Below are 72,089 nucleotides of genomic sequence, written 5' to 3' on the forward strand. Positions count from 1 at the left end.
CTTGGATTAGGAAAATGTCTCCCTGCCACCTTTAAAATGAAAGGCTCTGACAATGATACTGAACCTCTTAATCTCAAGTTTGTGTGCCTAGTGCGCAGTAAGCTAAACACTGAGACATTGGTGCTTGGAGATGGAGAAAGGTTTACTTGAGTTGGTCAAGACAAGAAGATGGGAGCATGGATTCATTCAAATCTGCATTAACTGGAGCAAAAAGAGGGGGTTTTACTGAGTTAAGGGGCTTGGCAGGAGGAGCTTTGGAAAAACAAAGAGGTCACCCCTGATAAGCCCCTTGGCAATCTGCAACTGCTGCTGGGGGCCGGCCATTTGGTGAACACACCCTTCCCAAAGGCATTCTCTTTCTTCCGCAAAACAAACTCATACATCCCCTGAGTCACCCCTCAAGTTAAATAAGAAAACAGCAAATTGACAAGTTTCCTCTATGTCCGTGTTGGGAACAAGGTCAAAAGGCAACCATATTCTTATTGAATATCTACAGTAACCCTCAGGTGCCTGGCTTCAACAATGTATGATCAGAAGTTCTTGGGGAGGAATGGTCTTGATTTTGGTTTACAGCTTCTATCCTTGCTTTGTGATCTTTCACTGTATCACCCTGAGAAGAGATTTACAAAGGAATGACAACATTGCTGCAAGTAGGCACCACAAAGAGACTTCTTTGGGAGCATGGGAAATCTCACCTGAGGCTTGACTGGGGTGGGGAGCAGAGGAAGAGGCCACTCAAAAGAACAATGGCTGGAGATCATGTTATGCAACAGGTCCCTGTGTTGCTTTCCCCCCATGCCTGCATGTGCAGTCCCTGGAACCAGTTAGAAGAATCTAATCATCTGAATCTCTACAGCTTTATTGTGCTGTGTATCATCACAAATTAGCCTTCCATTCACTAGACTAAGGAAACCTGCTAAGTGCTTTTAATTACTTACTTAGTTAAATATTTATTCACTTGTGTTTGTTTCAAACAGATGTGTCAGTGCTTTATGAAATAGTCAGGTTAATAAATCACTTAGGGGCATTTGCTTCACTGACTGAAGAAAGTCAGACATTAAAATTTTGGTGGGGGTGGAGTTGGGAGAAGTAAATGGAAGAGAGGGAACTGAGAGTGGCAAAAAAAGAGACTCGTCCCGTGCCACATGGCACTGTACGTGAAGCTGTGCTGAGCATGTCCACTGGTCGTTCAGTTTGGGATAAGGAGAGGCAGGAGTTGGTCAGCTACAGCTTGTGGGCTGAATCCAGGCTGCTGTCTGTTTTTGTAAATAAAGTTTTATTGGAATTCAGACATGTCCACTTGTTTCCTGTTTTTGCAAATAAAGTTGGAGCCCATCCATTCAAATACATCATCTGTGGCTGCTTTTGTGCTACAATGGCAGAGATGAGTAGTTCCGACAGAGACGGTAATAGCCCATTTAGTGTAAGACATTTATCATCTGGCCCTTTACAGAAAAAAATTGCTGACAATGGTTATAAGGAAGACTGGTTATTTCAGTATCATGATATATTCTTTTTTGGAGACTATGGGCTGCACATGGTACAGAGCAGTAGAGGGCCAGCTTTAGTGTTGGTGAAAATGTCTTTTAAACCATTCTCTAAATGCTGTGTTTAAACATTAGTATTTCTTGTTTAAATTTACAAAACCCTGGGCCCACCCCAGCCACACTGAGTCACTGCCATGGCAGAGCCTGGGAATGGGTATTTTTAAAATGCACAGACCCAGTAATGAGGCAAATTTGGGAAACACCAGCCTGGAACATACCAATTCTTCCCAAAATGCTTACTGAATTATATCAAGAAGTTGAGATCACATTAATTGTGATAACAGTCTATACCATGAGATGCTGTGTGTATTACAGACCATAATTCAGAAGCAAGTCTAGAGTTCATTATCTATAAAGCTCCTTAAATACTATTAAAAATAACTCTCCAGGTCTGGCCTGGTGGCATAGCGATTAAGTTTGTGTGCTCCACTTTAGTGGCCCAGGGTTCATAGGTTCAGATCTTGGGTGTGGATCTACACACTGCTCAGCAAGCCATGCTGTGGCGGTGACCCACATACAAAATAGAGGAAGATTGGCACAGATGTTAGCTCAGGGCCAATTCTCCTCACCAAACAACAACAATGACAACAACAACTTTCCATATAACAGTAAAACACATTTATTGCTGAAAAGAAGAAAATAAAAATTGTATCTATTGCTGCTACCCAGAGACATATTGTTAATCTGTTAATATTTTGATGTACACACATAATCCTTTCTGGACTGAATTAGTATAATTCTATTGAATTCTTAAAATACCATGTAATTATTTTGGGTTACAGCTGGAAGGGATTTCACTTGGGTTTCAGATTTGTAACTCTCTTGGAGGTGTTTAGATAAACGGCCAAAAAATACATTGTTGCTCCTATGAGAACAAAAATGGTGAATAGTATTATTATTTAAAACCTTGAGTTTATATGATTAGACTTGGACAGAGCACATTTAGACTATTAAGATGTGTTCTTTTTGTTCCTTTCTCACTGTTGTCAAATTATCCTTTCACAAAATCTTTTCCTTTGTAGCTCTGTATCACTTGGGTATCTGCCACATCACTGTTGATGTCATCTTGGATGTCATGAGGATGCAGCCGTTGGCATTGCAGCCCACACACTGGGCAGTCCCCAGGATTGCTTAATGATGCTGGAGAATTCTCTGGATAAAGATCTACGCTTCATCTGTCAGGTGCTCTTGACAATATCATAAAAGGCAATATTTCCATTGTGTTTTATGTGTAACGGCTCTTTTCTATCTCTGAGTGACTCCCCAAGGGCTTTGATGATGGGGGAAGAGGAGGAAGGTGCTACCTCATTCTGGGTCTTTCCATTCTGATGGATCAGTCTCACTGGAATCCAGATGCTTCCAGTCACTGATTCCCTTGGCAATGTTGCTATCACCACCAGATTTTCTGAAGGCAGGCCCAGGGGCTGATTTGGGAGCCAGTGCGGATGTGGTATCCACTTCCCCATTAGCACACATAAGATGCACAACTTTGATTTTCTTGGGGTTGAACTTAAGTGTCATGATAAAGATGGTTAGTGTCAGATGAACCTGGATGCTAGACCTTTGAAGAATGTTATACCTTTGTTTCCTCCAAGCCAAAAGCTGAGAGTCAGACATTGTTAATGAAACAATTCAATTGGGTCTTTCATACAGAGTACATCCTGGTGTAGTGGAAATAGCGTGAACTGAAAATTAGAAAACCTGGATTCTATCTGGGTCCTTTATTCCATAATGAGCATTTATCCTTGAGCCTGTTACTTAAATTGTCTGAGTCTCAGTTTGCTCATCTGTCAAATAGGGGTGACAATATCGGCCATGACTACTTTACAGGATTATTCAGAAGATGAAGATGAGGTAGCAGATGAGCCTCTTTTGAAAAATTATAATGCATTATGTAAGATGACCTTATTAACTACAAAATAACACGAAAACAGTAATAATAACTCCTGGAAAGATTTGCAGTTAGAAATGCAAGTAGGTTTATATGTAAGTGCTCTAATCATCTGAATCTATGCAGCTTATTGCTGTGTATACCATAACAAATCAGCCTTTTATTCATTAGATTAAGCAAACCTTCCAAGTCCTTTTACTTATTAATTTAACATTTTTTGATCAGTTTTAGGTTTACAGAAAAAACATGAGTGAAAATCACAGAGTTCTTATCTATGTCATATATCTCCATATATCCCCTCCTAACCACATTTCTCCCCCTTATTATTAACATCTTGCATTAGTGTGGTACATCTATTTCAATCGATGAGGCAATATAGATACATTATTTAACTAAAATCCATAGTTTGCATTAGAGTTCACTCTTGGTGTTGTACATTCTATGGGTTTTGATAAATGTATAATGACATGTATTCACCATTATAGTATCATTCAGGACAGTTTCGCTGCCCTAAAAATCCTCTGTGCTCTGCCTTTTCATCCCTCCCTCCCTCTCCTCTAACCCCTGGCAGCCACTGCTTTTTTGCTGTCTCCATAGTTTTTCTTTTCCAGCATGTCATATAGTTGGAATCGTACGGTATGTAGCCTTTTCATATTGGCTTCTTTCCCTCAGTAATATACACTTAAGGCTCCTCCATGTGTTTTCATGGCTTGATAGCTCATTTCTTGTTATCACTGAACAATATTCCATTGTCTGTATATACCATAGTTTATTTATCCGTTCACCTTCTGAAGGACATCTTTTTTGCCTCCAAGTTTTGGAAATTATGAATAAAGCTGCTCTAAACATCTGTGTGCAGGTTTTTGTGTGGCTGTGAGTCTTCAGCTCCTTTGGGTAAATACTAAGAAGAGTGATGGCTGGATCACATAGTAAGAGTATATTTAGTTTTGTAAGAAACTGACAAACTCTTCCAAAGTGGTTGTACCATTTTGCATCCTCACCAGTGTTTGGTGTTGTCAGTGTTTTGGGTTTTGACCACTCTAGTAAGTGTGTAGTGGTGTCTCATGGTTGTTTTAATTTGCAATTTCCTAATGACATGTGGTGTCCAGCATCTTTTCATATGCTTATTTTCCATCTGTAAATCTTCTTTTGTGAGGTGTCTGTTCAGATCTTTTGCCCACTTTTCAAATCGAGTTGTTTGTTTTCCTATTGTTGAGTTTTAAGAGTTCTTTTTATATTTTGGATACCAGTCCTTTTTCTGGTATATATTTTGCACAGATTTTCTCCCAGTCTGAGGCTTGTCTTTGCATTCTCTTAATACTTTTTTGTCTTTAATTATTTAACCTCAACTTCACTGTCCAACTATCTTAAAGTACTATTAATATTCAGGTTAACTGCTGTTTTATCAGGGTTGAAAACCCTACTGGTCCATTGCTATTGACCATTGACCTATTTTGCGGTCAGTTGCATTTGTAGCTGGGATCAAGTCACTGAGCCCATCAGCAGCTCAACCTCAAACCTCACGTTCTTAACCGGGATCATCGCTGCTACCATCTGAGAGTCAGCCTGTGGCCCGTCCAAGTTGGCTGGGTCTTGCTGAGTTGACTGGAGCTGCCGACATTTTTGCTGACTGGAGTCATGCTATCTTTGCCAGTTTGCTGGAATAGACACAGGCACCGATTGGGTCATGCTGAAGACATTCCTGTCTTGTGAAGCAAGTCTGTTTGTATTTTAAGTTTGCCAGGACTAATGAATTAAAACATTTGGACTCTCCACAACTTGCTGTTTATCAATGCCTCTGACAGGAGGAGGGTTTTCTTTTGCTCTTGCTTTTTCTAGAAGCATGACAACATCCTGGCTATTGGAGAGGCAAGGAAAGGAGAGAGGGGTTGTGGAGGGAAGCAGAACAGGGAGGCCCCGTGGGACGCTGGGGTCTGGGGGAGAGCAGGTAGCAGCGAGCTGCCCTGACAGCTGTCATTGCTCCTCAGATTGTCAGTGGCTGCTATGTAGCAGGTGCAGCCTGCTCTCTTGCTAAGTCTTTACTCCACAAAGGCAACGACTGGCCAAGGCAGTGGCTGGCCCTGGATTACACAAGTGCAGACACTCAACCAAGTGAGGTAAGGCAACAGGTGTGAAAACCGAACTAAACGCTCGGAGCACCAGCAACTTAACCAAAGCTCTGTTACAGCCGAGAGGAGGAACCAGTGGTCCATTTCCCCAGGCGGTGTGATGAAAAGGCAAGTTGGTTGAGGGGCTCTTATGGTCCACACCGTGTGGGACTCAAAACCCACCCCTCTTCTTCGCTGCCATCCTTTTGGAGGCAGACAGATGTTCTTGGTGGTGTGGAGGGGAGGGGCTGTAATTAGCTGTGTTTATCAATTCCATTTCCTGTTGCTGGAAACGATACCAGAGATCTCTGTACAAAATCCTGGAGGCAAATTTCCACCTCTTGTGCTTGCTTTCTTGGTGCAGGAAAGCGTTGGGAGATGTAGCCAAAAGAGGAGCCCAGCTTTTCATCCTTAGATGTTATCATAAAAGGGTTTGATGATGGTACAGTGCGTAACAATAAGAATTTTTCTTTTAGCTACAACTCTGAGGGGATTTTTATTGTTTGTTTTGTTAAATTTGAGACAGTCTGTTCTATTCCCTAGGAACAGGTGGCTAACAAGAAGGTTGATTCTAAGCAGACGAGACCACACAGAAATGTATGTCAGAGCTAAGATAAAACAAATCCTCAGTCTAGTAACAGCGATCTTATGTTACCGTTTTCTTACATTGAATGTTTCACGTTACTACTTTTTTCTAACTTAGAATGGCATGACTTGGAGTGCTTTATGGTTCATTCTATTTGTAGTGTTAAATGAATGGGCCAAATACGATTCTAACTGGGTAATAAACAGTTGCTGGTTTTTCTCCAAAACTATATTAGGTGTTTAATATAAACTTGTTCTCTTTTCATATACTGGGTAAGATGATTCCATATGTATGTGTGTCTAAATATATGTGTGTATATATGTGTGTGTATATATATATATGTGCATTTGCTTTGGCTCTATTAATAATAGTAAAAACAAAATTCAATGTTCTAGACACTATTTTTAGATAGAGAAAAGTTATGGGAAAAAGCCTGAAACCTTGCGATGAGAAAATCTCCTGTGAAAGCAGTTCCCAGAATCCTGCTAAGGATGGCTAAAGAGATGATTTATATTTTGCCATTTTTAGAGATGTTTTCCTTAAAATATCATTCAGAGTTTTTGATTTACTGATTCCATGAGAAGGAAAGTAGAGGGTTTAGGGGAACAGCACTAAAAATAGAAAAGTTAAATATATGTATTTAAATAATAAAGATGTCATGTATTTATAACAATATCTTTTTCTAGTCCCATTGGACAAAAATATCAAATATCTTAGTTAAAATGTATTTGGGCTAAATTCTCTTATTATAACAAAGGTATATTTATGTATTTTTGCCCATCCCAATCCATCTTCTCTGTAGGATGTTTTTCCATTCATTTTATCTTAGTTTGTTAATTAAATGATAATTTAATGGGTGAGGTAGAACATCAATAGGATGTTTTTAAGTTTTGTCTTTTCTTGTATTATACGTTGTTAAGATGTACAAACTTGGAAATGTTTGCTAGATTTACAGGTAGTTGATCACACATTTAAAGCACATAATATTCATAATATAACTGTGGGATATTTTTAAATAATCTTTGGTATTCTTGAAATGATTCCATGATACTCATTCTTTACCACTCCCAGATCAATATCTCAGATCCAATCTAGGTTTATGAGTGTGAAAAGCTAGTCTAACCTGGAGCCATCTGATCGCCCATTAAGACTTCTCTATCCCCCTCAATTAAAAATAAAACACTATATAAGACCTTGAAGGGCCAAAGTTGGACTAGTCATTGTGAAGGGATACTAAAAAAGTGAGAGGGGGTGGAGATTTTGTTCCATCTTGTATATTTCATTCTAGATGTATATTTCTAAAGCAATTTTTTATAAGCCAGAAAAATAATTTTAAATGGGGTAGGCAAATACTTTCAATGTAGGGAAAGAAAGCTAGGAACTAGAAGTATCTTTAACATAAGAAATCAATGCTTACTTACTTTCTTCTCTAATTTCCAAGGGCCTCTGAATGTTCAAGGAATGACCTTGGGTAAAATGACAACAGCTCTCTCTCTTGTCCCTACAGCTGGAAGACCCAGGGGAAGGCCAAGGCGCAGGTGCCCACATGATCAGCACAGCCAGGGTACCTGCGGATAAGCCAGTACGCATCGCCTTCAGCCTTGATAATGCCTCAGGTATGCTCTGCTCCAAGGGAAAGGGCCACCTCCATGCCTGCCGCCTTTTTTACCATCATCTTTTCTAGTTTCACAAAGGGCATTTAAAAATGCATGCCTGGCACGACCTATGGGGAATGTGATCTTTCATCATGCATTGTTCAAGTGTGGCTTCTCAGTCCTTTGGTTGTTTTAGCACATTTCTTCTTCTTTTTTACTGTCCCCATTTTAGCTTTTTTTATTATAAAATTCATGGAGGTATGACAATTTCTAATGATAGCAAAGTATGTCATTGTTAAAACTGCACGAGGAAACATTTATTAAGAGTTGGCAGTTGGTTAGATAATATAAAAATATCACTGTCCCAGTTCCAGCAGCATTTCCTGAAGCCTGAGTTCCAAAAGCTGGTTTCTCACTGGTGCTCCCACACTTCCGGTGATAACAAACAGACTTCAGCCAGCGTAATGAATGGGACAGGTGAGGCGGACCCTCTCAAAATAGTAAGGTCTGAGGTGAGGCTGCCATACGTAGAGCTCCTCGTCATGGCTCCCCTCAATGACCTCTTAACACATATGTTGAGTTGCACCACCTTTGACAGGGGGCCTCAGGTGATGTGAGGTCACAGTGGTGAGGAATGGGGGCTTGGATCTCTGCCATTGGTGCCAGCCTTTGCTCTCAGTCTAGTGTCGTCTGTTAAAATCATATAATACATGCTCAAAAGCATTACCATTTAAACCTTGGGTCTTTTGAGGACAAATTCTATCTATCTATCTATTTATCTATCTGCCTATCTGTCTATCTCTTTATCTATCCATCCATCCATCCATCCATCCATCCATCCATCCATCCAACTATCTAGCTATCTAGCTATTTTTCTTCCTACAATGCCCGTGTAGTGGTAATGCTTTGAAAAGTAATAAGTGAAAAGAGACAGGTTCATCCCCAAAATAATGCAAAGTAAGGATCTGGACTCTGTGAAGTTTGATATTACACAGCCAATTCAGGCTTTACTATACCAAGTGATTATGGTGGTGACACATCTATCCCCTGGTTTCCTGGATGGTACACCCCCACTGGAGGATTTATTCTACAGTAGGAAGAAGTGAAGCCTTGGCTCTTCATCATCTGTTCTTCTAACACTGTTCCCGTGGCCTTCTGTTGTCTTATGTTCCCGCTCAGAGGTTGCCTTGAAAGATAGTGGTAAAGGGAAATCTCCCAATGGGCAAGCCAGTCCATCCCAACATAGAAATGACAACTAACATTAATTGCATTTCTCTTTTGTATTAGGCATCCACGTACATTATTTCTGATCTTTAAATTAACCATGCAATGTGGGCATTAGTATTCCCAGTTTACAGAGACAGAGATTGAGGTCCAGAGACTGCTCGTAAGTAACAAAGTTATGATTTAAATGTAGGTCTCTAGACTTGGCAATCCAAACTCTCTCCATTATCCCATACTGTTTCTCCAAGAAGGAAAAGAAAAACACCTCCTGTTTTTATGTATTTCATAAATGCAAGATTTTGAGGAATAGTGCTTGAGTGACTAGTTCTCAAGACAGACACATGTAAACCCAAAATCCGGGGAGAGAGAAGATATATAATTTTCTTGCTTGTGTTCATGTCCCACATGGGCAGAACAAGTCCTGTTACAATCAACGGCTTTTCAAAGAAAATTTCAGTCTATGAAGCTTGTTTATTTCAAACAATATTATTATATCATAATTTTGGATGGGACAAATAAAGGTACTGTTCCTTCATCTTTATTTTAAAAGAATTTATGTACAGAAAAGAGCCTTGGCGAGGTGAATCTTTATCTTTAGCCTGCCTGAATAGACTCTTCCTTGAAGTATAAGATGTATAACTTGTATTAATTTGCCATCCTCCTTTGAACTCTCTTGGCCCCTGACTGGGAGCTCCTGCATGTTATTCACTAATCAATTTAGATTGATTTGTTCTAGTCTCTTTCAAATGTCCCAAGAATGCCCACTTGTGAAATTCATGTTTTTTGATATAATAGCTTCAAAAAAGGGTTGTCATTTATTTCAAGTAATTCCTACCCTCTAGTTCTACAAAACCATGCTCAGGAAGCCTTATGAAGAATCTGCGAAAATTGAAAAAGTTTTTCTTATGATCAAAGTGTCCCCCTATCTCTAGAAAGGGCACTTAACTAGAGAGTGAAGACAGGAGCTGGGGTTCTGCGTTTCTCAACCTTTCTTAAAATAATCACCTGAGAGCACGCCTCAAAAACATATGTTCTAAGGCCCTCCTCCTGTATATTCTGATGAGGTAGGCCCAGATCGAGGCCCAGTGATCTGTATTTTTGCCTGCACATGCAGTGTGAGTGCACAGAAAGATGCTTTGCAAATATTTGGGGCCACTCCCTCTGAATTCTTGAGTAAGGAGCATGTGGAACGTCACACTGAGCAACACTTGCCATCACACACACTGTGCATACCTTTCGAATTCCAGTGCATTCCAGACCACACATTTAGGGGGGAAACACCCCAGACTTCCATAGTAAATGGGGAAACTAAGATGAACTTTTGGGGAGTAATTCCCTATTCGTGGATTTATTGTTGAGGAGTAAGCAGAGTTCATGAGAAGCGAGTCCTCTTTGCCTTTGAATGTTGACTTATTCATTTCTTATGAGCCTAATCCAGTGCTCATTCCTCCAGTTATGTTAGGACTTTTTTTGCATATTTTTCTGAGATGATTTGGTGTAGAGGTTAAGGACGTATAGCTTTGGAGTCAGCGAGGCGTAGTTTCTAGACCCATCTCCATCACTATTTGTATGATCTTGGGTAAGTCACTTAACTTTGCTGAACTTCAGTTTCCCGTAAGATGTGTATAGTAATAGTTCACAAAGTTGTTGTAAGAATTAAATAACACTATATAGGTAAAGCATTTGGCAAAGTGCTTGACACAAATTAAGTACTCTACTGGTCCCTATATTTAGGATAATTAATTCTGGAATATTAAGTAAAATATAAACTACTAAGCAGTTTTGCATCCCACCTACGTCTCACACTTCTACTTGATGTCAAGGTGGAGTTTATTGTATAACTAACTTGCAATTATTTAGGGACTAATTATCCAGTTGGTGGATTATGGTTATCTCTGCTTCACCTCTTATCAATTAGCTGAACTTTACTTAGTTTCTGTGCCTCCCACACTCTGCCAAAGGTGAGTGGGATGTGCATGATTCCTACTACGGGTTTTATAGGGCAAAGGGATTTGGGAAAAATTCTATGTCACCAGAGCAGATAGGAATAGCTTTTTGGAAGATATGAGAGTCAACCTGGGCTTGAAGGTGGGTAGGGCATTGAAAGGCAGTATAGGAGAGATGCCATTTCTGGGTACCAGGTACAAAAAAAGGGAGCTACACATCTTCTAACAATTCTTCCTTTTCCCTCCAAACAGAAAGCATGAACAAAACCCAAGAGTCAGGAAGAACATGATATATTCAGGAAATACTAAAACTCTTGTCAATTGGAGCCAAGGTCTGAACTGTGGAAGAGTAACATGCTGTTTATTGAGCCCTGCTTTGAGCTAGGCATTGTGCTGGCACCTATGCAGACTATCTGTTTAGACAGCAGTAGACTAGCGTTCCCAAGCCAATCTTGAAAGTTCAACAAAAGAGTCTGGATTTGATCAGAACCAATAGAGTGTCAAAAGTTCTTGAGCAAGGGAGTAATATGATGAAAACGGTAAATATTCAATTGGTGGAATAGTCCGGAATGTGGAGAGATGAGAGAATGGGAGAGGCTTTTTATATTGATATAGAAAAGAGGTGATGAGAGCCTGGATTAAAGAATGGAGTGGGATGATTGAATTCAAGTACATTTTGGAGGAAGGGTTGAAAGGACTTGGTGACAGACTGGCCCTGGTAGATGGGGAGTTGATCATTGTTCATTGATAGCAGAATGAGTGGCAAGACTCCAAATAGACCGTGGACCTCCAAGAGCTTAAATAAAGGAAGCAGGTTTTTAGGGGGAAAAACCCTTTAAAATACAGTCACCATTTCTGCCTATTATCAGAACCCTTCATTAAGTAACACTTAGCTAACTGCAGTTCCCAGAGGCAGCAATGCCTGTCTTGAATAAACTAATGGTATGATTGGCGTTACATCCAAACTGGGAATTCCAAAGAGTTAACTTTCTAAATTGAGACCTTCATGGAGTTAGTTTTCCCAATAGAAAACATACAGAAGAGAAAAGAGAATCCCACCTCTTGGGACAGAAAATCACTGGCCCTTCTCCAATTAGAGAGAATTTAATTTGGACTGACGTGAGGATTTCATGTTAATTACTTGAGAGTTTTCTTTATCTTCAACAGAGCTAAAATCTGGCACAGCTCTCATGTAAATTTAGACCTTGGCTTTGGGGTTCTTCTTCTTTTTTTTTTAAGTTTTCAGTTTTTATTTAGAAAGAGTCAAGGATACTGGTATCAACTCAAGCTGATAGCTTTCAACATTTTGTTTTTAAAAAATTCTTCCAAGCTATTAGGATTTTTCATATCTAGGCATGAATTAATTATATGACATTTAGTTAAAAAAAATCCAAGACCCATTCTGTTGGTGTCTCTTTTAAGTCATACCATTTTCTCCTTACATATCTGGGTGTTTCGTGTGGTGGTGGGAATTAGGTGTGGTAGCTGAAATAGCTACCTTAAAATCTAATTAAACCGGGTATTGTGTGAATGTCTTGTGCACACATACAAAACTGCCTTTCAGCAAAACTGTGATGCAGGTGAAGTGTCTCTTGATGTTGTCCTCTTCCTTCAACTTTTTCTACGCTTGGTAGCATTTCCGTCTCCCTCCTCAGGGTCCAAAATTTCCAGTACGCTCTTCTCTCCATGCTCTCAATCTGTGTTTATCTGTGTTTTCTGGAAAGACTGGGAAAAGCTCATTCACACTAAGCAGTAAATGAATATTGAGGTTTCCCTTTTTATCTCTCTTGGGGTGTTTTTTTTCCTATCCCCAGGGAATCAGTAGGCAATCAAGGGATAAAGTTCCCACTGGAATTTTACGAATGACCTTGGTAAGGACGGCATTTGGTAAAATGGCCTGGGTGAGCCTTTTGGAACTCTCTCAAGTCTCATTCTGTCCCAGTTCTGACCCTGCCTTTAAAGCTGCCTCCGTATGCAGTGGCAACAGTCAGTCAAAAAACCCTCACGGGTTGGGTAGGAGTGGGGCGGTCTCCTATGTTCACATCTTTTACAGAGCACAGAGTAACACAGAGTTGAAAACTGTGGTAGAAACTTAATTATCAAATGCTATGAAATCAATAATACAATATGTATAACCATTTTGAATTCTTTATTCTGATATCAGTGAAGATTCTTTGAGGTACAACTGGATTTATTGGTTGAAATCTGTTGCTTAAGATGGTAAAGAAAGGCCAGAAAGGAAGTGAATGCTTATTGAGCACCTGGGTGCTGTTCCTTGTATCATCTCATTAATTTGCCCTGGCAACAACTCTGCAGGAAGATGCTATTATACCCATTTTACAGATGTGGACCATTGACTAAGGGAGGTTAAGTAGCTTACCTCCAATCAAGCAGTTAATAAATAGTCAGAAAAGATTCAAAGCTGAGCCCTTGGGACTGTTTTTACTTTATTACCTATTTGGAGGTAGGGTCCATGTAATAAGAGAGAAGCATGAATGTTCCTGACAGCAAAGAGCTTCCCCATTGGTCATGTGAAATGATGGAAGAAGGTTAGTTCTGATATATTTTTGAAGAGTAGGGAAGAAGAAAAGGAGAGGTAAATTTTATTTGGTGGTGTGTTGAAGAATAAACTTCTAACAGGCTCTTTCTGAAGCAGACGTTTCTGGGCAAGTATGTTATAAGCAAAATAAGTAAAAATATTCTTACAAAAGGATGAATCGATAAGATTCACAAAATGATAGCTACAAAAATAGTGACTAGATGAATGTTTCTAACAAACATAAAACCTGTCTCTAAACAGAATCAGAGCTCCATACAGAGAAGTATCATTCAGTCTATTTGATGTATGATCTTGTTTGCCTGATAATTTTAGGTACTGGTTGAGGTAACATGGTGATTATTATTGATTATAAAGAACTGAAAATCTGCTAAGTATCATATCAAATCTCTACCAGTATCCATATTTGTATTTATATCCATATCCAAATCTGTGTCTATACTTTTAAATTTATGTGCCCTGAAAAATCCAATGTGTGTTAAAGAATTCACACGCTAATGCTTAATAAGCAGGAAGCAAAGTTTAAAAAAGCCTTTGATGTGTTTCAAAACAAACTGATGCTCTAACAAGAACCTAGGTATCTGGGAAGTTTTTAAAAGTTTTTTGATAAATTAGTATTAATCTCAATTTAGATTTAAAATGAAAGTACTCAAAGACCTTTCATGCGTAAGTTAAATTTTTTTGGACAATATTTCATATGGAAAGTGGTTGCTTTGATAGGGGAGTAAAAAAGAAATGCTTCTTAAATCTAGATTTAAATGAAGAGAGTAAACCCACAGGACTGGAGGTTATGGCCGCACCAGGGAAATCTCCCTTAACTGGCATGGGGAGAATTAAGTAATGAGAGTCAGCGATTTTCACCCTGCCTGTTCTCTTTGTATTATTCAGATGATGAAGAATAATACCCTCAACCTCTCCAATACACACATACTCACATATGCACACACAGGTGTCTTGTCTGCCTGTTACCCCATTGGTTGGGTTTACGGTGAAAAGGAACAGAAAGTAAACTCAGTTATATCAAGCATTCATTATTATCCCTGCTTATTTCCTTGGTGCCAGGCTTTAGGCTAAATGATTGGCATACACATTCCTTTACTAATAACAAGTTTCTGAGGCAAGGAATATCATGCCCATTTTGCAGAGGGGAAAACTGAGTCTCAAAGAGATTACACTGACTGTCCACATTCACCAATTAAAAAGAGGCCAATCTGAGATTTAAATGCAGGTCTGTCCCACTGAACGTGGCACTGACCCACTGTGTCTTTAGTGGTTAGGAGCCTTCACAGGCAAACAGTTCCCAGGAAAGTTTTCTGCATGAGCCTTGGCACTGTGGCCACTGCCCAAACTCACTTGCCCCTTAAGTATCAGTTTTTCTCTGGGTGTCCTGAAGGATGGTCTCCAGGACACCAGCACTCAGAGGTCATCCTGCAGGCAGGAACAACTACACAATTTGTGGAGGCATAGTGCAAAAAGTGTGGGGTTCCTTGTTAAAAAATTATTAAGAATTTCAAGGCAGTATAGGCAGAACATTAAATCAAGTGTGGCCTGTGTGAGCGAAGGGCTCTGTGTGTCTGCACAGGTGCATGCCCATGAGGCTGGTTCGGACTGCAGGACGTGTAGACAGATTGAATGGATTCTAGGCAGGACTACCTTTGGAGTTCCTGGTTGGGGAGTCGGGTGGGGCTTGGGAATGTCCTGTGATGTCACTTCTCCCTCTCTTGAAGTCTTCTCTGTGTGGACTTAGAGTTTCCCAGCTTAGACCCCAATTATGTCTAGGATGGAGAGCACAGTGGAAGGGGGAGAAAATTGACTCCAAAGTCGAGTCAAGATTTTGCCCAGAACACTGGTTCTCAAATGCTGGTTCACAGACCTATTCTGGCTTTGATGAAGTTTTTGCCTCTGTGATGTAAAACAAAAGAAATAAGGACGTGGCAGTGAGGTATTTTTGTGTGTTTTTGTCTATAAAGCTAAATTTATCCCATATAATGGATATTCTTTTCTAAGATCATGTTTGCCTAACGATTTTTTTGGTGTTAAAATGTTCTTGCTCTCAAAAAGAGATACTAATGATACATGGTAGTTGTTTCTGAATCACCTCCACTAGCTGAATAAAAAGTTGAATACTCTACGGCATGATTTCCAATGTTTTGGGGAAAATTTCACGGGCTCATGAAATATAAAAGTGTAGGAGCTCTTGGATCAGAAGGTGAGGGAGAGCAGCGTGGTATAGTGAAGAGCCCTGGGCTGGGAGCCCCCTTAGTCTTACGAGACTCGCTTCCCTTCTTGGGGGCCCTTGTCTTTCACTCTACATGGAAAGTTCTGGACCAGACGAGTGCGTAGCCCCTTCCAGCTCAGCATTCTCTGAGAACTCTGCCCACATAGCTCTCATTGCTCAATCACCGTGTGCATTTGGATTACAGACCCAACGGATCCCACTTATCCGATTCATGGAGAGACAATGTAAGGAAATCTGAAACAGAATAACCACAGAAACAACCCAACAGCTGCTCAATAGATGCAGAGATGAGCCCATCATAAAATGTACTATGGCATGTCATAATGGTTGGGATACCAGGAAGAAAGTTCTATCTTAAGTACCATTGACTTAGTTATATCATGTTTGCCAAACAGGCAGTGAACATCTGCTTATTAAAAAAAAATTCCTCTTTAATTCTTTCCTTTAGATTTCATCCTTTAAAAATTCCTTAGGATATGTTTTGCTTAGTCCATCAAGCCATTTTAAAAGGAAGCCTATGAATTATTTCCTGAAGTTTTTAAAAAATATAATAAAATGATTTGCCGATTTAGCATAGAGCTTCAGTCCCAGCCTTATGAATAATAGGCATTCAATAAATATTTGGTAAATAAATAAATTTTAATAAAAATGTACTTGTATTCTAATTCTGGCACATTATAAACATATCTAGCAACTGCTCTCCTTTTTTTTTTTTTTTTAAAAAAAAGCCAAATTTGCTGTGTATAGCTCTTTACACTCTACTTTGTGCTTCTGAATTGTCAAAACAAACTTAACTGCTCCCAGGAACTCTGATCCAATATCACTGTCAAAATGTTTTACAACGATTTGGCCAAATGTTTGTGGAACAGCTGTGCTACTAGTCTGCCTGAGTCACTTTCCTTCTTTCGTTTTGGCCCAATCCTGTGATTCATCATTCTGCTTTTAGAATATTTGCCTATTTTTAAAACCAGTCAAAGAAGGCAGCCACTGTTTAAAAGTAAACACACCACACATCAACTTGGGGCAGCTCTGTAAGCAGCTTCGCAAGCTCTGAAATTTCTGGCTGGCAGGGATGCCAGCTGAAGCAGATGGCATCGAGCAGTGACATGCGGGACTGGCTTTCAGACTGAGTAGTTTCCTTACATCTGTCTTTGGTTTTCTTGTTCCCACTGCCATTTCCTACTTGGATTAATCCAGCTTGATCCCTTCCTTCACAAAAACCTTACTTTTATCTTGCTTGTCTCTCTAAAACATTCCATTATATGTTTGTTTCTATGTCAATCATTTAGACTTTTTTTTTTTTTAGGAAGATTAGCCCTGAGCTAACTACTGCCAATCCTTCTCTTTTTGCTGAGGAAGACTGGCCCTGAGCTAACATCCATGCCCATCTTCCTCTACTTTATACGTGGGACGCCTACCACAGCATGGCTTTTGCCAAGAGATGCCATGTCCGCACCTGGGATCCCAACTGGCGAGCCCTGGGCCCCTGAGAAGCAGAACATGTAAACTTAACCACTGTGCCACCGGGCCAGCCCCTAAACTTTTTTTTTCAACTCAAGGAATACAGTCTTAAGCCTTTACTTATTTGCAAAATTATCAGCAAGGTCACATATATGTGATGCTACATGGTATGACTATAAATAATGACACAGATTTCTATAGTGAGCTTTATTAATTCTGGGTAGGCCAGGTATTTGCTATTTGCTTTACTATAGTAAAGCAAACAAGTAACTTTTTTCTTTCTTTTTTATAATTAAGGTGGAAGGAGTGTGACTTCACAGGGAGCAAGGTGGATTAAGTCCAGGAAGCTTTGAGTTGCATTCCTGGCTGTCTTGGAATTCTAGAATGCACTGTCTGCTCTGGTACTTTACAGAACTGGTCTCTCCTAAGGGGTGCCTGCTCATCTGTGATTATTAGGGTTGAGATGCCAAAGTATAATATGTTCACATTTACCCATGCCAAATTGTCCTGGCCTTAACTCAATGAGCTAAAACAATCATGATGTCTGGGCTGTTGATACTTTATTGAAGTAAATTTAAATGCACCTCAGACCAAAATCAGTTTTACAAACTATAGGTTTTATAATGAAGCCCACCTCTAAAGGGTCAGTGGCAACAAGTGAATATTTCTCTTTTGTCCAATTCTCTGCAAATAACAAGATGAATTTAAAAAGCCATTGGCAGAAGTTGTCACGTCTACTCTGAGTAGGAAGAGAACATTCAAAGGGCCTGGAGATTGGATCTCCTTGTTGCCTCTAAGACAGTCCTCCAGCCTGCAGCAAGGGTCTTGGGAAGATTGCCCCATTTCTACTTGCTCATGAAGCTAAACGGTGTCAGTGAACCTGTGGGCATCCATTGTCTGGCACAGGTACAGTGACAAATGGATTTACATTGCATGAGACATTGTCATTATCTTGAGCCACTTTTAAATGGGAGTGTTATTGTACTATTGACTAAAATATACCAGAGGCTATGAAGTGACGTGACCCTTGAGGTGTTTGGCAGAGGTTAATACTGTCCTTGTTTGAATTATCTTTCTGGTGATTATTTTCAGCGCCTTCAAAGAAATGTAATCCCTTAGAAGCCAGGAGCTCCTTGTGTGCTGCATTTTATTCTGGAATGTGTTCTCCGTGAGTAGGGAGAGGATACTTGCTCCTGCACTGTGTATGGCCCGTATCACTTCCTCTAGTTCAAAGAGAACATCAACAGTTTTTAGAAATAAATTTGATTATGGTAGTGAGAGCACAAAACCTATTATCTTTCCTTTCTTTATTGTAATTTAAAATAGCTTTGGTCTTTATTTATTCCTGTAGCCTGTATTTTGTCTTATTCTCACCGTCCTAGGTCCTGGGGTTGGTGTTGTCAACAAGGAGGGGATTGGAGAGGAATGGCCAATGGTCTGCCTGGAGATACAGAGGTTCTGCTGACAAGGGGGCTGTCCCCTAGAGCCAGGGCTCGGTCAGTAGGATTTTCAGGAAGAGATTTGTGGGTGACTTGGATATTTGAGGCCAAACTTCTGTCAGGTTTCCTCTGAGGTTTCTGAGAACTGCATCTTTTCGTCCAGCAACACCTGCCTATTGCGAGTCAGTGAGTTGAAGACAGAATTGCCCGCTCTCTGAGCTCAGGCTCTCCCACAGCAAGGCAGTGGACTGAGCCCCAGGTTGGGAGTGCTGCTTGTTACCCACAGTAACCCAGAACAAGGCTCTGGTTAGCTGCCTGTTAGTGGTGGTTTGTGGTAAGAGCAGTGGGCAAAACCGTCAAAACTTGCCACCGTTGGAGTCACTCAGAGCAGAACGAACGCTTCTATTTTCACTGACACATTCTTGTCCCATTGAGACTGCGCTGGTCACCTCATTAGCACCTTGTTAAAGTGCTTTCCTGCAGATCATATTTTTTGGTTTTGGCTCACGTAGGAGTATTGAAAGACAAGCAGCACTTGTTAACTGGAGAGCTCCCAGACGGAACATTGGAGGATGCTGATATTTGTTTGCAAAATTTTGGTGAGGCCAGCTAAGCTGTCTGTGCTTCTGTTTGTAGTGACAATGAGCAAAATTGTCTTCTGCATTCTATCTGTCCCCAACTGAAGTGATGGAAATAACTGAAGCGGTATATACTGAGGGTTTAACGACGAAGTCTAAAGATGGTTTAACAGCAGGACAACTCTTGTGAGAGAAAGGACCCTATAGTGAAGAATCCTTTTATTTTCATGTTTTAGATGATGCACCTCCTGAAGACGCCATTCCTCTGGTCTTTCCAGAATTAGAACAGCATCTACAGGTAAGGATTTTTCTAGAGCCTCTCTTCTTTCCTCCTCAGTTTCACAAAATATAGTAAGCTGGGGAGCGGCCCAACTAGGGAAGACTGACTTGGAGATAGAGAGGGGAGCCTTCAAGTCATCGAGGTTTGCGTTTCTAGAGCTCCAAAGTCAGGCTGAAGCCCTCATGCAAAGTCCCTGCCAGGTTATCCAACTACAGCACCAGAATACCACAAATTTATAGTATAAACTAGCTCCCACTTCTAAGGAGTTCTGAAGCCTGGGAACAGGGCTGGTCCCTGCCCTTCTTTGCTGTGCATGTCTCTAAGCATTGCAGGTTTGACCTGTTTGGGGGTAGAGATTAAATAATCAACTGTGCAAAGGAGATTTGTCTTGTGTGGCAAGATTTCAGAAGAATCTTCCTTTCTCTACTCCAGCCCCCCACCCCCTCCCCAGTTCTCTAACAACTTTTCACAGAATATAATTATTTTAAGTTAAACCTTCTGAAAACTGTCTGGTTTGACCCATGAGAAAAATATTTCATATGCATAGTCTATGGATGACCTATCTAAGATATCCCATTTTAATGCATTAGCATTATTTGAAAGGTACCAATTTATGACATTTAAATCTTTTTTAGATGGCATATGGTGATTCCAGGCAAAGATGGCTTTAGGAAGAGGTTCTGCTTAAAATACCTGGAAATTGGCCTTGGGGCAGACGTTCACTTGAGTACTTCACTTTGCAGGCACATTTGGACAAGTCTAACAGGAGTTTTGAATCCTGTGCACAGACGTTTGCTTGGTCACCACTTTTTCCCCTAAATGTTGATTTTGAAAGACTTTAGGAGGGGTCTGCAGCCTCCAGTCTCCAACAGGCCCTGATGTTCCCTTTCATCTTACACCCAGTAGTTTTTCCCATTTATAGGTGTTCCTGGTATCCTGAAGTCACTTGAGTTTGGGACCCCTGGTCCTGAACAGCCCTGGACAGAGGTGGGAAGAAGCCAGAATGAGCTGTCATGCAGCCCAAGATGGGGTCACTTCGTGTTGGCTCCAGTTCTTATCTCAGCACCCAGTGCACTGAGTTAAAAACCTGGCAGCAACTAGGTGAGGTTGGAAGAGCTGGTGCTCCACTGCTGGTGCTCCACTGCCAGAGTGGCCTCTAAGGATCAACCGAGCACAACAGGTGTGATTGGGCTTGTTGCAGGAGCCCTCATTCTCACCTCGGCTGTAGTCCTGGGCATTGTCACAGGCCTCCAACAGAGAGCCTGCTCAACAGAGCAATATCAGTTGTGTAGACATTACTGAGGATTGTCCACAAGGTGGACTGATCACCACATGTGTTGTTAAAAGACAGCTTTGTTCTCCTCTAAAATTTCCTCTGCAGCTATTAGCCATCTTATCTCCGTCTTCTCCTGTCCCCCATGCTGGGTCTTCAAATAGCTGTCCTGGTTCCCAATGTCTAACCATATCCCCAAAATCACTTCCTTTCATTGTGGAGAACAATTCAGCTGTCCCCCTGCTTTTCCGCCTGGCATGCTCACATGACATACAACCTTCCTTCTTAGGCTCTATCCTCACAGCAGGGCTGAGTATGTGCTGCTGGTGATGTATTGGGATTGTAAAATAATAACTCTATTCTTTCCCCAGTCACAGTTTCTTTCTCCTTTATTTTTTATTTATTTTTAGGATCGGCACCTGAGCTAACATCTGTTGCCAATCTTCTTCTTTTTTCTTTTTCTTCTCCCCAAGGCCCTCCAGCACATAGTTGTATATTCTAGTTGCAGGTCCCTCTGGTTGTGCTATGTGGGAACCCGCCTCAGCATGGCTTGATGAGCGGTGGTGCCATGTCCACACCCAGGATCTGAACCGGCAAAACCCTGGGGCATCAAAGTGGAGTGCACGAACTTAACCACCCGGCCACAGGGCCGGCCTCTTTTTTGCCTTTATTTTAACAGTCACCTCAAAGCTATTTTATTATCATGGAAGTTAGATGAAAAGAAGGAGCAAACATGTTTTGAAAACAAAACATTAGAAACATATTCCGGTTCTTGTTCCTCCATCAAATAATGGATCATTAAGTATACTTTTTTGTATTGACAGCACAATTTTTTTCCTCTGGGAAGGTTGACAGTGTTCCCTGGCTCATGGATCATTCTTCACAAAATTCATAGCACTCCTGGCAATTATCCAGATAGTTTTTCTATTAAAGCATCAAATGGTTGACTTTTATTGCTTTTATTCCATTTGACATATATTAGAAATTGTCTGTTTATTTTAATCCAATGAGACGATTTCGTCTTCACTGATCTTTAATGACTTAGCCAGTTGAGGGGCTGGTTTCTGACTCATGAGCTTTGGTCCTCTCCCCCTTAAAATATGATGTTGCTTGACCTCTTCATGAACGAGAGAACATTCCTAGCATTACATCTAAAAGCATTTAACTAAGTGCTTGTTTGTTAGGTGAAGGGTATGATTGAATTTGTTACAAACATTTGCCAGTTGACAAGTCACTTAGTTAGAGTTGCCTGTGTCTGAGACTGTGGCCTGTTACCTTTATTCTATGCACCCAGGCATGAGTGTTTACAAAAAAGCTGACAAAGTTCCAGAGGAGAAAGCTAACCCAGAAAAGTACATGGAAATGCAGATTCTTGTTTCCATGCTTGGGATAAACATATAAATTTAAGCCATTCTGCAGCAGGAAGTGTCTGTATTGAAAGCAATGAAAATGCTTTATGGACGAGAGGAGCAATCCATTCCATGGAGCAGGCCGTCTTTACAGTCATTCTCATGTGCTTTCATCTCCAAGTAACGGCTCTTGGAATTTTACCAACCATCAGAATCCTCTACGGAAGAATAAAAGTTAGGTTACAAAGGCATATGAAGTGTCTTCTGGTTGTCACTCTTTGCTTAAGGATGAACCGACTCTTGATGATCTCTACTGGAACCTTAAAAACTTGCCTAGTGAAAAATAAATGATGCCAGGTCATTCTTTCCAGGCTTCCTCTCTGCACACCCTCAGATTTAAATCCCACCCATGCGCATTGAGTCTCGACTAGGTGAGGGGTGTTTCTCTGCAAATGATCTCATTTGATCCTTGCAACCATTGTGTAAGCTAACTCTTATGGCTCCACTTTAGAGATGAGAAACAGGAGGCCTAAGTTTGGTCTAAATAAATTTTCTAATTCAGACCAGCTCTCTGGTTCTGAATCTAGGTCGCTTTCTTTCTCTTACACCTCTTGTAGAACTTCTGGACTGCTTCAATTACTTTGAGAGGTGGAGATTTTTTTGTTTCTGGTTTACAACGTTGCCATAATGTAGTTATAGAAGAACCTTCTAAAATCTGTTCCGACTTTCTGATATCCATTACGCATTCTTTCATAGTTTATAAAATGCGGCTATAAAGTATCTGTTTGGTAGATACTCCATCACCAATTTGACCCCCAAGATTTTTCTGTTGCTTTGCCAAGAATGTGGACATGTTTGAGCATGTAATTCGCCGTGCTTCTATTTTCACAGAAGCCATAAAAAGCCTTGTGCAAGAATAGCAGCGACAAACATTTCTCTTGATGTCTCTATTAATGCAGAATGTTGAGCAAGACACTTTGGGGTCAGGTAGGTGTTAAAATGAACATCTCATTATAATGTTCATTTGTGGGCCTTTGGCCTCAGCCCAGGGGCAGGTGTTAGGTTGATTCTATTTTGTGCAGATTCCTATCCTGGAACTTGGTTTCTAAATTCTCCATGCCTTTTAGATGCAGTATTTGGCCAGAGCTGGTTTCAACCATAGAGTCAAAAGAAGGGAGGCCCAATTCTATGTCCACTTCTAAGAATGAATGAAAAATCGTTACTTTTCTTTAGGCCTCAGTTTCTTTCTATTTGGAAAAGAGGTAATGACTGACCTTTCTCTCTATTCTGAGGGAGGGTCCAATCCTTTAATAGTCCCAGCGTTTGGATCAGGACCAAGTTTGTCTTAAAATTTAACCACGTTGCTATGTTTTTGGGACTGTGGTTTGATCTATGGATGATCCAAAGCTACCCTATAATGTAGTCTTAATCGCAGTGGAATGAGGAATACGTTTTTATAATCTGGTAGAGGACATGCTAACGAGTAGATTGTGATAAACTCCCCAATGGGAATTTCAATGACTGGAGCACGGGCATTGGCATTAGATTGGGTGCATTTGATCTCAGCTTCATACCTACTAGTTTATGATTTGGGGCGTGTTGTTTACTCTCTCTAAACCTCACCTGGAGAACGTGGAGGTAACAATGTCTGTCTCGCGTTGTTGTTGTGGGAATTAAATGTGATCTAGCACAGTGCTTGGCAAAGATAATTGCTCAATTAATGTTAATTTCCTTCCCTAGTGAAATCATTTATTGAACAAAATATTTGAGAACAAGTAATTTATCTTTATATGTATAAACTGAAATAAAAGAAGCATCTCTTCGGATTTTGGGGTTAGGGATAGAGGTTCTGTTGCCCATTTCTTTTCATTAAGCTAAAGCACTTGGAAAACAATATGACTTTTTTTTTTTTTTAAAAACCAAATTGAGCAATAGCTTCAATCCTTCCTAACGTCCTCCCATCTAATCTGAGAAGACAGTGACAGGTGTCTGTGGTACACACTGAACTTGCCTTTTCTCAGACAGACTCTGATAAGTCCAGAAACTGATGTCACCTCCACAAATAAACAATTTCGTAGCTTCAGTTGTGTACCATAATATCTTGTTATCCGAGCAGTCACTCCAGAAACTTCTTTTAGGTCTTGCATCAACATATCGCTTGATATCTGGGAAATGAAGGTGGTAGAAAATGAAGTCTTAGCCTTCCAGGATTCCACTACACTGGTCTTGAACAACATCCGGAAATGCATTTAGGAAATAGTTCCACAGAAGGCACAGCAAGTGTCTGTAATTCTCTCTCTCACACACGTTGAAAAGTATCTTACAGTTGTCCCTTGGCTGTTATGACCACACAGAAAATATATATAGATACCTTGGAACTTTACAATGCTACCTTTTTATATTTCTATTTTTTCTGAGAAGCCCAGTGGTCATTAAGATATGCCATGTTGAAAAAGTTTGAGACACTCTTGAGTTCTCACTCTCTTTTATATTGTTTATCTCCATAGAAATGACTTAAATATACTTCATTCCATTGTTATATAGTGTAAAGAAAGACATGTATTATAATTACTGGTGCTGACTTTGATTCTAACATAGATACTATAGAAATGTCAGTTCTTAAAATATTTCTAAAATATTTAAAATTCTAAGATAACAGAGTTTTCAAATATTGGAATTAGTCTGGACTATGTTTTCTTCACTTGATTTCAACCAATTATGCTTATTAATTTGGGGACATTAAAAGGTAGCATAAATTTAAACCAGACACTCTCATCCCCCCTCCCCCCAAAATAAAGATAACACTGAGTGAGAATCAAGGAACAAATACAAGTGAGCTCAGCAACTGTTGAATATTTAGCTTCCTAAATATATCTTGTGTGTGGGAAGCCAGGATAGGAAAATTAAATTCTTACATTTTTCAAGTGGATGGGGCCAGTAGTATTTGAAGAAGCCAAGTAGAAAACGGAAACGCTCAAGCTGGCTTTGTCCCTTGGAGAGAGATGCTTGGCTGGGTCCTCTCCCACGGGGCCCTTTCCAGAGGACGGAGTCCATTTCAGGAGGAGCTTGCTATAAACTGATGGTCCTGGGCAAAGAGCGGAGATGGGATGGTGTGGCTCAAGCTGGCATTCTTGGAACAGAAGCTTGTGGTTTCTCTGTTACTTCATCTTGTTAAATTGGTCCTGATGATTGGGGTGGATACCAGAGATAGTAGCGACTCACTCGCACTGCCATGTAATTTAAAGCCCTTGCAAGCTCCGTCCACAGGCAGCAGCAAGAGGAGGAGGAGATGGAGGAAAGGGGGTGAGGAGGAAGTGCCCCCTCCTGGGCTCTGACCTCATCCAAACCCCAATCTGTGTCTTGGAAAAATGTGTTTCCAAGTTGGCTTGCGATGCTGTTAGGAGAATGTCTTAATTTAACTTTCTTAGAACTGCCTGTGTTGTGAGTTGACCAGATACCATGGCGTCGAGTGATTCTGAAAAGTTGTTTCTGTGACCTTACAGAATTGATGTTTTAGTGCATGGAGGATACTTTTACTTTTTCATTGTCAAATCAAATACCTTTGGAATGCAATATTTCACTCTTTAAGCAAGAGTGTGGAATCGATGTATCCAAAGTGTGGGAAGATGTGGCGTAATTGTGGGGAAGATAACAAGGAATCTTCTCCTCCTGATGAGAAAATAAATTTACTATAAACACTAAGAGTTTATTTATTGCTTATCCATTCCCAGCATGAGATTATAACCATGAAGATTTCTTGGACGAGAGTAGTCAAAATTAAGCAATGAGAATTGAAATAAAAATAAATGTGTTAATTTTTATTCCAAGAAGTTAATAGATGTTTTTCATCTGGTTACCACAGGCATCTTTTGAGTTATTTCTTAGTTTTTAATGTAACTGTCTGCTAAACAGTATCTTAAACCATGTATGGCCAATTAATTCATGAGCACCAGTGTTTTAAGTATCACATGACATAAGCCTACTGGCAGCTCCGTTTTTAATTTGGACACCTGATTCCTGCACTTGAATTTTGGGACTCTATTTCCTCAGGCAAAAACATTTATTCAATGAATACTCTTGGTCATATATTGTCTCTTATTTTGAGGAGCTATGAGAAGGTAAGAGAGAGTCACCCCTGGTGCGGAAGACCCTACACGCATACATGTGAATACACAAACACACCTTATATCATAAAGCAATGAGAGTATTCAATGTCATACAGAGCAACACATCTCATTACTCTATAGTTCTGCTTTTTATATTAGGTCTAAAACCTAAATATCTTCTTTGTTTTTCTGGGAAAGATTCGTCCTGAGCTAACATCTGTTGCCAATCTTCCTCTTTTTGTTTTCCTCCCCAAAGCCCTAGCACATAGTTGGGTATTCTAGTGGTATGTGCTTCTAGTTCCACTATGTGAGCTGCCACCACAGCATGGCTGCTGACTGATGAGTGGTGTGGTTCTGTGCCCAGGAACTGAACCCAGGCCACCCAAGCAGAGCGCACTGAACTTGAATCACTAGGCCATCAGGGCTGGCTCTAAAACCCAAATCTCTTAATACTCTTAATCACCAGAATTCCTGTTGAGATGAGAACCATATGTGTTTAAAAAATTATTTGATGAGTTTTCTGGGCTAGTGTAAACATCCAATGATGTCAAATGCCTTCTAAGGACACGGGGTCCTGCTGATCAGAGGGTGCTGTGATTTGTCCAGCAACATTTGGGATTAGTGGTGAATGGTTCCTGATTATAAAGGGATGAGAAATTTTAAGTTTCCTGCAGAGAACGGCTGGGTGTGAATGCAGTGAGCCTCAGATAAGGAATCCTGGTAGCAATGATTAGAAGATGGGCTAGCAGCAAGAGAAAGATTTAATTATAAATTTTTTTGCATTAACTTTTTTTTATTGCAAAAACACATAACATAAATTTTACCATCTTAATCATTTTAAAGTGTACAGCTCAGTAGTGTTAAGTATATTTACATTGTTGTGTGACCAATCCCCAGAACTTTTTCATCTTACAAAACTGAAACTCTGCCCATTCAACAATAACTCCCCATTTCCCCCTCCCCCCAGCCCCTGGCAACTAATGAGATCATTTTACAATGTTGTGTTGGATTATGTGACATAACTTCCCTCCCTGCTTAAAAAAAAGATCTATATTGCTCTTTAATGTGTTCACCCAAATTGGGAGAACTTGAAGTGGTGCTGGGTTATATGTCAGGTTGGGGTGAACACAGTGCTTGCAGGAGCTGAAAGCTGAAGTGACAACCAGAATCCTTTTATTCCCTGAAACACCGAACACTCAGCCTTTTTAGCTTGTTCTTTTTTAATTGACACTACTTCTTAATTATGAGAAATCTTGAAAATATTATGTATAAGTAGTACGATCATCCTCCTAAAGCATATGAGGACACTGAATATATGCTAAAATACTCCTGATCCTTGTGTACCCTTAGCAGCATGATCACGCAACCTATATGTAATATCTTCAAATTTCCCACAATTATCAGTGCCAATAAAAAAAGAACAAATGAAGAAACTTTACGCTTAATAAAAAGCATTAGGTTGCAACCTAAAGGGCAAAAGAGACTTCTCTCTTCTTAGGAAAATTATATGTGTAATTTTTAGTTTTCCTTTTTAATTATAGCAGCAAAGGACACTTATCCCTTTATATGGCAGCTCTCCTCTATATCCTTCATGCATGCAAATCCTTTACACAGAGTCCTAGAAGCTTTTTACCGTCACATAGGTAACTGTGCTGAATCCATGGTTTAGATACCTCCATGCGGCAAGTTATGGCCTGCACTGAGTGTAGTTTATGAGTGTTCATGAGGACAGGAAATAGGATGCGTAAAGTCTTAGGGCCTTCCAGGATGCAAATCCTTTAACAGGGCACAGATGATTTAATAGTGGCTTGGCTAGGGTGCCCAGAGTAAATTGCTTGCATTCCCCTTACTGTTATACCTGGTCATTTGCCAGTGTAACAGGTGAAAATTGATGAGGGGGTAGTGATTTCTAGGACATAGACTCGGAGGAGCCAGCAGTTCTGAATTCCTTTGGCAACAGTGTTATCTCATGGGATGAGTTATACTGTAATGCTCCTGGGCAGTACTTTTCCATTTATTTCTTTATCGAAACGGATAATGACACCACCAGGCTGAGTTTATGCTGTGAACGTGTTCATGGGGCTGTAGGGAAGGATGCTACATAATACAGTTATTGTTAGATTTTCCAGGAATTAGGACACAATGGATATTCCACATGAAGGTAAATTTCATCTGAATCTATTTACCATTTTATTTCCTTAGATCTCTATTCAGAGCCTCATGATAAATAGGAAGGGTCATCTATCAATCAGACAATACACTTTATAGATTTCTATTGCATCTTTGGTGGGGTCGCTAAATATGACACCCAAAGAAATCTGTGTCCTTGAAGAATATAATGAAAGGAGCAAGTACTAAAAAATTCGTTAGTTCTCAATTTACTATAAAATTAGTGAGAATATGAGTTAGACACAAAGCTTACATGTATAGACTATTGTGAAGAAAGGATTAGACTGAAGAGCCCTTTTAACAATGAAATTGTATTTCTCCAAAATTATATAACACTTTTTTCCATAAATAATTGAAAAAAGTGATTAAAAAACTCTTTAAAAGACTTTAACCAGTGTTCCTAAAAATAATGCTTCTAGTGGCGTTGCTAACTAGAAATTAGAATTGTAAACTCAGGGGTAGCTAGTTCTTTAATTTCCAGAAGTAGGATTTTCAATGTGTTGTGGTTAGCAAGGCTTGCCATGCTGGCCTTTGTTTTCTTCATGGATAGGAGAAAAGCAAAGCTACAAATTCATGTTCTTTGACCTCACATATTATAAGCATCTTTTTACTTGGGATTTGGTCTTTGTCTGGTTTGTTAATCCTTGAAAGTGTTATTTCCTGCCCAGCATCATTTCTTTAGTTTGGATGCATTTCTCAGAAGAGAGCCTCTCTCATAGAGCAACTCCCCTACATAAAATGAGTTTATGCCTCTGGGCTACAGGAACAGAAAGCAAGGGGTAATTGAAACAGACAACTGAATATTTCCCCATCACTACCATTCTCTAAAGCAGAGTTTAAGATTTCTAGGGAGAAGCGTGGAATTATTAGGAGACTTATTTTTACTCCAACGCTTGGCAGGTACTGACACATAATGGGTCTCGCAGCTCTGGCTCCGGCCTGGGAATGCCCGTGAATGACACTGGAAGATGAATGTGGGGAACATCAGTCCGCCTCTCTATTTTTAGTCAAGTGGAATCAGCCGAATTCTGTCCAATGTTGACTGATGATGCTATTCTCGCGCAAAAAATTTCCCTTTAAAGAACCTCAGCAGAGCAAAATGGTTGATAATTTATTCTGATGCAAGAAAATGTACTGATTTCTTCTTCTTGTTTGTGAAGCCTCTGCCGCCTTGTCATGACTCGCTGGAATCCATGGAGGTGTTCAAACAGCACTGCCAAATAGCGGAAGAATACCATGAGGTCAAAAAGGAAATCGCTCTGCTTGAGGAAAGGAAGTGAGTAGTGCCCTCGCCTCTGAGCACGGTCTACTGGTCATGGAGTGGGGACAGGTGGGAGGGGATAGTGTGAGCCTGAGAGTGAGGGGGAGGGAGGAAGGGAGGAGGAATGACATTCCAGAGTTGAGAGGTTACTAGGAAACTAGCATGTATGTCATGTTTGATTATAGAAATGATCCCAGTGGAACTACTGTAGATTAAATACTTTACAGAGTAGTGAGAGGGACCGCAGGAGAACTTCCTATCCAAAACTTAATTTTTTAATAAGCATTTTTAGTTCAGGAAATTAAAAATGTCAAAATACCACCCAGAGCCGTAAGATGTTCCTTGTGAATGTTGCCCAGAGGTCCCAGAGCACTTTGGCCTGGGGTGAATTTTAATTAATGCTTACATGGTGGAGTTCCCGCTGGGCTAGCTCTTGGAATAATGTAAATATATTTGTTGACTAACTGTATTTTATAGTCCAATAGTCAAAGGTTTTATCTTGATAGCTTCTATTAACGTTACAGTTCTGCTGTAGGGAATAACACAGTTCTGTTAATTAAAGCATGCTAATTTTACTCACGCATAAGTTTTTGTTTCAGAATTCTCCTTTTTAATTGAATTTTAATCTGCCGATGTTCACCCCAGTTGTCCCATTCTTTCATTCTTTCAAAGCATCAGACACCTTTCTGTCACAGCAATGATCAGCTTGCACTTGCCTATTTATTAGGGAGATCTTTTGATTAATATTTGCATTTCTTACTAAGTGGTAAGTGCCATAAGAGCAGGGAGAGTCAAGTGTTGCTCGCCATCGTGTTCCTGAAGCCACACACAGTCCATGGCATAAAGATGCCCAAGAAATTTTTGTGGAACAAGTGACACATAATCCAAACATATTATCTTTAACGTTCTAGCTCTCCCCTTCCTCTTACTGGAGTGACACATGATATATATTCATGACTTAATTTTTAAATCAAATCAAGTGAAATATATTTTGTTTTGAAAAATTTATGAAATTCTTGGGACTCTTTGGAGACCTCCCAAGAATGACAGTTGGACAATATAACATGGTGGGGTGGTATGGGTTTTAGGGCTCTACGTCTCAGACTTATGAGGGGAAGATGAGTCTAAGAGTTTTCGTAAATTGATTAGAATGTTCAGATTGCACACAATCTGAGTCCTAAAAAAGTTTCATAAAGGAACTGAAGAAGCTTATTCATAATGTGACCAGTGATGAAGTTAAAGAAGACTGAATAATCAGTAGCCCATAAATGTATGTTCCAGCGTTGTGTGTGTGTGTGTGTGAACTGCGATTTCGTGACAGAAAAAAGGCAAGTAATTACATATTTATTTGTAAGCTCTTCAGATCACAGTTACTGGAGAACTTTGCTATTTAAACTAACCTGTGTGTGGCTTTTTCTTCTTTTTTTTGGCAATGCAAGACTCATCCACTAAATTATGTGTTCTGTAAGTTTATATTTTTGTATGTTGCATTTAAAAAAATATGATAGGGTAATGTTATGAGAGTGACTTGTCTGGTCTTTCATTGAAACATATCCCTGCTGTTTCTATAAATCTAATCTTTTTTCCTCCTCAAACCTATTTGAACTTTGGACTCTTCTTGAAATTGTAATATTGTCTTTTTTTCTTTCTCTTCTTAAATAATCAGCTAGATGTGAGGCAAAGGCCAAATCCTTTTACTATTTTTTTCCTTTCTTTTTCATAAAGCCAAGTTTCTTTTTCTCCATTCCTGCTTCTAGCCTTTGGGATCGGGACTTAGTGCTGTAAATCTCGGTCAACGTAATGTTGTAACTGGTTTCCCTGCCTTCAGTTTCACATTGCTTGAAAAAGACACCCAGTTCTTGGCCTGGATTTCAAGACATACCTCAGTATGGCCTTAGTACCTCTGTGGAATGTTCCAGCTCCTCCCTCATCTTCAGCTACACTGGCCTATTCACTTTTCTCAGGGCAGGAGCCCACCCTCCTGCCTCTGTGCCCTTGCTCAGACCAAGCTCGAAGTCTAGAGCGCTCCTTCCTGCCTCTTTGTCTGCGCAAATGCTACCCTTCCTTGGGAAGCCTTAACCCATATCCTTGCCTCAACCGTCCTGCAGTGGTCAGCTCTTCTCCTGAGTGAAGGAAAATTCACTGGAATGATCCTTTTGGCAGTTATTGTAAGCTAGTACTATCAAGAGTTATCCATTTAAGTTTCTGTCGTGCCTTTCTGACTGTGTACAGTTCCCCACAGACACAGACACCCTTAAACATCTCTTTGTACCCAGTCACCAAGCAGGTAGCTGTGCACAGGGTCAAATACCAGTGAAGGTGACTTAGAGTGGCTGATTATAGACATAGTAATATCCTCTGTGCACGCATGTTTTATTTGTAATTTCTGTGGTCTATATTTAAAACACAGAGTCAATATCGGCAATAAAGGATTGCTGAGATAAATTGTTAAAATAGGAAGTGTGATTCTATCTTACATCTAGAAATGCATGAGGTTGGTCCTCCAAAGGTTATCAATAAGCACTGTTTTCATTAACACTTTACTGAAGTGGAAATTCATTTTGCAACAGATATTTTCCTGAACAGTCTTTGTTTTTAAGCAAGAGAAACTGGGCCAAATGGATTTGACCCAAGTAATTCGCCCTCTGTTTTTTGGTGATTTGGATGAGAATTTCTTCCCCATCATTTCATAGAGTGTGACTGATCACATTGCCTCTGGTGATTGGCCAGTGTAAGTTAGACATTAACTCAGGTATTTTAAAGAGTTTCTCTTTATTGGAGTCACGCAGACGTAGGTTAAGCTGAACTTCTCTCTCATCTCCAGAGGGGGTCTCCCTGGATCAAGTTTGGGAGGCCGCAGAGGAGCGAGGAGGAAAAGAGTTGATAGAACTATTATTCTAAATCATTTCTATTGGATGGATACAGTCAAACATTTTCTAGGATTATAAACTCAGCATGGGGTGAATTTAGTCTAAAGAATCACTTCTGGCTTATTGACCAATGATGTAAGAAAAGCTTGTTCCTGCTTTTATTGAAAAATTTTTTTTCTTTTCACTTGAAAAAAAATGATAATTTTATTGAAACCTTTAAAAAATTACCAAGAATTCCGACATCTTTACAGAACTCCTGTTATCATTTTTGCCTGTTTCTTTCTGGACCTTTTACATGTGAATAGATATTTTTATAGAATTGCATATATAGTAACATGAAACATGTACAGGCTGTTTTTCAATAAATATTATAACATAAGCATTTTTATGCAACACCTGCAGTTTTTTGTGTATGTAATAGAAACTTATAGAAATGGAATATAGTGATTTTATGACTTTTGAAATTTATCGCCAAATTGTTTGGCAGAAAGTTTTTAAAGTATATGATTAAACTACAAATAGATCAGCTGTGAAGGTTGCTTTGCTCCAGATAGAGTGATCTTGTCCAAAGGAAAAACCACTTGTCTGCTCTATGTATGAAACGTTGTGCTAGGTGCTGTGGTGGTTAGAAGATTGACTTAGAATATCAGGCAAAGAGGTAAACTCAGAAAAGTCAAGTTGAAAAATGTTACATAATTAAAAAAGAATTAAATGGTTTTCAGGACATTCACAGAGTTGTGTAACCATTATCACAAATCTAGAGCATTTTCATCATCCTGGAGAGAAACCTTGTACCCTTGAGCAGTCACTGCCCATTCCTCCCTCCCCCCACCCAGGCACTGTCACCCCCTAATCTACTTTCTATGGATTTGCCTATTCTGGACATTTCTTATAAATAGAATCATACAATATGTGGTCTTTTGTGACTGGCTTCTTTTACTTAACATGATGTTTTCAAGGTTCCTCCACGTGGTCTCATGCATCAGGACTTCGTTCCTTTTTGTTGCCAAATAATATTCCATTGTAGGGATAGAGCACATTTTATTTATCTCTTTACCAGTTGATGGGCATTTGGGTTGTTTGCATTTTTGGCTGTGATGAATATGCTGCTGGCAACATTCATGTACAGGTTTTTGTGTAGATGCCTGTTTTTAATTCACTTCGGTGTGTATCTTGGAGTAGTATTGCTGGGTCATGTGATAACTCAATGTGTGAACCTTTGAGGAACTCCAGACAGTTTCTGAAGTGGCTGCACAATTTTATATTCCCACCAGAAATATATGAGGGTTCCGATTTCTCCACGTCTTCACCCACGCTTATTATATCTTTTTGGTTATAGCCATCCTAGTGGGTATAAAATAATGTCTCATTGTGGTTTTGATTTATGCTTCCCTGATAGCTAAAAATGTTGAGCAGCTTTTCATGTGCTTTTTTACATTTCTATGTATTCTTGGAGAAATGTCCATTTATATCTTTTACTCATTTTTAATTGGGTTATTTGTCTATTTATTATTGAGTTGAAAAAACCTTATATAATTTTAGTGGGTTCAGGAAAAACATTGGAAAGGGTTTTCCTATGGGAATGCCACAATCAACGTTAGACCTATCTCTTCATGTCTTTCAAAAATATATAAAATATGATTGATGGAGCAACATCTCATTGAGGGGAACATATCAGGATGGGGAAAAAGGGAGCATATGTGATTTGTAAAAGCATAGTCTAAAAATAGCCCTGTTTTGATTTGTTTTTAGTCATGGTATTTAATTTATCCTGAAATTTCCAATAACAAGAGCTTTTTATGTTTAGTCAGAAACGTTTATTTCATTAGGACATTCCTGAAGGCAGAGGTTTTAAACTGTGTTCTGGGAAACATCTCAAAGATTGGGATCAGAGGTATCAGTGTACAGGGACCAACCAGAGAAGGGCCAACTTTATCTGTTTTATTTACTTCACTTCAGGGTATGCTTTTCTTTGAAAAAGGATCCCACATCTAGAAAACATTGAAAAAGAAACCTCACTTTTCTATTCCAAGCATATTTTTCTTAAGGATTTACTCAGTCCTCAGAAATTAGGTTTCCACTGTCATAAAAAAAAAAAAAAAGTAAATGGAGATATTTCTCCACAAGTGTTTGCAGGGTTGTAGTAACGTGGGGGAAATTTTCCATCCTCTTTCCTAAGATATGGGTAAGGTGTAGGATTTGAGTTCATCTTTCAACTGTGGAGATAGGCTTCCCGAGACTACCTTGGCTAACAAGAATTGAGGACAGTGCCTTGTTTGCAATAGGATTTCAGTAAATAGTTGTGGAGAGAATGAATGGAAGGACCAAAGAACTGTCTCGGTTATTCTCTTTGCTTAAGGAGGCAGAGGCATAGCCAAAGGGATTCTTTCATTTTAGGATTGAGTTTTATGTGAAATCCCAATATCCCAAATGTCATCAGGCTGTGAGATCATACTTTCCATTCATGCCCGATCATAATGATTTGGGCCTTTTATGCCACCTGACTACATGCAGTCCAGTCTTTTAACTGGAATCTCATTCCCAGGTGTCTCTCCACCTAACCCTCTGTCTGAAGAACCATATTAAAACAGACAGAATCTTTACCTCTACTCAATGAGAATGCCTTTAAGTAGGTCTCCTTTGCTAAGGAAAGAGGCTCCAATCTCTGGTGGAGCAGACCGAGGAAACATTTTGCCTTTCACCTTATTCCTGTCTCTGAGTTAACTCTTTTTAGGCTATGGATAGTGGGAAACTCCACTTCCTTTTAGAGTTGTGGCTCTTAACCAAGCTGAATCCTCCCCCTGCCAACCTCCAGCCAAAGGACAAGGGCAATGTCTAGAGACATTTTTGGTTATAATGAATGCAAGGGGTGGGAGGTGTGCTTGGGGGAGGTGCTACTGTCATCTAGTAAGTAGAGGCTAAGAATGCTAAACCTTCTATATTGCCAATGTGTAGGACAGCCACAACCAACAAAGAGACGTCTGGGCCAAAAGGTCAATTGTGTCAAGGCGAGAAACTCTACTTTAGAGCAAATGTCACTTCTTCCTGCAAGGATATAGTGTTGCCTTTTGGTTCCCAAAAGATGAAATACATTTGTTCTTCATGCGTTATTCTTTTTAGGGCTCCAACACCACAGTCCAGACTGTGCTCCGGAAATTTCCTTTCGAGACCTTTATTGTTCCTCCACCTGTATAAAATGAAGGTGGGCTTTCACTTCCTTTTTGTCCTCATGAGGCATCTACTCCTTCTCTCCTGTGTATAAATGCTAGTACGAGAATACACATCTCTCAAGAACCGCCCACAGTGCAGTCTATCTCATTATTTAAAATAAAATTTTCCCTATGATGAAGATAGTATTTTATTACATTATTACCCGAAACTCTTTAGCTCATTGAAACCTAGGATTTTGTCTTTTCCAAATAAAAGTCTTTAGTCAACTTTGAAAGTCCCAAGAACCATGGTAGTGGTTTTTCCAGAAACAAAGAAATATTTGTTCTAATGATGAATCCATGTCCCAACCTTCTGCAACATAAAGAATCTCCTTAATTTTGGAATTAGTTTCCAGAAAGTTTCAAAGTTCTCTTTAGCAACCCACTTGGACTTTCCCTTCCTCGATTTGTCTTTGCAAATAAAAACTTTTCCAGGCATGTGGCTTAGGATGGGCACGGGAGATGATGTACAGTGGACCCAAGGTTATGGCCTTTTCACTGTTGAGGTGCATCATGTGGAAATCTATGTTACAGGTTCTTGACTTCAGGAATGAGATTCTTGTAACTGTGGTCTTCTACCCCCATATTACATTACGTTGAAGGGAATGAGAGACATGATAAACGAGAAATCAAAGACAAGACCACATTCTAGCCAATTATAGACATTGATTTATTCTTCAGATCATCTATTTATAAGATTGTCTCTGCAGCTTGATGTGCCAGGGTTTAATTACGAATTGCTAATGGAGGAACATAAATATGTCTATATAAATAGGTGCTAGACTGGAGACAACAGATGTCTTGAGTAGTCATTGAATACATGTATAATTGCTTATCAAATACATGAAACTAATTTAGAAACCTATCAGTTGAGTTTTCTTGATTCCAGTAAGGAAGAAATTATTATTGACTTTCTCTGATGCAAGAAGATTGGACTAGACAATCTTGACCATTCCTTTTAGTTGAAAAATCTTGATTTTGTGATTTATTTTCCCTAGCAGTCAAAACTAATATCAGATGTCCTCAGGAGTTTTAAATGAACTCAGATATGGAACAAGGACAATAGTCATTGTTATACCCAATACTGCCAACTTCTGTTCCATGATGTGAAAGCAGAAATCTATTTCCACATGAATTATTTGTGTGACACAGTTAATTTGAAAGGAAAAAAAGAACAGGAATAGATGATATGATGGGGGGAGGATTTAGAGGCAAGTCTCTTTTATTTGTATAAGTTTATTCATCTATTTCTTTAAGATAGTTACATAGGAAATTTACTAATATTTAATTGTTGACATTTATTCCTTAAAATATGCTTAGAGACAAAAAGCCCTAAACATTTCATCAGAAGGATAGGTTTGAATGCTGGCTCTTTCTTATTAGCTGTATAACTTCAGTTAAATTAAGCACTTTGAGTTTCTATTTCCTCATCTTTAAAATATACCTTATTTGTCTCTGACATAACTTACTCTTCAATTATTCGTTCAGCAAATATTTATTGGGAGCCTTTATATTCTAAACACCATGCAAGATTCAAAGATCAGTAAGAGCCCGAGGGAACTTTGAGTATATGCATATCAACTTTCCAGATTATCTTCCCTTTGTCCCTGATGGGTATTTCCTTTCCAATGTCTGGTTTTGCTCAGTGGTCACCAAATTAGATGTCACTAGAGGCAGTCCATTGGTGCAGGAAGAAAATACTAGAACTTCTGTTCTGATTTGCTTTTTGTCCTTTTCCCAGGGTAACTTTTTATTTTGATAGTTTTAAACTTACAGAAAAGTTGCAAAAATAGTGTAAAGAACTCCCATATATCACTAATTATTAAAAACATTCCTCAGTGTGCTTTAGTCTCCCTTCCCCAACACTACACACTATTGAGGTTCTCTCTCTCAGAGAGATGGCATACTTATCTACGTATCTGTATATGCATATATATGTGTATATGTAATTTTTACAATTTGTTGTGCTTCTAAAAGGATCCTCCGTTTTGACTGTGGAAGGACTTCTTGAGCTTTTTTTGTGTGTATGTTTAGTATTTTGGATGTGCCTAGTCAAGGTGCTAGAGTAAAATAAAGGGATCTAAAACCTGTGAAACTGGAAAAATAAAAGAAAGTAGTTGGAGGCAAGTAGAGATGGGTAAAATTTAGAAGAGCAGAATGAAACATTTTGCTTCCATTCTGCTATTACTGCATATTTGAATTTGTTTGCATTCAGTTTTGTGCTTCTTCCTTATCTGCCCCCTTGAATCTTCAGAAAGGAGCTGCTTGCCAAGCTGGATCAGGCGGAAAAGGAGAAGCTGGATGCTGCTCAGCTGGCTCGGGAATTCGAGGCGCTGACAGAGGAGAACCGGACGTTGAAGTTGGCCCAGTCACAATGTGTAGAGCAACTGGAAAAACTGAGAATACAGTATCAGAAGAGACAGGGCTCCTCCTAACTTTAAATTATTCAATGTAAGCCTAAGAGGTTGGTGACCGCCATGCACTGGCCAAAAGATTTTTATTTTAAAGAGATGGTGAATAAAATCTATTTCTTCTCTTATTACCTGCATGGCAAAGGTCTATAATGAGTTTAATGCTGGCCAGATCTAGTTTGAGAGAAGGGATATTTTATTTTAAATAAGAGAATTAAAGCGAACTTATCACCAGTATATGTTTTCAGAGATCATAATTCTTTTCCAAAGATATTTTTTTTCTTATTTAGGAAGCTATGATGCTGTTGTACATCTGGGTAGAAAATGATAAAAATAGAATATTGACTGACTCCATTAAGCAGCAGGAGCTGAACGGAATGAAGCTGTGAGATAAAGCAGAAAGATGCTCATTGCAGTGCCAGCTCTTGTATTTTTAAATTTCACATCTTTGATACTTCAACCATGCTCAAATCTGAACCGTCAGAAACCTCCCCGCATGTATTTACATTCACCAGAGTTGGTTTAATTCCTCAATGATTGATTGTACTAAGAATAAATGGTTGCATATCACAAAAGCTTGCTCATGAAAATATTAACAGAGAGGATGTTGGTGCCGATAGCACATTTGCCAGTGCTAACTTGCCGGTGTAATAAAAAGCTGATAAGGCTGCATTTTCTTTATGGCACGTTACCTCCCAGTAAACATCTCTGCCTTTGCTTGTGTGTGTTCTGGGACATGGGAGAAATGGAAAAGTATTATTTGGATAGTACTTTGGTGAGTTCCCCTGAAAACATCAGTATAATTATAACTATTACTTTGGTTTGGATTTAAGGAGATGTTGTGGTCAGTAATAACTAGTAGGAATATATGAGTAAATTCAAGATTGAAATGATTTTCCCCTACTTCTATTTACCACCGTATTTTCCCAAATTGATTTCTTTGTTTTATATCAATTTCTATTCGGGTAACTTCTTTTTCATTAAACATGGATCAAAACGGTCAGCCTGTAGTTTGTCCCTGTCTTAATCTCCCTGATGCTGAAAGTTGGGGTTGACTAACCCCAGCCAGAGTTTTGTCTTAGCTGTATTTGTATGTGCCAAAAAAAAAGCAGCCAAGTCCTTTTTCTTGGAAAGACTGTGGTTTCTCATATAAACCACTCAGAGCTCTAATACTGAACACGATGCATTAGAGTCTTAAGGTATTTGCCCAGGAAACATAAAAGAGAATAAATAGTTGATTAAAACAATAAGATGGCCTGGGATAGACCAGTTGTTATCAATCGGGGGGTGGGAGTAGGTGATTTTATTCCCAGGGGACATTTGGAAACGTCTAGAGACTTCTTTTGTTGTTGTCAGGACTAGGATGAGGGTTGCTACTGGCATCTAGAGGACAGAGGCCAGGGATGCTGCTAAACATCCTGCAATGCACAGGACAGCATCCCAACAACAAAGAACATTGGCATGTCTGGCCCAACATGCCAATGGTGCCAGGTTGATACCCTCTGGGCTAGGCTAACCACTGGACAATGCCAAGGGGAAGCACGCTGCAAGACCACGGGTTTCTTGCCATGTGGTGCAGAGTCCATGAGGTCCTTAAGCTTCCTGACCCTCAGTTTCCTTTTTTGTAAAATGAAGCTTTTCAATAGATCTCAGAGTTTTAATGTTATATGAGCCCATTCTCGCTTAAGCTGTTTTAACATTTGACCAAAGAGAAAGTCTCTATTATCCTGGAAGAACATTTGTTTTTAGCAACCTCAAGACTTATAAATACTAATGTAAAGGAGGGTTGTTCACTAAATTTATATAAATCCAGGGTTAATGGAATGGGAGGAAGAAGGGTAAGTTACCAACCTTTAAATACATGGATTATTTTTTGCTCACTGCCCATCTGGAGAGGGTTACATATATTTACAGAATTCAAGCAGTCATGCCCCTTATAGAAAATAAGGGGCAGGGAAATATAGTTCCAATGTCTCTCTGCTTACCAGAATGAAAATAATTTAACAGGGTTAAAATGTTTGCACACCACTGGCATTACATTAAGGAGACACAGAGTAAATAGTTCTCATATCTGTGCTAGTCTCAGCCTGAAATTTTGCTGTGTTTCCAAAAGATATCTATTCATGACCCAAAAGCAAGCGTTTCCCTAGGTGTATGCATTCTAAGCAGACTTTTATTCATTAAAAATATGAAAACATCATCTACTTTTGTAGCATTATCAGAGAAATCTAAAGGCAAAATTTCTTATATTATTGGACTCATCTTTTCATTCATTTGATGTTTCCCCCAGTCTTATTTACCACTGCATATTATCTGTATAACACAGAATCATTTAAGAATTTTCTGTCTTCAAATATGTTTACAATATTCTTCCTATTAGCAATAATGAAAATGTTATAGAGGATTAAAAAGAGCACAGAGGTCCTAATATTATTAAGGCAAGGGTGCTTGCCTTAGAGAATTAAAGGAAAATGTAACCCACATTATATTTTGCAGTTGCTCTACTAAAGAATTTGCTATTGTGAGCCATTTAGTTTATGCAGACATGAAAAGAATGTGGTTGCACATGGCTAGCAGTCAAATCTCTAATCACTGGTATTGGCAGAGCACGTTTCTCTATCATGCTGGCACCTGGGCTTGGATATATCATTAAGACAACACAACTAAGGCACTAAAAGGAATATGGAATTCAAATTTCATTTAACTAAAGTTTATTGGGGCTGGCCCAGTGGCGTAGTGGTTAAGTTTACATGCTCTGCTTCCGTGGTCCAGGGTTCCTGGGTTTGGATCCTAGGCACAGACCTACACACTGCTCGTCAAGCCATGCTGAGGTGGTATCCCACATAGAAGAACTAAAAGGATGTACAAGTAGGATGTACAACTATGTACCGGGGCTTTGGGGAGGAAAAAAACAAAAAAGAGGAAGAGTGGCAACAGATGTTAGCTCAGGGCCAATCTTCCACACCACAAAAATAAATAACAAATAAATAAATAAAAATTCTTAAAAGAAAAGTTTATTATACACTTACCAAGTGCAGGGCAGAGCAACAACAATAAAGGATGCAAAAAGGAATGACACAATCCCAGTCTTCAATATGCCTCCAATTTAGTAGCAGAAATAGCACACACCTTCTAGTTCCTGGGAGACAAGAATAACGTAAGTGCAGTAAGATAAATTTTATAATAGGGGTTCAAAGAAGGAAAGACTGGCATGAGCAGAGACACCGTGGTTGGGAAGCACAGAGTGACGGCCACACACTTGGAGGCACTAAAGGGTCTTCCTGTAGAGTATGTGTAGGGAGAGCAAGAAATTAAGTTGGGAAGTTCCACCAGGCCCTGGCTTTGTGGGGAGCTTGGACAAGATAAATATTTTCAAAGGGGAGTGAACAATCAGGACTGGACTTGAAGATAATATGGTTGCAGAGCATGGGATGGATCATATTAGATAGAGACCAGAGGCGTGAGAAATTGTTAGGAGGCCAGTAGAAAGGAGCGTGCAGGAAGAGAGAGTGGTGGCGAGTGCAAAGCAGTAACAGACCCGCAGGGATGGGAGGACAGACTGAGAAGCGGAATGCACAGGGCTTGGGATGGACTGCACGGGTCACTGCAGCAAGGAAGATGAGGAGAAGTAACATTTATAGAGCCCCTTCTGTGCCAGACGATGCTAGGTGCGTTATAGAGGCTGTATTATTTAATTCTTTTTTAAAAAATTAATTTTTAAATGAGATTTAATTGACACATAACATTGTCTTAGTTTTAGGTGTACAATCTGAGAGGTAGTTATAATTATCGCTTTCTCCAAACCAGAAACTAAGGTTACATAATTAGTACAAAGTTCTCAATAGCTGGAATTCAAATACAAAGTTTCTTTCTTTTTTTTCTTCCTTCCTCCCTCCATCCCTCCCTCTCTCTCTTTCTTTCTCTCTCCTTCCTTCCTTCTTTCTTTCTCTTTCCTTCTTTTCTTCCTTCCTTCCTTCCTTCTTTCCTTCTTTCTTTCTCTTTCCTTCCTGCATTCTTTCTCCCTCTCTCTCTCTTTCTTTCTCTTTCCCTCTTTTTCTTTTTTTTATTGAATGCTTGTACCTTAACCAGGCATTCCGGAAGGTGCCAGAGACAAAGCAATGAATAATGGGAATGTGGGTCCTGTTCTCAAGGAACCCTTAGACTAGTAAGGGAGGCAGTCATTTACCCAAACACCCACCGGGGGAGTCTTAAAATGCTATATCCAAAAATCCCCTCAAAAGGTGGAGCCCAGTTCCCCTCCCCTTTAGTGTGGTTTGGACTTAAAGCCTCGTTTCTAACAAACGGAATAAAGCAGAAGTGGCCGTATGTGACCTCTAAGACAAGGTCCTAAGAGACGCAGGAGCTCCCTCTCATCTGCTCCCTCGGATCACTTGCTCTGTGGTGAGGCGGCTGCCATGTTCTGAAGAGACTCAAGCAGGCCTAGGGAGAGGTGATGTAGTGAGGAACTGAGGCCCTACAGGTGAACTTGGGAGCAGATCCTCCAGCCCCAAGGCAAGACTTTACGTGGCTGCAGCCTGGCTGACAGTCTTGAGTGCAACCTCGTGAGAGACTCTGAGCCAGAATCACCCAACCAAGCTGCTACTGGTTCCTGATTTGCAGGAGCTTTGAGACGATAAATGTTTTGCCGTTTTAAGCCACTAAAGTTTGGTGTGCTTTGTTATGCAGCAATAGATAAAAAAATATGCCAAATAAATGAGGTAAGTGCCAAACAGAAAAAAAAAAACATAGTTTATGAATGCACATAAGAAAGAGGATCTAACTGAAATGAGGAGTCTGGGATGGTTTCCTTAAGGGAGTGACTACCAAACTAAGATCTGATGAATAACAGCTAAGGAGGCAAAGAAGGCGGGTGGAGGAAGGCATCCAGATAGAATGAACACATGTGCAAAGGCCCTGGAGCATGTTCAAAGACTTGAAGGAAGGCCAGTATGGCTGAGCATAAAGAGTTTGGGAGAGTATGGTATAAGATGAGGTTGTAGAATAAGGCAGGAGCTTGAAGATCACCTGAAGAATTCTGGCCTTAATCCTAAAAGCAATGGTAAGCCATTGAAGAATTTGAAGCACAGGGGTAAAATGTTAACACATTATCTTCTAGGGTAACTTGTTTGGAGAGTTTTCTTTTTTAAGTTACTGCATTTTAAGTTGCTTAGAGTGCTATATAGGGTTATTTATACTATACATATTTAGATAGCTAGCTAGCTTACTTATATAGGGATATTGTACACATTTTACTTGAGAAGTCATTTTAATGAATATTATTCTCTTTAGTGAATAAGTAAACCCTTATCATGTGGCTGGAAGAAGAAAAGACAGACTAAGTCTACTTCCACTGTCACCAGTAACATATCTAATTGGGTGACATTAATAATCCTGCTTTTCTATGAAGATTCCTATGGTCCGCCTGTTCTTTTTTTAAATATTCTGTTTTTTTTAAAGATTGGCTCCTGAGCTAACATCTGTTGCTAATCTTCTTTCTTTCTTCTTCTTCTCCCCACAGTCCCCTAGTACACAGTTGTATATTCTAGTTGTGAGTGTCTCTGGCTCTGCTATGTGGGACGCTGCCTCAGCATGGTTTGATGAGCAGTGCCATGTCCATGCCCAGGACTCGAACTGGTGCCATGTTGTTGCCCAGGATCCCAACCAGCGAAACTCTGGACGGCCAAAGGGAAGTGCGCAAACTTAACCATCTGGCCATGGGGCCGGCCCCCACCTGTTTTTTAATATTTCTCTCATGTTTCAAAGTTTCAAAGCCAAACCCAGAGCTGGTAAGAGAATATCCTAAAGAAATTAGAACTTTTAAGACAATATTTTTCACCTGTCTTTTTTATTTTTAAAGAATGATAATAATCAGAGATTAGAGTGCAAATCACGTCGCACATGAACATAGAAAGCGAAATGTACACAGGCAGAGATTAAATAGCCTATGAAGGGCTGGCCCGGTGGCGCAGCTGTTAAGTTCGTACGTTCAGCTTCTCGGCGGCCCAGGGTTCGCTGGTTCGGATCCTGGGTGCAGACATGGCACTGCTTGGCACGCCATGCTGTGGTAGGCGTCCCACATATAAAGCAGAGGAAGATGGGCACGGATGTTAGCTCAGGACCAGGCTTCCTCAGCAAAAAGAGGAGGACTGGCAGTAGTTAGCTCAGGGCCAATCTTCCTCAAAAAAAAATAAATAAATAGCCCATGAAGCTGATGGCATTAACCTTCAGATTTTTTGAATATCTTTCCAGTTCTAACATTCTATGTTTTTTTAACTTTTTTTAATTAAAAAAATTTTATTTATTTATTTATTTTTAAAGATTGGCACCTGATCTAACAACTGTTGCCAATGTTTTTTTTTTCTTCTTCTTCCTCTCCCCGAAGCCCCCCAGTACATAGTTGTATATTGTAGTTGTAGGTCGTTCTGGTTGTGCTGTGTGGGACACCAGCTCAGCGTCGCCTGACCAGTGGTGCTATGTCCGAGCCCAGGATCTGAACCAGTGAAACTCCAGGCCACAGAAGCGGAGCATACGAACTTAACCACCGGCCCTGGGACGGGTCCCTATGTTTTTTGTTTTTTTTTTTCCCCTATGTTTTTTTAATTAACTGGAATATATTAGTTCTCTTGGTTATGAACAAATGCTTCCTGAAGGAAAGACGTGTTATACTCGACAGAGTTTTAAGTTGTAGTGTTAAAATCATATCTATTTCATTTTGTTCTCTGAAATCGTCTCTGTTCAGTCATCATGCGTGCACACGCTTAGCAGCTCTGGGGCAGGTAGATAAAAGGGGAGGTTTTATGAATGTAGCTTATCGAGGTAATGATAATGACCACGAGGTTATTGCCTAAGCCAGGAAAGCCGGAAAACAAAGTTTTTCTCTAAGGAGCTCATCTTTTAAAAACTTTGTATTGGCTGCTTTTGGACTAAGGAGTTTAGGACAAGAATTCTGAGCAGAACAACCGAGCCAGTGTGACTAAAGAGGAACCAAGTTTTTCCATAGCCAAACTAGAAAGAATTTGCATTTGCAATCTGCTACACGCAACCCATTTTATCTGTCACTGAACGTGTCTGGGCAGTGGCTGTTCTCTCAGGTCTGAGTCTTGAAGAGGGAAAGACAAAGAGGTGGTAGGACAAGGTAAAATTATGTGTGAAACAGCTTTTTTCCCCAGCTTCTTCATTGCCTGCTCACTTCTCAAAAATGGAATAAATGCTGAACATGCTGACTTTCCCCACCATTCCTGTAAATAAGGATATGACTCACAAACCCTGCAATCTCCAGAATGCCATAGATACTACGGTGATTTGATTATTTAAAAATAGCTGGAAAAAAGCAAGAAATTGGTCATGGGTAAGTTGGGGTGGTTTCTTTCCTTTTCTTTAAAAAAAAATTTGTTTTCATTTTTGTTTTTCATTTAATGTGTTATTGTGTGTAGCTGTAAGCATTCTGAGAACATCTGGTCTGCCAACCAAACTTCAGAGTTTTATGATTTCTGGGAACTAACACGGTAAACACAGAGGTCAGATCTCAGATCCCAGGCAAGAAACAGGACTCAAGACTTACCACAGCGTCACTGTGGTCTGCATGCAAATCTTGATTTGGTTGTACATCCTCCTTTTTTATAAAGTAGAGAGAGATGAGTGTCGATGGCATTTGAATTCACTGACCTCCACTCTCAAACTCTTATATGACCACTGCAATATTGTAGATATTTAGGGTGCTAATAATAGTAACAGTGGCGGGAGTAGCCATAGCTTCTATTAAGCCTACTGAATGGCATCACTGATCTTTGGCTAGCTGATCCAGAGATGGGAAACCAGGAACCTCTTTATTGTTGGTGCTAAAACCTCCAAAGCAAGACTTTCTGCAAACCTAGGCTGGAGTCTGAGATTTAGGATTAAGGTGCATGCAGGGAATCTCCATTTGCCTACATCTCAGTCTGACCCTGTATTAATCAGGGGCCTGGCGGGGAACAGGAGCACACTCCTAAGAGGCCAAGAAAAGAGAACTTCATGAAGAGACTATTTACAAAGCTGGGGGCAGAGTTAAGGGAAATGGGGAGGGCTGGTGAAGCCCTTGGGACTGGCAGCCTCAGGACAGTCTCTCCTAGACCTTCGAGGGCAAAGGTGGGAGGAAGCAGATCCAGGACCTGAATGGAACTGCGTCTGTGGGAGAGGCTTTCCCCCCCTAAACTCCCCAAGAACTTGTCCCTTGGTTGGCTAGTGAGGCCACAGCTTACCCAGGGCATGGCAGGGAGAAGCCAGGAGGATAAATACCTCAGTCTTCCTCTCCTCCTGTCCTTCCGTCTTCTGCTGGTGGCTCCCACTGGCCAAACCCAACCATAAGCCAGAGGACAAGGGAGCCTACTTGCTAAGGTCCATGTAGCCAGTCTCTCAGGGCACAGAGCAGGGTGGGAAAGGGAGAGAGCGGATCTGCAGGGGCACCTGGAGAGTCTCAGCATGGACCACCCACAAGCCGAAGAGATGGACATGCCTCCGAAGCTAATAAAGAAAGCAGGAGGGCCAGGCTTGTGATTTGAATACTGTGTGCCTTCCTAGATGGAAAGCCCCCTTGAAAATCTGGAAATGTGAACCAGGAGGACCAGCAGTTCCTCCTCCCTGGGGATCGATCAGGGGTAAAGTTGCCAGATAAAATACAAGATGCCCAGTTAAAACTGAATTTCAGAAATCGGATAAACTAAGAAAAACTTTTTTGTTTCAGTACGTCCCAAACATTGCATGGGACATACTTACACTAAAAAAATTTTGCTATTTATCTGAAGTTCATTTTTTAACTGGGAATCCTGTATGTTTGTTGGAGAAATCTGGCAATCCCAATTAGGGAGGTGGTGTGGAGACGGCTCTGCAAGTGTAGCTGTGTAACCCTGCCCCTCCCAATCCATCCTTTGCCACAGTTCGTTTAGCGAGAAGCAAGTGTCCTAGGAGTAGAATATGGTATAGCATTTCTGAAACCATGACCTGGCAACACCAGTGTTTGAAATGTTAAGTATTCCTAAAAAAAACAGAAAGAAAGAAAACTGTTTCATAGTCAAATAAGTTTGAGAAACACTGTCTAAAAAAGCTAAAGTTTCTTGCAGCTTAGGATTTCTCCTAGAATTTCTTGCTAACCTGCATTGTGACACCAATTAGAGTGTTTCTTTGGGTTATTTAAAAACGATCACAACAAATAACAGGCCCTTTGTTCCACAGAGACCATAGGCTTTCATGATATGCATTTTAAATTTAGCAAAGTCATTTTGGTATCCATCACATTAAAAGAGAATTTTATTGTTATCTCATAATCTTGCTTTAAGGCTTAATTTCCACTTATAAAGAGGTTTTAAATCTCCCCCAGAATGTTTGCAAAGTGATAGCATTCTATTTAATGAAATATTAGATTGTCCACTTGATATTGCCGAGTTTTGCTTAGCTTAATATGAAGAATCAATTAAAACCAAATTATCATCCAAGCAGCTACTATCCTAGATTTTTCAGAGAGGAAAATGAGGATAAAAGCATCTGCCTTCTCTGCCTCACGAGGTTATTTCTGGAAAGAAATGAAGTAATGTTGTGAAAAGCTGCACAAAACCTTACCGTGCTGTACAAAGTGTTATTATTCTTCTCACTATAGAGTTGGCGGGCTGCACAGGACTTACAGTTTTCTCTCTTTCTAGTCATAGGTATTTTAATATATTTTTTTAAAGATGTTGTTTTTCCTTTCTCTCCCAAAGCCCCCTGGCACATAGCTGTGCATTTTTCAGTTGTGGGTCCTTCTAGTTGTGGCATGTGGGATGCCGCCTCAGCATGGCCTGATGAGCAGTGCCATGTCCGTGCCCAGGACTCGAACTGGCGAAACCCTGGGCCACCGAAGCAGAGCCTGTGACCCCAACCACTCGGCCATGGGGCCGGCCCTCAGGTATTTTAGCTAATTTGTTGTCTAATCCATAATTCGATCCTGTACTGTGAAATGGGAGACAAAGGGAGATACATCGCTTATGATCAGAATCAGCTGGGCAGACCCTCCCCCCGCTTCCCCAAACCACCACCACCAAATAAGAGTGGCTTAAACAGGGTGGCGTTTCCTTCTTCTCTGATGTGAAAGACTGGGGATGTAGAGCCCTGGGCTTATACAGAGGTTCTGCTCCAGACAATCTTCAGGGCCTCAGATTTCTCTGCCATTACTGAGGTATGTCCTTCAATGTCGCGGTTGAAGATAGTGCCAGCTCATTGTCATGGTGCAAGATGGCACCAGCTCATTGTTGTGGTCCAAGATGGTGGCAGCTGGAGAAGGAAAGGATAAAGAAGAGGAGGGGCCAAGGGAGTGGGCTGGCTATCCTGGAAGCTGCTACAAGATGCTTCCAGTTGTATCCCTGAGATGGTTAATTTTATGTGTCAACTTGACTGGGCCATGGGGTGCCCAGATATTTGGTCTAACATTGTTTTGGACGTTTCTATGAGGATGTTTTGGCATGAGATTTATATTTAAATTGGTAGACTGAGTAAAGCAGATTTCCCTCCCTGATGTGAGTGGGCCACATCTGATCAGTTGAAGGCCGGAATAACAAAAAGATTGACTCTCCCATGAGTGAGAGAGAACAATTCCTGCCTGCCTATGTTGAGCTGGGACATCAGTTCTTTCCTGCCTTTAGACTAGAACAGAAACATTGGCTCTTTCTGGGTCTCAAGCTCGCCAGCCTTCAGATGGGAACTATACTATTGGCCTTCCTGGGCCTCCAGCTTGCACATGACAGATCTTGGGACTTATCAGCCTCCATAATCACATGAGCCAATTCCTCATAATAAATCTCTCTGTATTTATATATCCTATTGGTTCTGTTTCCCTGGAGGACTCTGACTCATACAATCCTATTGCCTGGAACTTGATACGGAAGACAGAGAGCAAGTTTGGGGGTGAAATGTGTGGAGGTGCAAGCAGGAGATACTGCCACAGGAGAGAAACGCAAAGCCTCCAGGGCAGCTGGGATTCAGCACTGATGCTGGTGCAGGCTTTTCTTTTGGGAGCTGATCAAGAGTACTGCCATGTCAGCAGGTCAGGCTCTCCATTTATCAAATTGGGTAGCAGTGCCTTCCTCTGTCCTACCAGATGAAACTTCTTGAAAGATATTAACCATATCCAAATTCCTTCTTTTTTAAATATCTATCCAGTGTTTGTTACATACAATTATCTCTAAAAACAGAAAGCCCTGTCACTTCATGCAGTGATGCACATTTGTGTTTCTAGGAATGTGCGTGCATAAACATGGAAATAGGGTATTTGGTCTGTCTTCATGCCTGCAATGGAAGCGAGGCTGATTACTTTTGTAGAGCAGGTAATACACTCCTGGATTGTTGCCATTTTCTTTTGCTTACACCAAAGGTGAAGGATGACAGAGGAAGGTTTGACAATGATGCCAAATTACTTTATTCAGTTCCTAAAATGGCGATTTTGAAGCCATTCCACTGACTAGGGGCAGATGTCACCCCATTATTAGAGGTCTACTCCTTGATTTTAGAAGCAGTGATCCAAGCTCTTGTAAGAGCTGCTGATAGGAACTTGAGTCGCTTCTCCAGCTCTTCGCAAGGACCAGCTGTACAGAGCTCCTGATGGGTGCTGCTCCGAGGCATTTCTTGCCTCCTGTATTTTCCATCCATGGGAAGAGCGTGAGAGTGCGGGATCTCGGTTTGGTTTGCTATTATTCTTGGGTCCTAGCATAAGGCCATCAGAATAATCAATAGGTGGAAAGTTGAATAAACATCTTTTAGTTTATAATTGGTTACCAAACCTAAAGAAGGCTTTACTTAGCATCAGGACCAATTGCATAATTTGCAGGGCCAAGTGCAAAATAAAAATTTGGGACCCCTTGTTTCCAAGATTATTAAGAGTCTCAAGATGGTGACAGGAGAGCATTAAAGCCAGTGCAGGGCCCTTCTGAGTGTGGATGCTGATCAACTGCACAGGTGGCACATCTATGAAGCTGGCCCTGCTTAGCACTGTGCGTTGAGCACTTTAATGGCCTTGCAGTCCCTCTACCCTCTTACCTCATCCCCTCTGCCCATGTCCTTGAATCTCCTTTTTCTTCCCAAATCTTTACTTTTGTGTACCACTGTGGGACATGAGAGGGTCTGATGAAAAAACATTAATTGGCTTTAACCCCAATTTTTTTTTCCTTTGTATTCCTGAATATCAGAGTTCACAGACATTTCCCTGTCTTCTGACTATCCCCGATAGAATGAGTATCTTAGGAAGCTTCATCGCAATGTACAAACATGTGGCCAATGTTCATGGGGCTGTTTGTAGGAGACTGATGCCTACCAAATAAACTAGAGATATTCTTCAAAGGCCCCTGACATTTAGTATGGAAAAGTGACCTATAAAAATCAAATCATCCACATGTAGTGAAGAATGAACTAATCACCCCGGGAGATGGGTTGTACCTGGATCATGAAAGATTTATAAGGCAAATTAAAGGCAGGTATTCTAATCAAAGTAGCTTCTGATTGCCTTATTTCCTGTGATACTGTGTTAATCAGCCTTCTCTGGAGAAACAGAACCAATAGGAGGTATGGGTGTATATATAACTTATATATATATTATATTTACATATATATATAAAATAAGGAATTGGCTCATGCAATTGTGAAGGCAGGCAAGATCTGAGATGTGCAGGCTGAGTCGGTACGCTGGAGACTCAGGAGAGCCGACAGTGCATTTCCAGTCTGAGTGTGAAGGCCTAAGACCCAGGAAGGCCAGCGGTGTAGTTTCTGTCTGAAGGCTGGCAGGTTTGAGACCCAGGAGGAGCTGATGCCCCAATTCGATGGCTTTCAGGGCAGGAAGAATTCTCTCTTACTTGGGGGAGGGTTTGCCTTTTTGTTCTAGTCAAGCCTTCAATGCACTGTGAGGCTCACCCACCTTAGGGAGAGTAATCCGCTTTATTCAGTCTATCAATTTAAATATTAATCTCATCCCAAAACACCCCCACAGAAGCACCCAGAGTGATGTTTGAGCAAATATCTGGGAATCCTGTGGTCCAGTCAAGTTGACACAAAATTAACCATCACAGATACCCTGTCATCACAAACTCTGTATAACACTTAAAATTCCTGGCTTCGCGTGTAATACAGAAAGCTAGCTACTGGTCATCATATTTGTTCAACTCTACCACCTGGCACAACTGAAGATTTAATTAGAACAAAAGGTAAATTCTTCCGGCAACAGCCTACTGGGGGCTTGCTTTGTACTAGGCACAGCTAGGGCTGCGAACAGGGCTAAGGACAGCTGATGAATACGGAGGACGTTGGTAAAGCAGCAGAATTGATTTAAATGGGTTTCACCTGAGAGCTTCCTGCCTTCACTTTTCACCCCTCTCCCCAGGGACATGATACTGTTTTTCTCTGTGATTGTAATTTTAGAGTTGGAACCCTGCGAATGTCATCATCACTGCTCTATGGACTATAGTTGAGTTAATGTACAAAACACAGAACGAGGGTTGACTGGAATCATTCGAAGAAAGAACTTTGGATGGAGCAGAGAGACTGAGGCTGAATGGGAGAAAGATGAGGGGAGCGGAGACAGCTGGTCACTTTCAGCTCTACGTTCTTGAAGAAGATTCTTAGATAACCAAGAAGAAAAGAAACTGGCCTAGAGCTCAGAGAAGGCCGAAGTGGTAAGAGAGAAAAAGAGCTGTCGTCACTGAATTCCTTGAGAAAAATCTGTTAAGAAGAGGCTTGAGACCTCAAAAGCCAGAGGCATCCATGGGTCAGAATGAGCTTCAACTAAAAGGAGGATTTGCTTAATTAATTAAACATTAATGCCACGCTCTTTCTTACACTGAGCTTTCATTCATGCTGTTCTCTCCGCCTGGAATGCCTTCTCTCTCAGCCTTCACCTGGTTAACTCCTATCAATTATTACGTCTCTGCCTCACTGCTGCTTCCTCCCAGAAGACTCCTTTGACCTCTGGAGACTGGGTCTGGTGCCTTCCCTGGTGGTCTTATCTCATCCTATTTTAGAACTTACTGTATTGATTGACATTGCTTTCTGACATGCCTGTCTTCGTGAATGAGCTGGGAGCTCCTTGATGACAATGGTTGTGTCTCGTTTAGAGTTGTTTCTTCAGAATATAACTTGGTGCCTGGCATGTGGTAGGAGTTTAAGAGATGTTTGCTAGCCGAAAGAAGGGATGAAAGGACGAATGAGGCCCCTACTCTTGCTCTGTCAAATGGGCTGGGTGTTTGGTGGTGGGGCATCAGGAAGGAAGAGGTAGATGTGGGGGTAAGCCAAAGGAGCTGGACACTATTCCTGGCCTCAGAGAACCTGATAACATCTGTGACTCGTGGTGTAATACAAGGCAGGTGACACAGTACAGTCCTATAGCACAAGATGGGAGAGTCGGGGTACCAGATTTAGTAAATAAAAATACAGGGTGCCCAGTTAAATGTGAATTTCAGATAAGCAGCGAATAGTACATATTGTCTCATGGAATATTTAGGCTATACTAATACTAAAAGTTATTCATTTTTTATTAAAATAAAGATTTGCCTGGGCCTCCTGTATTTTATCAACCTTAAAAGAGAGGAACACGGCCCATAAGAGATTATTTCTCCTTTTTAGGGGGTGCGATGGGGATATGGGCCAGCCTTGGTGGTCTAGTGATTAAAATTTGGCACTCCCACTGCCACAGCCTGGTTCATTTTCCAGTCAGAGAACCACACTACCCGTCTGTTGGTTGTCGTACTGTGGTGGCTGAGTGTTGCTGTGATGCTGAAAGCTATGTCACTGGTATTTCAAGTACCAGCAGGGTCACCCATGGTGGACAGGTTTCAGCGGAGCTTCCCGACTAAACAGACTAGGAAAAAGGACCTGGCCACCCACTTCTGAAAAATTGGCCATGAAAACCCTACAAATAGCAGCACAGCATTGTCTGATACAACACCAGAAGGTGAGAGGATGGCACAAAACAACTGGACAGGGTTCCGCTCTGCTGGACACAGGGTCACTAGGAGTCAGATCAATTCGACAGCACTAATAACATGAGGATATTAGAGAAAGATACATGATTTGGGAAAGATTTTCTAGAAAATATGTGAACTGAGTTGAGTTGCAAAAGATGGAAGCCAAAATGTGAGGAAGTGCAGTTCAGGTAGAAACATCCCAGGGGAAAAGGCAGAGCAGGTTCAGAGACTGGCTCCAATCTGGTTAGGCCAGTGTGAGAAGGTGTGCACTGGGGTGGTGACAAACCCAGCTAGATGGTTGGGCAGGGTTGGTCACTCCAGGTGTCAAATTCTCAATACCTTGAGCAACGCCCCCCCCCACCCCCCACCCCGCCTTGGCCAAACTTTGTGAACAGGCAGGACTAGATCTTTCTGCCTGGGCAAATGTTTCATCTTTACCCAGTTGAGTAGCGTTGGACATTAGTCTCTGTAAATAATGAAGAAAAAACACCAGGGACATTTTGCAAGAGTCCTAAATTGCTCAATCGTTTGCCTTTTTTCAAACACTGGTGTCAAAGCAGCATCTTTAGCCAAGTTGAGGAAAAAGTGAATACTAATGATGAGTAATCAAAACAAGACGGGGTGGTGTGGCAAATACTAACACCTTCTAAGGCATTTATAATTTTAGTCTTTTCCAGTTTTATTTATTTACTTTTTAAACATTGACACCCAGGCTAACAACTGTTGCCAATCTTCTTTTTTTTCCCCTTTCTGCTTTTTCTCCCCAAATCCCCCCAGTACATAGCTGTATATTTTAGTTGTGGGTCCTTCTAGTTGTGGCATGTGGGATACCACCTCAACATGGCCTGACAAGCGGTGCCATGTCAGCGCCCAGGATCTGAACCAGTGAAACCCTGGACTGCCAAAGTGGAGTGTGCGAACTTAACCACTTGGCCATGGGGCCGGCCCCTCCAGTTTTCTACTACGACATCTGTTTAGCATTATGTAATGAATATGTAATGAAACAGATAGAAATAGCTTATTTATGATCTAAGTAAGAGGTGGAAATGCTTGTTTAACTTTTGTTGAGTACCCTCTGTGCTCCAGGTGGCAATGTATGTAACTTCCCTTAATCTTTTCAACAATACTATAATACTATTGTATATACAGTTATGCACCACATAAAGATGTTTTGGTCAACAACAGACTGCATGTACGATGGTGATCCCATGAGATTTGTACCACATATCCTAGGTGTGTAGTGGGCTATTCCATCTAGGTTTGGGGAAGTATACTCTATGATGTTCGCACAATGACGAACATTGCATTTCTCCGAATGTATCCCTGTCATTAAGTGACTCATGACTGTATAAGTTTATACAACAATAAAACAGCACGATTGTGTATATAAGTGTAGACAATAATACCATCGCAATTGTTACGTGCATCTTGCTGACGTTCATAATGTTTATTTGCTCATCTATGATCACTCAACCAGCAATTAGTCATTTTGGAAGTCAAATTTGGTTTGACTCCAACATCTACGTTGTTTTCATTATATCACACCTATACATAGAGACCCTCGGATAAATAACAAGTATTGAGCACTTACGGCATTTACACTCTGGGAGCAGAAAGGAGAGAACATCTCCGTCTGTGATACGGACATCAAGGATGGCTTTGCAGGGGAGCTGATGCTTGAGTAGCGATTGGCAAAATTATCTCACCTTCTAATCAGATTAAGAAAGGTAATGTGGGAAGAATAGTCACAAGTAAAAGAAGTATTAAAAGTTTTAAAACAGACATTGTATTTCATTCTAAAAAGCTCTCGTTAGTTTTCTGTAATCTCTTATTAAATGTTCCACATTGATGACACACACTTAAGCTCTCGTACTTTTCCTCCCTTTTTCTATTAAACACCCACTAATATCATTAATCATATTCATTAAAGGGTTATTATTTATAATCTTCAGCTGCTATCTATATGATTATAGTTTGGTACCGCTTTGTTAGAAACACGACACATTCACATAAAAATATGTTTTAAACGTCTTTACAATTCTGTAACCTACATGAATGGTTGTATAGTTGGGTGGACTAAATTCCTCCCACATAATTATTTCAATTATATAAAATGTTACTTATATAACTAGAATGGTATTATGGTTGTAAAATATTCAATTCTGTAATTATGGAGGATTAAAGGAAGTAAAAAGAAAAGCTTGACATTTTAGTGATATTTTCCCTAGAGAAAAGCTGAATAGTTCTATTCCTATATTTTTAAAAATACAGCTATAATGATAAAATATGAAAACAAAACGTTTTTCAATGTTTTGCTTTCTCAAAAGAGATTAGCCAAATTTTAATTTAAAACATCAAAGAGTGTTAGTCTTGAACACACTCTTGTGAGATGAACTCATATTGTTGTCCTCTTTTAACTCAAATCTGGCGTCCAGATCCTCTCTCCAGGAAATCCTCTATACTCAGTAAGCTTAGGCAGCCATATTTTTTTTTTTTTTTTTTAAAGATTGGCACCTGAGCTAACAACTGTTGCCAATCTTCTTTTTTTTTGGCTCCCTGCTTTTTCTCCAGAAATCCCCCGAGTATATAGTTGTATATATATTTTTCAGTTGTGGATCCTTCTAGTTGTGGCATGTGGGACGCTGCCTCAATATGGCCTGACAAGCGGTGCCATGTCCCCGCCCAGGATCCGAACCCATGAAACCCTGGCCACTGAAGCGGAGCGTGCAAACTTAACCACTTGGCCATGGGTCTGGCCCCAGGCAGCCATCTTTAACTGACTGCTTTTCTGACAACGACTGTCCAGAAGCCGCAAGAAGAAGGGTGTAATTCTGGCCTTGACTAGAACATTTGCAAGGAAGGTAATGTGTTTGAATTTCAGATGTGTTCCCCAAGGAGTTATATAAATTTGACGCTTATACTGATTAAAGAATAAATTTTAAATGAGGATATAATTATGACTTTCATACACTATCAAATGAAGATGTATCAAAGATTTTATTTAACTCAGGAATTAAGGAGGGACCAACAGATGTTGCAGCCAGTTCAAAAGAGAACTACACATTTATAGTCAGACAAAGAATGCGAAACAAACATAAATAGATGCAAAATTGGTAAAATTGGTCAATATCCACAGGAATGAAATTTGGATTTTTATGGACAGGAATTATTTGCATTGTAATCAATTTTCTCCAAGTCAACTTCTATATCTAAAAGGTTGTGAAGTGGCCTAGTCAGAGGTAAACAAAGGCATAGATAACCCAGATGGATGAGCTGGAGAGAACACAGTAAATTTCAAAGTCTCTCCCATTTTTTCTCCTGTATTCTTTCTTTAAAGGGTGCTTTTGGTGCATCTGACAGGTTTGTAATGATAAATAACTCAAGATTCAGAAATTGGCTAGTGAATAAAATTAGTTATTGGGATCAAAGATTCACATACAGGAATTTGGCACTAAATTCATTTTGGATAATAACATAAAAATTAAGGATTCTTTTGAAGGTTTAGCATTAACTAATTACACTTTGACACAAAGACCAAAATATCATTCCATTTTCTGTACATGTCCATGAAATACAATATAAACATTCTAATGATTTGGGTCAGTTATCCAACTGCCAGCAATCTCCCTTTCACTCACAGATCCACCTCTACAATAATAACAATGATAACATCCGTAATAATATAAAACTATGACAGCTAAATCTTACCAATCCCTTAAACATATGCCAGACACTCTGTTAGGTGTTTTATCTATAATTTTAAAATTTAATTTTCATAACACCATATACAATGGGTTATGCCTATTTTATGGAATAGCAATTCATGCCTTCCTTATTCTAAGTCCCTCTTTCTTTGTGTGTGTGAGGAAGATTGGCCCTGAGCTAACATCTGTTGCCAATCTTCCTCTTTTTGCTTGAGGAAGATTGTCACTGAGCTAATATCTGTGCCAGTCTTCCTCTATTTTATGTGGGATGCTGCCACAGTGTGGCTTGATGAGCAGTGCTAGGTCTGTGCCCAGGATCCAAACCCTGGGCCACTGGAGTGGAGCGTACAAATTTAACCACTATGCGACTGGCTGGCCCTAAGTCCCTCTTTTTTTTTTTTCTTTTGAGGAAAATGAGCCCTGAGCTAACATCTGCAGCCAATCCTCCTCTTTTTGCTGAGGAAGACTGGCCCTGAGCTAACATCTGTGCCCATCCTCCTCTACTTTCTATGTGGGATGCCTACCGCAGCATGGCTTGCCAAGTGGTACATAGCTCTGCACCTGGGATCCGAACTGCTGAACCAGGGGCCGCTGAAGTGGAACGTGCGAACTTAACCGCTGCGCCACCAGGCCAGCCCCACATAAGTCCCTCTTTTTAATAAACAAGAAGAAATTTTAATAAAGAAGTTTCATTGAATGGTCTGAATTATAATATTTGAACAGCAGCATGGTTCAGCGAACTAAATGGCAATCCTATCGCGGCTCTGGTTTTCTCAACAACTTGGCTTCTCTCCCCTCGCTTTTAAGTTCCATATAGTGTTATAGAATTGCTTATGTTTCATCTCTGTGCAATGCTTTGAGAAATCTCTCAAGGTGTAAAAACCTCAATTATTCCTCTTTTTATGAATGGAAAGACTTGGGAAGGACTTGAGTACTTTGCTTGTCAGACAGATTTAGAGTCTGGAACTGTTGACTTCTACCCACTGGGAGAGAAAGCATCTAAAGAGCAAAGCAATGAAATTACAAAACAAACATCGTTTGGGGAATTGAGTTGCTATCTGGAACTACCCACATTGGAAAACTAATATGTTCGCACTATCCTCTTCTTTGCACTCCTTTTTTCTTCTTGTCTCTGTTCTTTTTATTGGCTTTGCATGATTAAATAGTCATTTAGTACTTGACCACAGACAAAAAGGAAATACGCTGAGTTTGACTTTCTTTTTTGCAAAAACTGGAGAACAACTTTTAATATATGTTGCATTATTTTACAGATGACTCATTGTCCTATAGTTACAGTTCTAAACTCTGTCTTGCTCTGCACTTTTATTTCCCTGCCTTGGATGTGGCAAAAGGAAAACAAAAAGCAATCACTATACCAAAGGCACCCTCTAAATAAAGATGGCTTCCCCCAGATCTGACTGTGTGCTTCCCTCACCCCACTGATGGAAACAGTCAGAATAAGGAAGTAGCATGAGTCATGACTATTGCCACACCCCCCCAGGAAAACCCCTGCTCCGTCTTCCTCTTGTGCTCTCTCTACCCAAGGTCCCGAGTCACAGGAGGTAAGTTTTCAGAACACATATTCAGGAGTTTTCTGTAGGAATGCACCATCAATTTGATTAAAGACAACAATAGAAATAAGGACAGACACAAAAAGTCTTTGAAGAACAGAAGAATGCGTCTGATCTAAATTTGTTCATGAGCTGGTTGTTTGGAAGTGAAACCTCTAAGATTGGTAGGATGTGTCCTAGATTACCCCAGCCAAGCTTATCCTACCCCAGTGACTGAAGTACGTGTACTATTGTTTCTGTGGGGAAGATACATTCAGCTTTTCCATTTGGTTATCAGCGACATGTTCAATGAAATGAAAAGGCAACCTACAGAATGGGAGAAAATATTTGCAACCAAACATCTGATACAGGGTTAATATCCAAAAGATATAAGAAACTCATATAACTCAATAGCAAGAAAACCAAACAATCTGCTTGAAAAATGGGCACAAGAACTGAATAGACATTTTTCCAAAGAAGACATACAAATGACCAACAGGTACATGAAAAGATGTTCAACATTGCTAGCGATCAGGGAAATGCAAATCAAAATCACAATGAGCTATCATCTCCCGCATGGTACAGTGTCTATTATGAAAAGGTAAGAGATACCAAGTGTTGGTGAGGATGTGGAGAAAAGAGAACACCTGTGCACTGTTGGTGGAATGTAAATTAGTGCAGCTGCTATGGGAAACAGCATGGAGGTTCCTCAACTGTCAAAAATATTGTAGGGTAGGTGACATGGGTGAAGGAGTCAAAAGGTACAAACTTCCAGTTATAAAATAAATAAGTCATGGGGATATAATGAAAGCAGGGTGACTATAGTTGATAACACTGTATTGCATATTTGAAAGTTGCTAAGAGAGTAAATCTTAAAACTTTTCATCACAAGAAAAAAATTTTTGTAACTATGTATGGTGATGGACAGTAATAGACACAGTGGTGAGCATTTCACAGTGCACGCAAATATTGAATCATTATGTCTAATGAACACGAAACTAATATAACGTTATATATCAATTATACCTTAATTAAAAATAGAACTATCATATGACCCAGCCATCCCACTTCTGGGTATATATTCAAAGGAAATGAAATCAGGATCTCAAAGAGATATATGAACTCCCATTTTCACTGCAGCATTATTCACAATAACCAAGATATAGAAACAACTGAAGTGTTTGTGTATGGATGAATGGATAAAGAAGATATGGCATATTATTCAGCCATGAGAAGGAAGGAAATCTTGCCATTTGTGACAACATGGCTGGACCTTGAGATACAGTATGATTTCACTTATATGTGGAACCTACAGAAAAAAATCCAAACTCATAGAAACAGAGAGTAGAATGGTGGTTGCCAGGGGTGGGAGGTGAGGAAAATGGGAATATGTTGGTCAAAGGGTACAAACGTCCAGTTATAAGATGAATAAGTTCTGGAGACCTAATGTACAGCATGGTGACTATGGTTAACAACATCCGTATTGTATACTTGAAAGTTGCTGACAGTACATCTTAAATGTCCTCAACACAAAAAGAAATGGTAATTACGTGAGGTGATGGAAGTGTTCACTAATCCTACTCTTGTAACCATTTTGCAATATATAAGTGTACCAAATCATCACATTGTACACCTTAAATTTAAACAATGCTATATGTCAATTATATCTCAAGAAAGTGTACAATTCAGTGATTTTCAATATATTCACAGAGCTGTGCAACTATCACCACAATTCAATTTCAGAATGTTTTCATTACCCCAAAAAGAAACCTCTCACTCGTTATCAGTCACTCTCCATCTTCCCTTTTCCCTAGTCCCTGGAAATCACTAATCTATTCTCTGTTTCTTTGAATTTGTGAGTCCTGGACATTTCATATAAATGGAATCATATGTGGCGTTTTGGATCTGGTTACTTTTGCTTAGAAAAATATTTTTAAGTTTTATCTATGTTGTGGCATGTATCAGCACTTCATTCCTTTTTATGAGTGAGTAATATTCCATTATATGGATATAAGACATTTGTTTATCTGTTTGACAGTTGATGGACATTTTTGCTATTTCTATGTTTTAGCTATTATGAAAAATGCTGTTATGGATATTCATCTATAAGTTTTTAATGTGGATTATGTTTTCAGTTCTCTTGGATAGGAGTAGGAATTGGTATAGACCTAAGAATTGCTGGGTCATCTGGTAATTTTATGTTTAACTTTTTGAGGAACTACCAAACTGCTTTCCAATATGGCTGCATCATTTTAAATTCCCACCAGCAATGTCTGAGCGTCCCAACTTTCCCACATCCTTCTCAACATTTTTATTGGCCTTTTTGATTATGACTATTTAGTAGGTATGAAGTCATATCATATTGTGATTTTGATTTGTATTTCCCTAATGATTAATGATGAGTATCTTTTTCAAGATGGAAATTCTTCTTCCTTTCTTAAAGGATTCTTTTTATTGTTGAGTTGTATGAGTTCTTTACATATTCTAGATACAAGTCCCTTATCAGATATATGATTTGAAAATATTTTCTCCCATTTTGTGGGTTGTCTTTTCACTTTCTTTATTTTTTTGAACCACAAAAGTTTTAAATTTTTATGAAATTGAAATTAATCTATTTTTTCTATTATTGTTTGTGCTTTTGGTGAGATATCTAAAAACACATTGCCTAAACCAACGTCATGAAGACTTACTCTTATGTTCTCCTAAGAGTTTTATAGTTTCACCTCCTACATTTAGGTCTGTGGTCAGTTTGAGTTAATTTTTATGTATGGTGCAAGGTATGGGTTCAATTTTATTCTCTTGCATCTGGTTGTTCCAACACCATTTGTTGAAAAGACTATTGTTTATCCATTGAATTGTCTTGTCATCTTTGCTGAAAATCAATTGACCGTAAATGTAAGGGTTTATTTCTGAACTCAGCTCTGTTCCATCGACATATATGTCTATTCTTATGCCTATACCACATTGGCTTAATTACAACAGCTTTGTAATTAGTTTTGAAACTGGGAAGTCTAAATCCTATAACTTCCTTCATCTTTTGAAAGATTGCTTTGAATATTCTGGTTTCCATGAATTTCTGTATAAATTTTAGGATCAGCTTGTCAATTTGTGGGGAAAAAAAGCAGCTAGGACTTTGGTGGAGACGGAGTTGAATTTATAGATCAATTTGTGGAATAGTACCATCTTAATAATAGTGTCCTCTGATCCATGAATATGGGATGTCTTTCCATTTATTTAGATATTCTTTAATTTCTTTCAATGACATTTTGTAGATTATCAGCGTATGAGTCTTATACTTAAAAAAATTTATAAACTTTTTTTTGCTCTTGTAAATGGAATTATTTGCTCAATTGCATTTTTGGATTATTTTCATAATTTCCTTACATACTTTAGACACGGTTTCTTTCAGCTCATTACATGATTAAAGTCTTTATTTAATAAGTTCAAATTCTAGACTTTGTCAGGGAGAATTGAGTGGTTGTTTTCTTTTGTATGGGCCATCCATTCTTGTTTCTTTGTGTGTCTCATTTTTTTTGGTTGAAAACTGGACATTTTAAATAATATTTTGTGGCAACTCTGGAAATCAGATGCTCTCCTCTCCCCAGAGTTTCTTGTTGTTGCTGTTTTTTGTTTTTATTGCATTTATTTATTTGTTTAGTGACTTTCCTGCACTATTTCTATAAAGTCTGTATTCTTTGTCATGTGTGGCCATTGAAGTCTCTGACTGGTTAGCCTAGTGGGCAGCTAATGATTAGACAGAGATTTACATAAATGCTTTGAACCAATAAGTCTCCCAGCCTTTGCTGATTGGCTATATGTATGTGTTGGGGTACATCTTCAATGATCCTGCAGGCAGTTTACAATTCTGCCTTAAGCCTTTACTTTTTGCTTGGGCAGAGCCTCAAAGAAAGGAGAGATTAGGACCTCTTTGAGTCTTTCCTATGTAGGCACACAGCCCCGCACATGGTCTTCCAGATACCCAAGAATATATGTGAGCTTTTCAAAGTTGTTCTTTCCCCAATTGTTCTTTTTAAGTGGTTTCATTAGCCCCACTTAGTAACATCATCTCAGGCAGCTGCAATGTTAAACAATTGCCACTGATTTTTTTTTTCCAGCAAATTCCCTAGAGATGGGGCTGTTGGCACAAAGCATGTTCTGAGTTAGTTGAAATAAATTAGCTAATCCCCAAGAATGGAGATTTTCAATGAGCTGCCACACTGGTCAAATCTTAGCAATTATGGGGCTTTTGGGAAGTTCCAAACTCATTCTACCCTCTCCATTGGCTGCTAGACTGCTGATCTGCACAGCTACCATAGTTGTGAGGGTTTTGGTTTTCAAGGCCACTGTGGAGCTGGCAAGAGGGAGCCAGGATTAGGTCAAGTTAAAATGCCACAATGCAGCTAGCCATTCTTACTAAGATTCAGCCATTTTTCTTGATAAACAGTTCTTGGAATTTTGCAATCCTTTAGTTTATTTCCAGAATTTGGAAAAAGTTGATTTTGACAATTTTTGCCACTGCTTTTGTTGCTTTTATGGAGGAGCAAATTTTTGGAGGTCCTTATTCTGCCATTCAAGAAGTACTCTCCTTTTTCAGGATGTTAAAAGATGAATTTTAAAAAAGGTAAAATCATGACACAAAGTATACAAATACTAAATGAACACACGCCAAGGATTTTACGTAACTCATTACTAAATGTGGGGCCCAGTAAGATGTTATAAATTCCAGAGAGAATTGAAGGAACATGTGCACACACAGAGGCAATTGGGAAGACCGAAATAGGTTTATAGACAGGTGCATACTGGTTACCAATTGGTAAATACAATAACCAATTGAATTTCACAGAGCCCAGTTCACTTGCATTTCTTCAGAAAAAAATCATTTGCATTATTATCAGTTTTCTACAACTTTCAGAGTTGTAAACAGCTGAAAGACAGTGAAAGGCAGGGACACATTAGAAGGGTAGACAGGACTCCCAGTAATCTTTTCTGCCCACATCAAAGTCTTTCATGGTTTTTCCTTACACAGGCGTAGAGTGGAGCGTGTGTGGGGGGCTACATTCTGAGAGATGGGCCATGTGATTGAAACACAATGGACAACTGAGAGAGTGCAGGGATGACACACAGGACTGTGGTCAAGGGGACCGTTTCTGGCTGCACCTTGGGTGATAAGTTCCTCTATGTGCCTCAGACTCTTCATCTGTAAGGTAAAGGGATGGCCCGGGTGATCACTAAGGCTCTTCCCATTCCAAGTAGTGTTCTTCAAAGTGTGGGCCTTGGACCCACTTTGGCAGCATCACCTGAGAACTTGTCAGAAATGCAAATCCTCAGGCCCCATCCCACTCCGACTAAATCAGAAATTCCAGAGTAGTTCCCATAATCTGTGTTTTAACAAGCTCTCCAGGTGATTCTGATGCAGTTAAATATTGAGAACATCACACTCCAGGTTCTCGCGAGATGGGACTTTGAGATGAGGGAGCCTCAGCTACCACGAGAGTATATTCGCTCCTTCCTCCTGAAGTTTGAAAGCATGAAATCCCACATACGTGTAAAAGAAAAAGTCAGTTTGGTTGAAGCTCTTTTAGTTTTCTTTATATCAAAAGGAAGAAGTTCATTATCTGCTTACTCAGAGTTCACTTTAGGAAGTGCCGATCGACACCCTGTGTCCATTTACTTTAGGCAAAACCGCAATTACTATTTATTTCAACATAACCAGTCCGGAGAAAAGTCAGAGAAGTGTTTCCTAAAGCTTTGGGCTTCATATATTTTATATAGTTAGAAGCTTCTCTCCCAGTCATCACAGTGGACAGAGTTGAGATCAAACTTCCCAAATCTTGGTGATAGAAAACATTTTCTCTTGCTCTCCACTTGCAAAGACAATGATCACAAGACACTGTGGCATGGCTGTAAAACTTATTTTAACCGTGTCCCGGGGTAGGGCACTTCTCTTACTTGTGATGAGCGATTCTGTTTCTGTTTGGTACACAGAAGACTGGTCTGTCCTGGTTGCCACTATGATTTCCTTACAGGTTACAGCTATGCTGTACCAAGTGAAATGGTGGTTTTCAACATCGCAATTCTGTAACATGTCTTCTGTACATTCTTAACATGATGCTTTCTCCCGTGTTTTCTACAGCAGCTGTTCTCTGCTCAACCCCGTCTGACTGGTGCTAAAACGATCAGTATTTCTAAACTGATGCTTTGACCCTCCTTGAAAACTCTCTTATCAGGACTCACATTTAAGTGTACGTCACCAATTACACTGACCAAGGTAGTGTCTATGAACTTAAGAACCAATGAGACTTCAGAACTTGTATTCAAAACCTCCTTATTCACAGTGTAGGGAAGTTTCTACAGGTTTACTGGGAAGAAAGCATTATGTGTGGTCAATTCTCTCTCTTGAAGATTCATAATATGCATTTATGTTCAAGGCTCTGAGAATCTTGTAGTAAAGTAACTTATCTATGTTTAACTCATTTTCTAAACCTCTTTGAGCATGGAACGTTTTTATTGTTGGCATATCTAATCATATCCTGCTTGGGAAAGACAAGTTTAGAAGATCTGAGATGATGTATAAGACCAGATGTTTCACAGAATCCTGTTTTGTCCCTTTAGGATCAAATTAAGTAAATATGTGAGGGCCAGTCTCAGATAACAAAGCATCAATATAGATTTGAGTTATTTCCTGATTATGGTAATTGGGTCTACCACAGCTTTGTTACTCAGAATGTGGTCTGTGGAGGCCCAGCATCACACACGTTACCTGGGAGCCTGTCAGAAACGCAGAATCTCAGGCCCTAATCTAGATTTATTTTATCAAAAGCTGCATTTTGGCAAGATGTGCTTCCTAAGCCAAAGTCTGAAAAGCCCTGATTACAGCATTTGGCATTCGTACTCTTCCTGACTCAGGCCCAGTCCCGTCACCTCCTTCTCTCACTGCCTGCTCCATCTGGAATTCCTCACAATGCTTCCCTTCCTGGAAACTCAAAATCATTGCCATTCATTTCAATCCAAACCTTCATTCCTCTTTCCTTTCTCTGAATTCTGCTATCCTATGTGGTTTATTTTATTCCAATATTATGGTTGGGCTGGGGAAAATTCTAAGAGGACCTGAGTAAACTTTAGAAAATTAAGAAGATTCCCTAAATTGTTGAACACTATTAATTAGTTTTCCAAAGTCAGTCTCTCTAAAAGTCTTTCTTTAATTGTATGAAAGGGTGGAGAGTGTATTAATGATCCCTTTCTATTTAAAAAAGGTTCCTAAGGGTTAAAAGTATAAATTCTGCATACATGAAAAATAACATTATTTATCATAGTAATTTATTTTGAGAAGTCTGCCTGTCAGAATCATGTAATGGTAGCCATGATAAACATCATACAAGCACATATATAGAATTTTCTAGCAAGGTAGCTTCCCTATGGGCTTCAGGGCTCCAAGATGAGGTCAAGGTGTTGCTCTGTGTTGGTGGTCATGTAGCTGGTAAAGGGACTGTCTTTTCTGTCTCCCTATAATCCGCTGAAAGTTTTAAAAAAAATAATAATGAGACTCTATAGGTTAAATATAAAATTTTCCACCCTAGGCTGATTAAATAATGTATTCTGGCTATACATTAGATAAAATTTCTGAGATGTGACCATGTCTTCACTAGACAATGAATGTAGTTTTCCGGAAGAAGCAGTTAGAGAAAATTTAAATTCTGACAAAGATTTATTCAGCTTTCTCTTTGATGGAGAAGAAGAGCTGTATAGTGAAATCTAAAATATTCAAAACTCATAATTTTTCTTGTTCCAAGCAAATAACAAGTCTCTAGGTTTATTAGCCTCTAAGATGACAGAATTCCAAAAATTTTCCTGAAAGTTCTCTCCTCTTCAATACTTGCACTAATATCTATCATGTCAATAAATAATATAGCCTTAATATATTAAAATAAATTTTATGTAAAAAGGAAGTGAAAATCACAAATATGGGAAAAGAATGTGATACAAAGAAGTGTGTTGCGTGTTTAGTGGAAAAGCCATAAAAACTTCTGAGAAAAAGCTAAATTCATAAGGTCACTAACTCAACATTCTAAATCCCCCAGTGCTGAATTTTTACGGTTTGCAAGCAATCTGAAAGGCATTCAGGCTTCTAGGAAAAAGTTTTGCAATTCTGGATTTCTGCCTGTCTTTTGACCATAAAATGGCTGTTTAAAAATAAAATTATCAAGGGAATTTGGCCTGACTCTAAAATGAGGAATAATATTCTGTTCTTATAAGCCTCTGATATCACATACCTTCATACTTCACAAAAACTCAACTTTACTGAGGATTAAAATATTAAGAATCTAGTCACGCAGAGAAAACAGGAGTCATTTTCCCAGGGTCAAAAATGATTGGCTCTGAAACTCTAAATTGGCATTGTCTGAAATAACTTTCCGTAATGATGAAAGTGTTTCATATCTACACAGTCAAATATGGTAGCCACATGTGGCTTGTGAACACTTGAAACATGGCGAACGTGAGTGAGAAACTGAATATTTAATTTCTTGACTTTAATTAATTTAAATCTAAACAGTTACATGTTGCCTGTGGAACCATGTTAGACCATGCAGTCCTAGGAATGTTTTCTTTCTATTGTTAACTTAAAATTTAGAGCAATATTTTTCTTTCTTAATATTATTTTCTAGTTTATGGATATAGAAAAAAAAACCCTTTGGTACCTCACCCATGAGAACACATTTTATAATATTTGCAGTGCCATTGCTTAGAGAGAGTTTCTTAAAAATAATGACAAGTGGTCCATTAGACAATGTTATAAAAGAGACAGAAATGCTTGACATAAAGTTGAAGATACCCTGATACCTGTCGTCTATGGGGAAGGCTTGACTGGTACACAGAAAAAGGAGAGAGGACAACTTGAGCATAGTGATGTACACGTGAGCACAGTGAAGAAAAATCTCTGCTGGTTTCACAGGTCTGCCATATTCTGTTTCTATTTATATTACTTTTGAATGACTTGACCAAGCCCTTTGATTTATTTTATCCTTTCCTGACAGACATTTAAAATTTGAGACTAGACTAATAAAAGACTCAGTTTTTAGATGTGTACATTGCCCACCTGCCACCATCCCACCAGCGAAGACTTCAAATAATGAACCAGTACAAGTTTTGGCCTCCAAAGAAGGCCCCTCTGAGCTCTTTCCTTATTTTAAATGTAACACTAATGGTGTTTTTAAAATATCGTCTCTTTAGTTGGGTCTTTCCTTCAGGATTGGATTATACGTCACATAAGGAAACTAGTTTCCTCACTTGATAATTGTGTTTTGGATATAGAACCAGTCTTTGAACGGGCTGGACCCATCAGGAGGCAAAGTAGAAAACAATTCTTCGTCCAGACCCTCTGTCGACCTCCTTTCCTGCCTCTGGATAGTCTCTGTCCCAACACCTCTCTTTAGGACTGGCGATACAGTGCCCTGTGATAACCTTCACCGAACTGAGAGAAGTAATTGGCATCTGGTGGAAGCAATTTCAAAATTATGAGGTACAAGGCTTATAAAGAACAAGGAATATAAGTACATTAAAAAATACTTTTCCTAACCTTCAGGGGATGATGCTCAAAATAAAAAAAATACCAGTATTCACCTCTTTTTGACCACAAATCACCTCCAAATAGTGCACATTGTATACTAACATGTAGAAATAACTTTGCCAGGCTTAGGATATATTTACCTTTTTTTTTTTTTAAATTAAAATTTTTTTTATTAAGGTATGAAAGTTAACATCCTTGTGAAATTATAGTTGTACATCATTATTAGCCATGTTGTAGGTACACCACTTCACCCCTAGTGCCCTCCCCCGACCCTCCTTTCCCCTGGCTACCACCGATCAGTTCTCTTTGTCCATATGTTAACTACCACCTATGAGTGGAGTCATACAGAGTTCGTCTTTCTCTGTCTGGCTTATTTCACTCAACATAATACCCTCAAGGTCTATCCATGTTGTTGTGAATGGGATGACTTTGTCCTTTTTTATGGCTGAGTAGTATTCCATTGTATATATATACCACATCTTCTTTATCCAATCATCAGTTTCTGGGCATTTAGGTTGGTTCCACGTCTTGGCTATTGTAAATAATGCTGCGATGAACATAGGGGTGCATGGAACTTTTGGGATTGCTGATTTCAGGTTCTTAGGATAGATATCCAGTAGTGGGATGGCTGGGTCATAAGGTATTTCTATTCTTAATTTTTTGAGGAATCTCCATACTGTTTTCCATAGTGGCTGCACCAGTTTGCATTCCCACCAACAGTGTATGAGTGTTCCCTTTTCTTCACAGCCTCTCCAACATTTGTCACTCTTGGTTTTGGATATTTTTGCCATTCTAACAGGTGTAACGTGATATCTTAGTGTAGTTTTGATTTGCATTTCCCTGATGATTAGTGATGATGAGCATCTTTTCATGTGTCTATTGGCCATCCATATATCTTCTTTGGAGAAATGTCTGTTCATGTCCCCTGCCCATTTTGTAGTTGGGTTGTTTGATTTTTTATTGTTGAGTTGTGTGAGTTCTTTGTATATTATGGAGATTAAACTCTTGTTGGATACATAACTTGTGAATATTTTTTCCCAATTAGTGGGCCATTTTTTTGTTTCAATCCTGTTTTCCCCTGACTTGAAGAAGCTCTTTAGTCTGATGAAGTCCCATTTGTTTATTCTTTCTATTGTTTCCCTCATGTGAGGGGTTATGGTGTCTGAAAAGATTCTTTTGAAGCTTATGTCAAAGAGCGTACTGCTGATAGTCTCTTCTAGAAGACTTATTGTTTCAGGCCTAATCTTTAGGTCTTTGATCCATTTTGAGTTTATTTTAGTAAATGGTGAAAAACAATGGTTGATTTTCATTTTTTTACATGTGGCTATCCAGTTTTCCCAGCACCATTTGTTAAAGAGACTTTCTTTCCTCCATTGTAGGCCCTCAGCTCCTTTGTCAAAGATTAGCTGTCCATAGATGTGTGGTTTTATTTCTGCGCTTTCAATTCTGTTCCATTGATCTGTGCATCTGTTTTTGTACCATACCATGCTGTTTTGATTACTGTGGCTTTGTAGTATGTTTTGAAGTCAGGGATTGTGATGCCTCCAGCTTTGTTCTTCTTTCTCAGGATTGCTTTAGCAATTCGGGGTCTTTTGTTGCCCCATATGAATTTTTGGATTCTTTGTTCAATTTCTCTAAAGAATGACATTGGAATCCTGATTGGGATAGCGCTGAATCTGTAGATTGCTTTAGGTAGTATGGACATTTTAACTATGTTTGTTCTTCCAAACCATGTGCATGGAATGTCTTTCCATCTCTTTATGTCATCGTCAATTTCTTTCAAGAAGGTCGTGTAGTTTTCATTGTATAGATCTTTCACTTCCTTGGTTAAATTTATCCCAAGGTATTTTATTCTTTTTGTTGCGATCGTGAATGGGATTGAGTTCTTGAGATCTTTTTCTGTTAGTTCATTGTTAGCATATAGAAATGCTACTGATTTATGTATGTTGATTTTATACCCTGCAACTTTGCTGTAGTTGTAGATTGTTTCTAAGAGTTTTTCTATGGATTCTTTGGGGTTTTCTGTACGTAAGATCATGTCATCTGCAAACAGCGAGAGTTTTACTTCTTCGTTGCCTATTTGGATTCCTTTTATTTCTTTTTCCTGCCAAATAGCTCTGGCCAACACCCCAGTACTATGATGAATAAAAGTGGTGAAAGTGGGCACCCTTGTCTTGTTCCTGTTCTGAGAGGGATGGGTTTCAGTTTTTGTCTGTTGAGTATGTTGTTGGCTGTGGGTTTGTCATATATGGCCTTTATTATGTTGAGGTACTTTCCTTCTATACCTATTTTATTGAGGGTTTTTATCATAAATGGATGTTGGATCTTGTCGAATGCTTTCTCTGCATCTATTGAGATGATCATGTGGTTTTGGTTTCTCATATTGTTAATGTAGTGAATCACGTTGATTGACTTGCGGATGTTGAACCATCCCTGTGTCCCTGGTATAAATCCCACTTGATCATGGTGTATAATCTTTTTGATATATTTCTGTATTCTGTTTGCCAAAATTTTGTTGAGGATTTTTGCATCTATGTTCATCAGTGATATTGGCCTCTAGTTTTCCTTCTTTGTGTTGTCCTTGTCAGGTTTGGGGATCAGGGTGATGTTGGCTTCACAGAATGTATTAGGGAGTGCTCCATCTTCCTCTATTTTCTGGAATAGTTTGAGAAGGATAGGTATTAAATCTTCTTTGAATGTTTGGTAGAATTCTCCAGAGAAGCCATCTGGTCCTGGACTCTTATTTTTGGGGAGGTTTTTGATTACTGTTTCTATTTCTTTACTTGTGATTGGTCTATTCAGATTCTCTATTTCTTCCTGATTCAGTTTGGGGAGGTTCTATGAGTCTAGGAATTTATCCATTTCTTCTAGGTTGTTCAATTTGTTGGCATATAGTTTTTCATCGTATTCTCTTATGATCCTTTGTATTTCTTCGGTATCTGTTGTGATTTCTCCTCTCTCATTTCTAATTTTATTTATTTGAGACTTCTCTCTTTTTTTTTTAGTGAGTCTGGCTAAGGGTTTGTCGATTTTGTTAATTTTTTCAAAGAACCAACTCTTTGTTTCATTGATCCTTTCTACTGTCTTTTTTGATTCAATATCATTTATTTCTGCTCTAATTTTTATTATTTCTCTCCTTCTACTGACTCTGGGCTTTGTTTGTTCTTCTTTTTCTAATTCCGTTAGGTGTCGTTTGAGGTTGTTTATGTAAGATTTTTCTTGCTTATTGAGGTGAGCCTGTATTGCAATGAATTTCCCTCTTAGGACTGCCTTTGCTGCATCCCAAATAATTTGGTAAGGTGTGTTTTCATTTTCATTTGTCTCCAGATAATGTTTGATTTCTTCTTTAATTTCTTCAATAATCCATTGTTTGTTCAGCAGCATGTTGTTTAGTCTCCACATTTTTGGCCCTTTCCCAGCTTTATTCTTGTAGTTGATTTCTAGTTTCATAGCATTATGATCAGAAAAGATGCTTGATATTATTTCAACCCTCTTGAACTTATTGATGCTTGCTTTGTTTCCCAAGATATGGTCTATCCTTGAGAATGTTCCATGCGCACTTGAGAAGAATGTGTAACCTGCTGTTTATGGATGAAGTGTCCTATATACATCTATTAGGTCCATCTGATCTAATTTTTCTTTTAATTCTATGATTCCCTTGTTGCTTTTCTGTCTGGATGATCTGTCCATTGGTGTTAATGGGGTGTTGAGGTCCCCTACTATTATTATATTTCTGTTGATGTCTCCTTTTAGCTTTGTTAAGAGTTTCTTTATGAATTTTGGTGCTCCTGTGTTAGGTGCATGTATATTTATAAGTGTTATGTCATCTTTTATCATTATATACTGCCACTCTTTGTCTTTCTTTATCTGTTTTGCTTTGAAGTCTACTTTTTCTGATATAAGTATGGCAACACCTGCTTTCTTTTGTTCATTATTGGCTTGAAGTTTTGTCTTCCATCCCTTCACTTTGAGTCTGTGTTTGTCTTTGGGGCTGAGGTGTGTTTGCTGGAGGCAGTGTATTGTTGGATCTTCTTCTTTGATCCATCCTGCCACTCTGTGCCTTTTGATTGGAGAGTTCAATCCATTCACGTTTAGAGTGATTATTGAAACGTGGGGGCCTACTCTTGCCATTTTATCACTTGTTTTGTGGTTCTTTTGCATTTTGTCCTGATGGAGAGCTGTTACTTTGTGTTATTGTCCTTCTGCTTATCTCCTTTGTTCTG

General features: G+C 39.6%; 1 protein-coding gene across 4 annotated transcripts; it reads left to right on the plus strand.

Moving 5' to 3' along the window:
- The first annotated feature begins 2,623 nt into the window (after window positions 1-2,623).
- On the plus strand, window positions 2,624-39,022 carry MAP3K7CL (MAP3K7 C-terminal like). Of its 4 annotated transcripts, none has more exons than XM_046648250.1 (5): window positions 2,624-2,729; window positions 7,640-7,748; window positions 19,408-19,469; window positions 29,509-29,624; window positions 37,943-39,022. In XM_046648250.1, exons 1-5 carry the CDS (start codon window positions 2,682-2,684, stop codon window positions 38,121-38,123), a joined length of 516 nt encoding a protein of 171 aa, XP_046504206.1. In that variant the 5' UTR covers window positions 2,624-2,681; the 3' UTR covers window positions 38,124-39,022. The 4 variants fall into 4 exon arrangements, with proteins under 4 accessions (XP_046504206.1, XP_046504207.1, XP_046504208.1 ...); XM_046648251.1 differs by lacking the exon at window positions 2,624-2,729 and adding an exon at window positions 5,329-5,555; XM_046648252.1 differs by lacking the exon at window positions 2,624-2,729 and adding an exon at window positions 5,594-5,675.
- Window positions 39,023-72,089: the final 33,067 nt, after the last annotated feature.

This window comes from Equus quagga, chromosome 21 (genome assembly GCF_021613505.1).
Source record: "Equus quagga isolate Etosha38 chromosome 21, UCLA_HA_Equagga_1.0, whole genome shotgun sequence".
In the NCBI taxonomy this organism is placed as follows: domain Eukaryota; kingdom Metazoa; phylum Chordata; class Mammalia; order Perissodactyla; family Equidae; genus Equus; species Equus quagga.

What these genes read in the sequence shown, in the direction of transcription:
- MAP3K7CL (XM_046648250.1), top strand. Translation starts at nt 2,682, where the DNA reads ATGATGCTGGAGAATTCTCTGGATAAAGATCTACGCTTCATCTGTCAG. An exon ending in ATCTACGCTTCATCTGTCAG is followed by an intron (nt 2,730 to 7,639) that starts GTGCTCTTGACA and finishes TTGTCCCTACAG; the next exon opens with CTGGAAGACCCAGGGGAAGG. An exon ending in GCTCTGCTTGAGGAAAGGAA is followed by an intron (nt 29,625 to 37,942) that starts GTGAGTAGTGCC and finishes TTGAATCTTCAG; the next exon opens with AAAGGAGCTGCTTGCCAAGC.